The 57,207-nt window shown below is 38.6% G+C and overlaps 1 protein-coding gene across 1 annotated transcript; it reads left to right on the top strand.

Moving 5' to 3' along the window:
- The first annotated feature begins 21,214 nt into the window (after positions 1-21,214).
- Positions 21,215-56,953, top strand: LOC135257298 (interphotoreceptor matrix proteoglycan 1-like). The gene is made up of 17 exons (XM_064339894.1): positions 21,215-21,643; positions 25,301-25,522; positions 29,948-30,114; positions 31,642-31,682; positions 34,772-34,827; positions 34,936-35,042; positions 35,243-35,392; positions 36,108-36,166; positions 37,747-37,767; positions 39,018-39,241; positions 39,897-39,961; positions 40,456-42,556; positions 43,544-44,313; positions 51,902-52,121; positions 52,676-52,886; positions 54,667-54,750; positions 55,928-56,953. The coding sequence occupies exons 1-16, from the start codon at positions 21,577-21,579 to the stop codon at positions 54,704-54,706; spliced, it is 4,521 nt and encodes a 1,506-aa protein (XP_064195964.1). The 5' UTR covers positions 21,215-21,576; the 3' UTR covers positions 54,707-54,750; positions 55,928-56,953.
- Positions 56,954-57,207: the final 254 nt, after the last annotated feature.

Here is a 57,207-nt window from a genome sequence, read left to right as displayed (position 1 = left end):
TATAACAGTCACAGATGACTTATTAAGCCTGTTTTAAAACCCAAAAGGTGCGGTCTTCTTCTAGCTTAATGGACACAACTGTATCTCCGCGGCGTCCTTACGATGGTGACCTAGAGAAATTAATGACTCCTCGTCCTTTCCCAGAGCTTCCCCATTACCGAAGGTCAATATGCACGCGGCGTCCTCAGAACTGCAAATGCTTTCACCTTTCCGCACGCAAGCGGGAAAGCCCGGCTTTATTCTCACATCAATTAACTTCATGCGCATTGATTCTTTTCTTTTTTCATTTTGGTAAAATATATATTTTTTTTCCACAGACACCGAATGAAGTTTGATTGCAAAACATGAGGCTGGTTATATGATTATATAGGTTATTTTTCCCTGACATTGACAAATTTATAATCATGATGATTTTATGCTCGATGCGTTCTTCTCCTTAATACTGGGATTTGAAAACTGTGAGTCTGAAAAGCGCCCCAGGTGTTCATTAGAAAAATGAAAGAAAAAAAAAACCTGTTTCAAGAAAATTATTGATCAATATATACAGTATATATTTAATAAATCACGGTATATATTTTCATATAATTATATACTTTAACTTTTTGGGTAATATTGTGAACATTGTCAGTATGAAATATTTATGTTGTGCTAAATAGCTACAATCAATCTTAAATAGACCCATTACATTACGAGGAATGACATCAGTATATGTGTCTCTTGTGTGTTAAATAGCCACTGCATTGCAGGTTGTCATTGGTTGATAAATGGTGCGACATGTAGATTACTTTTTCAGTTACTTAAATTTAAATGCCTAATCCAGATGTGAATACTGCATATTGTTGAAGCTGTACAACTTGAGCGATGCAACACCTCTTTCATTTCACATGGGCAATATGAATTCTTTTTCAAGTTTCTCAAATTAGCCAAATCATGTTTTGAATGTTGTAAGCTCCCTTTACCTTCTGGGTCTTCTTCCATTCACTAAAGTACATTTTACCCATATTTAACTGGTATTGAAAGTATAGCACTTTGGTGAATACATTATTGAAAAACTTGATGCTGTATTAATATTAACTGGCACATTATGTTCTTTACTTCATTTTAATCATTTAAGTTTTTTGTGGGAGGTGAAAACTGTTTTTTTTTCTTTTTTTTACTGATTATGTGCCGATCTGTGCTTGTGAAGAAAAAAAAGTGTTTGAGAAAATGCTAATGAAAAATGTTGCTTGAGTCCAGCCCAAAGTGCACCAAAATAATTTATTCCCATATTACAATCTCATCTGAAAGAAGATTCAATATTTTGGTGGTGACTTCCTTTATTAAAAATTGAGGAAATTGGGTTGGGGAGGAGAGAGGAAATGAGAACATGTAGGTATAATATGAATATACTTGTTTAATGTTTCCCAGATTTGCTTTTCTTGAAGTCCGAGCATGCACTTCAATATCTCCATGCTTTCATTTTGCAAAAGGTGAAGCCTAGAATAAAATAGGCCATGCAACATGTTTGAGCAGAATTTATCTAAGCCAAGCTGGCTGCTCAGTAATATATTATAGTTTTTTTGTCAGGGCAATGTAAAGTTTCTGAGGTTACTTAAGGGACAAAGTCACCAGTGTGTGCATCTGCATACGAGCGAAACATCTTTATTCTCTCAGACATTTTCTCCCCCCAACAATAAATCCAATCAACCTCTCAGAATTCCTTAATTCCCGTCTGAATTTACGCTCTAAAAATTAGCATGCTGTTCAGTCAGCAAGCAAAATATGACCATTGTTGTTTTTCATGTCAAACAGAAAGATTGATTTCTGGAAAGATTGTGTCAGAAAAGGCCAGCAGAACTCAGTGATGTCTTCCCTTAGTAATTATCAGGAAGTGATTCCTGCTCTGAACACCAACCATTTAATTATGAAAATTAGTTTTGAAAAATTGTTGTCGTATATTTTTTACAGTGAAAATACTTCATTAAATATACTTATCACAGTTATTTTTTATTTAATTGGATTAAATTAAATTAAAATTCCACTTTGCAATTAACTTCCACAATGTTTAAATTATGATGCTGTGTGACATGCTATTAGTTACAGAAAAAAAAACCTCTAATTACTAATTCATAGAACTGAATCATTCCTGCTATGAAATACTAATGACCTAACATAATTATCCTTTTGTATATGTTAGCAATGTACTTTTTCCGTTGCACATGGTAGGCATTAAAAAAGTATATGACCCAGTGTGGAAAAACATGTACCGCACGTTAGAACATCCAATATGTGTATATTGTCTGAACCTGAATATCATATCATACCACATGACTGCTTACATAAGGATTTAGATTTGATCACATCAGGGTCACCAATCTGCAAGAATTTAGATTTGATCACGCTCAGGTCACCGAACCATAAGGATTGAGATTTGATCATTTCGTGGACAACAAACAGTACAGATTAAGATTTGGTGGCAGGGAGGAAAACACACGTTTATCTCTCCATTAAATTTCTAAATCTGTAAGTGGAAAGCTTAGGACGTTTTGTTAGTAAGAGTGGGGTGCTATGAAGGTGCTATAAAAACATGATATGCCCAGAGATACCGGGATGTGCATGCTTTGGTGCTAGGCAGCATACCGGCATCTTGGAGTCCATACCTAGCACCACCACCCCTTCTAGCTTAGTCAGAGTGTCAGGGAACTGGCAAAGGCCTGAGCATGACACCTTACCCAGAGATTAAATGACTGGGATTCTATTGCCAGAAACTCAGAGGTATGAAACATGTTACTGAGTACTCTGAGGTCTCTTATGAATGACTGGGATTCTACTGCTAGAAACCCAGAGGTCTGAAACGTCTTACTCAGTGCTCAGAGGTCTCTTATGAATGACTTGGATTTTACTGCTAGAAACGCAGAGGTCTGAGACTCCTTACTCAATACTCAGAGGTCCCTTCTAACTTGGAATCTAGTGTTGAAACTCAGAGGTATCTTGCAACTTGTAGCTCTGAGTGAGGTGCGGGGGCTGACTCCGAAGTTCAAGCGTGCATATCACAGTGCCTGGAGCACTGTCGCACCTAAGGACATACACACCAACTCTCGTGGGGCTTATAACTATGTTCTGTGTATCTGTGAAGTTGCAGAGGAGCTGGAAAGGAAGATAGATACGGTGGTAGATATGGTGAAAGTACGATGATTCATTAATACACATAATCACCGTCAAGTCAGTGAGAGAAATTTTCAACACATTCAGTACCTATAGCTGTACACAAGATAACATCCTGGCTGAAGCAAATAAACATGTGCATGTTTACCAAGAAAGTATATAGCCAAATGATTCTGCACGGACATGACTATGGTACCAGAAGGACTTCTAAGCAGATTCTCCCCAAAATGATGACTATGGTACCAGGAGCAGACTCTCCTCTAATGTTTCTTTTGACTTCCCTTAAATGCAATCCTGAGAAAGGCTACCACTCTCTTCCCTTTGTATGTGCAAATAAGGTCTGGACAGGAAGACAGGAATACCCACCACCAAAAGAACCCCCCCCCCCCACTCTCCTCCAGGAAGTATACTCCCCTTTTCCCATAGACACAGGGGAACCATTAAAATATAGTGACAGTAATAAGATACTTTGCATGATGGAACGTGACCTTATGCTTTTATCTGTCATTCTCATGGATAGTGTTCTATGGACGTCCTTTGTGGTGGTCCTCCTATGACCCACACACTTATGTAGGCCTACATATTCATTTATAAATACAGTATATTTTACTTTCCCCTCCATACATACTTGGGATCACAAAATCCCTATGCCACTCATAACAGCTTACTGCGTCTGTCTATATAACACATCTCCTGCATTTCATTTGAGATTATTCACAGTCCATCACATTTGTCATATCATCCCCAGTTATTTACATGCACATACATATAATGCTTTCTGTCAGTCCATATGGGGGTACTGGGTAACCAGGTTCACCGCTCTGTCCTATGGGATTTTGGGCCATCTGTTCCCCCAGGCTATGAGTGTTTGTTGTGGGTCGCGAGACTGTCCCATGGTTAACGTTGTCTTATTTTCTTTCCAGGTGGCTTTTATTACCCTTCTCGTCTCGAAATTTGCCTGCTGACCAGCGGTTTACGACCTTCATTGAATTTGCACCTACAATTGTGCACAGCAATGGAATTTGACTATAACAGTTGAAATTGAAACTTACACTTAATAATTCCCCCTATAAAGCTATACACATGGTCAAGGCACCATTATCAACTAGGCAGCCAGAAGTTAATTAATTTGATAATATGATAACAAATGTAAGTTTTTGATAGCACATATTACTTTATGACTCTCCGAATACCATTTTATGGCACTGGTTCTCCAGACAGCTATATAAAACCACTCTGTATGCATTGCACACTGTATATACCGTCTGCATGTCTGTGGAAAGCCAGACTTTATGGAGATAAAAGCTCTGAATTTACTGTAAGGACACTGTATGAATTGATTTAGGGTTGTTGAGGGATTGAGTAGAAATATAAATTTCTTAAAAAATAAGCCCACAAGTGTATGAAATCCCTCAGGTATTAGTTTCAGATTAATCCAGGCACAGTCTGAAGAGGTGATTTGTCCAGAGGGGACAGAGGTGGTGAGTCTGCTTTTATAATTAGGGCAGGTATTTCACTTCACCACTAGAGGGCTCTGTCTCAGGATGAGCAGGAGCTTATCACAGAACCTTGGAGTAATACCTAGCAACAGTCCATATTTATATAAATGTATTTTACAGCCACATTCTTTTGGACTTGTCATAATTTTCTTCCAATTATATATTTTGAAGTGTACAATGTACTTTTACTTACACCATTGGTATTTATAGATTTTCTCCTGTTTATTCTATAATTGTTAATATAATAGTTTGTTTATATTGTGTATGATGTTAATGATGTTTTATACTGTAAATGTGGTCAGTACAATTATCTGTCAACAGAGTTGATGGGGGTATGTTTTGTCACATTCCATCTGTCTGTCTGTTTGTCTGTTAGGATATAATAATTATGAATGGATTTGCATGAAACTTTGTGGAAAGCTTGGTAGAGCTAACTAAATTTTCACATCAACTGGTCAAAGGGGCTTTTGGCAGTGGGCGTTGCTTCTCAGACAAAGGAATATAACTCCCAAACAGGTTCACATAACACCATGGCACGTTGTGTCAAGCCCAGTCAAGCAAACAAAACTAATATTGTGCTGATTGGCCATGTGGTGTTGCAATAACTGGCTAAAATGCTTGAGAGTGGCTCAGTTTTAAACTGACATATCTCATGCCCAATTTGAGATACAGTCATGAACATGCGTGTAGCTCCTGATGTGAAGGGCATTGAAGAAATGATTAACTTTCGTTGAATATCTGACATGTGGAACTGGCATATCTTGATAATTGAATAGTTCTGGCAGACATATGCACTCTAAGTGCCATCTTCTAGATTATTTATGGAAGTATTCACAACATTCATGCACATTTAAATAAAGATGCAGAATTGACATACATTTTCATTACAAAAAATAGAATGAATTACAACAGGGCAATATTTTTTAAATTGTAAACACTCAATGACATTTATTGAATGGGATATGTATGTTTACTGTAGCAATATCCTGATCCTGATGGTTGACAGTTAGGTTACAAAAAAATATTTTGTGCATTTATAAAAAGACACACTCTCTTATAAAGAAGAAATTGCATCATCTTGATAAAGAAATTTTCAGATAATCCTCAGGTTATTTTCATGGTCCTGTCAAAAAGAAAAAAAACATATTTGTTAAAGGGGAACTTCAGTAAAACTGCCAAAATGAATATGATATTTTACATCTCAAGAATATCTTATTTTGAGGTGGGACTTCCAATGCTATTTAAAATATGCTGTTTATGCAGCTCAGTGTAACAAAAATCTCGCTAAATTGTGCTCATTTACTTTATAAACAGTATACTGTAAATAATCACACAAGTATTTTCATTTAAAAAAATAAAAAATAAAAATAAAATAAATGTTAATGCTTCTGAAATTGTCCTGCACACAAGCAGTGTCTAAGGGACGAAAACATATTCAGTTTTTTTTGGACTAAAGAGAAAATACTGCATCGCTCAGCAGCATCCTCCCACCCCCCACCCCCCCACCCCCCCGGACAACGTTTGCGTCAACCAAACGCGTGTGTGCCTCACATTATCAGAGTCGTGCCTAAGAATAGCAGGAGATAAATGGTTCAACACTAACAGCAGGACGTTTCAGGAGAAGTCAGGGGCTCTCAGGGGCTTTGAGGTCTTCGTGTAGTAGCATCCGAACTGTGGGCTGGGCCCATCTGTGCAGCGTGACAGGGGTTGATGGGAATCGTAGGATGCATGTGAAAAATAAAAATAAAGGAGATAACTCACAGATCTCACATAGAAGATTGACCTTGAGGCACACAGTTTATGCGTGCGTTTGAGCTCCTCTGCGTGAAGGAACTAGAGAGAGCAGTACATTAGTTGCACTGCCTCAAAGCCTCAAAGTTTCAACAAGGGTTGGATCATGTGGCGTATAATGGTAAGAACACACAAAGGAACTGTAGACCGCAGGATTTTGTTTGCATTGTCGCAGAGAAGAACAGGGGTTGTGTGAAAGTGATTGTTAATCTGTTTTAGTTCTCTGCCACTTCAGATACCTTCAGAGATTTGTCTCAGTTGTTCAGTTGTAGCAGTTCCAGAAGCAAACAGTAAATTAGTTAAAAAGGATTAGTCAATCATAGGTTTGCAGTTCTACATCTGTATCATTCATTCAAATTCAACTGGATATAGAACTTAAACAGGCAGTATGTTAGGATACCCTTGGGCTAATGTGTAAATATTTTTGATATCGCTGCTTATAATAATGTTTTTGTAAGGTGCAGCAGTCTTTTTTGTTACTCTCAGTATTAAATGGTAAATGGACTGCATTTATATAGCGCTTTTGTCCAAAGCGCTTTACAATTGATGCCTCTCATTCGCCAGAGCAGTTAGGGGTTAGGTGTCTTGCTCAAGGACACTTCGACACGCCCAGGCCGGGGTTTGAACCGGCAACCCTCCGACTGCCAGACAATCGCTCTTACCTCCTGAGCCATGTCACCCCATGTCACCCCACTATTAGATGAAAAGCATGTGACTAAGAATAACTCACATGTAATACGTATGCAGAAACTGTTTTATACGTGCTAAAATCTGCTCTTCCACCATCTACACACTTTTTTATTCCATTGGGAGAGTTAGTACTAGCTCTTAAATACCTGACAGTCTGGAACCTTCTGTAGGTTTTCTTTCCAACTACTTTTTACTAATTGTATAAACATTAGAAATTCTGTACACAAAATATGGGGTTCATAAATACTGTCCAATTATCATTGTGGCATCATCTCACTGCATTGTTGATCAAAGTAGGAGTGAGGCATATATCCTCCTCAAATGCAGCAGAAATGTTTGAGTATTTTAATCTGTTTTGATATATATACATATAATACAATATAATCTTGGATCACAAAATACTTTGCAGTAAAAATATTTTATAAATATTATTTGCTTGTATTGAATGCCCCTTGTAGCAAAAGTTTCAGCATAGTAGATCATATCATTCTTGTGATTAAGGTCAGGACTTATGTCCCCAACAGGAGAAAAAAAAATGAATAGCTGGATCGTAGGAGGATATACATGAATAGGTGCTCAATCATTTATAATTTACTGCAGACTGAGAAACGTCATCCACTACATACTGAGGAGTGATATATTAATAGCACATGTTAACATGACTAAATCCAAAAAAATATTTTTGCTTGACATTGTTATGTTTAATTATATTCCTTGATCTGAACTTCAGTGCAAAAAGGTCAAACAAAATGGCTACCTTTAGGAGTAGCTGTCATGTGATCCATTATGCAACAACAACCACTGCTAAGCGGATTTTCTTCTTGCTTTGTACAATAGATTATGATATGAATATGCCATTAACACAGTCAGCATTCTTCTGTCATGTGATATATGGCTCTTTGTGTCAGCAGACAAGGTTATACTGTAAGGGTGCAGCAATTGTGACCAATGCCTGTCCTTTACAGTCAAGCAACACGGTCATGTTGTACTGATGATGTCTTGAATGTCCCAATGCTTTTTTATGGAAGTAGTATGGAAGTTTCACCAGACATATTTCACTTAATATGTTCACATACACAGACAAGAGGAGAGTAGAATAGAGTAGTGATGAAAATCTAGGCAGTAGAAAATATTTTTGGCAACCAACAGACATACAACCTCAAGCCAAGATGACTGCACAGAGATAACACTGTTTAAGTGTAGACGTGTAGGGTCTTTAAATTTGTGTTGAATAATATTTGAAATCTGTCTGCGCATCCAATTAGTTCATTTTTAATTTTACCTCTTTAAAGTAAATGGTAAATGGACTGCATTTAAATAGCGCTTTTATCCAAAGTGCTTTACAATTGATGCCTCTCATTCACCTATTCACACACATACTCACACACCAATGGTGAAAGGCTGCCATGCAAGGTACCAATCAGCTCATTTCGAGCAATTAGGGGTTAGGTGTCTTGCTCAGGGACACTTCGACACGCCCAGGGTGGGGGATCGAACCAGCAACCCTCCGACTGCCAGACAACCGCTATTACCTCCTGCTTTTTACCTCCAAAAGTATAATAGCAGCATTTTAAAAGCATTATTTTGCAAATTCAATATGGTGCCATTTAAGCTCTGATTGATACAGATCAATTGATTGATACAGCGCCGACTCTAAAATGTCATAGAATGTCACAATTTGTTGTTGACATCTTTAGAAAACTGCAAGATGCACACAAAATCCAGGCAAGAAAAAAAAAAAAAACGTACTGTGCAGGGAGCAATGCAGGATCCAGTAAATTTGTAGTGTTGCAGTAAAAATATTTGCACAAAGATACTGTATGCTGTCACCTCGAAGTCACCTCATCCCTTGGATTTAGGTGTGTAGAAATGTCCCCAACTACTTGTTGCAAACATCTGCAGTGAACATATATTCTGAAATATTACCATTACTTTTTTATTTGGTATCCCTTGTAGCGCATGCCGCACCATAAAATAAATTATGGCTCTTGTGATGAAGGCCGGAGGCTCATGTCCCAAATCCGGGAAGCAATAATATACAACACATATGAAACCAGCATAGACCGGTATATCACCACCACCCAAGTTTCATACTAGTCTGCCTGCACGAGACGTTGCATATAGGCTACACAGTTGGTGAACGTACTGTAGATAGTTCAATGAAACTCATTTTCAGTAAACTCGAGGTTATGTTTGGAAAGAGATGTGGAAAAAGACGCTTCAGATGTAAATTTGTGGTCTTAGAAGCCACACTAAGATGGACCTGCGAGGTCCATTTTGTCAGGGTGAGCTGGAGCAAATATCTGGAAAACTCGTCATATTTCAGCAAAACTATCCGGATAGACAGATAATATGCAGGGTAAGTGGAAACATACTGGAAATTAATTACACCTTTAATTTGATTACATTTGCTATTGATGTTCCAAAAGTGAAAATAAAACACTTAGCACTTTATTTTAAGGCTCAGACGCTGGCTGCGATATCATAATGTGAAATTATGACAGTGATGTCACTCAGCATGTGAAAATATGATGTTGAAGAACGTTTCCAGTCTCAATGGAATGAATTCATTCAAAATATAAATATGGGTAATATGTGTCACGCCTATGCATTAAAGGGATAATGAGGAGCCTATGCATCTAAAGGTTAAGAATATACACAAAACAAACTCTTCTTGCTACAATAACAAAGCTCACTCCATATCGCATATTTCAATAATAATTTGAAAACAAAATGTATTTCTGTTTCATCTTTTAAACAATTATTTTTAAAATGATGAAGCAGTCAGTATAACCTAGGGAGTACATCTTTTGGTATGCAGCAAGACATATACTGACGTGATATTGTCTCATGATAGATGTCTCCAACCTCATGTTTGAAGTTGGACGCTCACCTACATGCTATTTGACACTGCCGAATATTATCTGGGAAAAGCTCAATTCAGCCGACTCCAACCTTTCACAATGCTCCAGGTCTTGCCGCAGCTCTCAAAGACGTCAACCAGCAGTGAAGCGGTACACTGCTGGCTTCCACTTCTCAACTACCAGCCAGCCTCCTGGGTCATTCAGTAGCATATCTTTAAAGCAGTCAAGCTGGGGCTTCGCTGATTGTGAATGTCAGTGATAACTGAGGCAGAGCACTGTGAAATTTATCATCCATTCCGTTTGCCTGGTCTACTGCAGACCTTTCAGGAGAGAGTCAAAGGAAAACCCTTCCCTCTCGCGTTTTATAGAAAGTGTTTGATTAACCGACATTCCGTAGCCTTTCCTCTCAACTGTGATTACTGTGCGAGAGGAAAAAAAAGTTCTGCTCGGGAAATAAGTTCCAGTCGCTGTTTTCGGTGGGGCAGGCCTGTCAGATGGAAACCAGAACAATCACCATGAATCACGCTTTTTGGATAGAACACTCAAATATCTAGTACGGGTCAAAAGTGTGCGCTGGGACCTACAAATCAAATCAAACTTACAGTAAGTGTTTGCTACTATTTGTACTTAACAATGTTTTCTCGTATTTCTCATAAAATTTCAACAAAGCAATATTAGGAACTGTTAAGCATTAGTCAATCTGTCTTATCCCTGCATCATTGTAATAAATGATATTAGAGCGTCTGCCGCATTCATTTTCACCCTGTTTGTTCTGAAAGGGTTCCTACACAACGTGGGTGTTTTGCTGCATTGTCAAAGCCATTAGTGCGCTTTTATTTCCCATTGAAATGTAATTTTATGTAATAAAATGATCCATTGAATACATAAAAGGACAGAGCAATTAAATACTTTCTTTTCCATGGACTTTATTCTTGTTGCATAAACTTTCATAACTGTCCAGCTATGAATACTGAACAGAGATCCTCCATGTGAGCATTGAATGTGATGAGTAGGCTGATGCTAATTTCCTTCATGATAGAAAAAAAGAATAAATGACATTGTAATTCAGATGTAGTATTCCCCTATGTGTCTAAGTCTTTCTAAATGTCCACAGTAGGAAGTGTCCTTGAATATTTCTGAATCCTATGAAGAACTTGTGCTTGATCATATTTATAAGTTAGCAAAAGGGCAAGCATTTTAACTGCGTAGTGTTTCAATATTTACTTGGTATTTCTCGCAAATTGATTGTGTTTTTGATTATCTTTCACATGGGTTGCCAAGATTGATTGGGCATGATTTCAATTGAGACATAAACTAAAAAAGAGCATCAGTGACTGAGTGTTTCAAATAACAATTGAATAACAATTGAACTTTCAATAGTATGCCTGATAAATATTTAATTTATTTGGACTGTCCTTCTTAACCCACACTAAATGGCCAAGATAAAACGTGTCATTTTGTATGTAACAATGTTGCATTATTTGGATTAAATTATTTACATTGGCCTAAATAGATATTTCCAAGGTTGCATGATTACAACGTCTTTCATTTTAAGTTTCACAAATGATAGTCATATTCGTATGTCACATCCTTCCAAAAATGTCAAATATTAGCATGAGGTTAGCCAGAGTGCTAGACCTCAGAAAACAATTCAAATAAATTAAAATAATTAAACCAAATTATTAATGGAAACAATTAGAGCTCTCAGATTCAAGAGCGGTATGCACTGAGGACATAGAAGCATTGGATGCGTAAAGTATGCAAATGCAAAATTATTCAGCACACGCCATGTAATCTACCATTCATTTGTATCTGAATTGTTTAGTATAATTATATATTTTTATTAACTGACCAGATGAATGAATGGCCTTCTTTTCATTTCATGTGTTGCCCACTAATAAAATATTAAACTGTTTACAAAGAGTTTATTGATGAAATGAGAATAATCTAGCCCTTTATAAAACATATTAATTAATTATTTCCTTCGTGTTTTTAGTATACAGTGGCACTTTGTATTCTGATGGTGTTCAGTCCTGCTTGACAGACGGTTGCATTATTAAATGCTTTCTTTTCTGAATGTAAAACATTTGGAGCGTCACCTTGCCCATACTAAAACAGCTTTCGGCAGTTTTGTGCGATAAATGATGGTCTCAAAATTCTTCCGAACTCACCAGTTTTATAAAACGGGTTTAGCTCCAGCAGACACACTATAGTCCTAGTTTGGGATAATAAAAAAGATGTCAAATTTATCTCATGTCTAGTAAGCGACTGAATCATATTACATGGAACTTTCACAGGGCGGGCAAATTATATTTGACAAGACTGTTGTGCCTTTTTCTGCCTATTATCAAATAGAAGGCATGATTTCTGTCTGAAAATAGTCTGCCTTTTTACACCTGATTTAATCCAATACATTCTAAATGGAAAGCCCAAGAACTCTAAGACAGCTTGAAATATCCCTATAAAAAGAACAATCGGATCGGTTTATGAAGAATAACATGTTACCTGAAGGGTTGTTCTGTACTGCTGATGCTGCTGCTATTATCTGTGACCTGATTTTGTTTTTACCACTTGTTTATGTTTACATCGATTACTATTTTGCAAGTTCCATTTTGCATATTATTCATGTGTTAACAAGGCCTCTTCAGAACCTGCTTTGGGAACAATGGATATTTTTATATCATCATACTTATTTCATTCCCATTTATTTTTTAACATAAGATTCAACAATAATGTTAATTTCAGTGTTTTTGCAGTCTTAAGGTTAAAAGTCTTAAACTCAAGTGCCTCAGGGCTCAATTCGTATGAGTCAGTATGAGATCATAACTGAATTCAAAAATTAACATTATGACACAGGTTTTCTGCCCTTCAAGTAATTGTTACCTCATATCTTGGTTGAATCCTTAGATTCAAATGTAATTAAAATTGTTCATTAAACTTCGCGAACTGAGTAATACACTGCAGTAATACAGTTCAGGAACATAACCAACAACCATGTTTAAATTGGGCTTCTGGGATGTCTGTAGTAACTGGCACTTATTATTCTTTTTCCATTTTACTTCATTTTAATTTGTCATGCACTTCATTTTTTATTTCAGTTGCGCTGAATGAATGCATAATTGTGTGAGCTTTCAGCATCTTGATTCTAGACTTTTTATTCCCTTTGGAGTCTGTTATTGGCATTGGTCAAAATGATGTCCAGAGTTGTGCCAATGAAAGTCAAGGAAGTCATTATGAGGCTGAGTAAAAAAATAAATAAATAAACATTACAAACCTTAGGCTTACCTAAATCATCTGTTTGAAACATCATTAAGAGGAAAAACTGCTGGTGAGCACAATAATCGCAAAAGGGCTTGGTAGGCCAAGGAAGACCTTTACAGTTGATGACTGAAGAATTCTAATCATGATGAAGAAAAAATCCCAACCACCTGTCCGACAGACCAGACACTCCCTCCAGGAGGCAGACGTACATTTGTCAGTGACTACCGTCTGCTGAAAACTTCACAAACATAATTACAAAGTTCTTGCTACACTGTGAGATGCAAACCACTAGTTTTCAGCAAAAACAGAATGGCCAGGTTGCAGTTTGCCAAGAAGTACCTGAAAAAGCCTGTAGAGTTTTGGAAGAAGGTTCTGTGGACAGATGAGACAGGTTTCAATTGTATCGCAGTGATGGCAAGAGCAAAGCATGGACGACAAAAAGAACTGCCCAAAAAAAACCCCCTAATCTGTGAAACGTGGTGGTCGAGGTGTTATAGTTTGGGCATGTATGGCTGTCACAGGTACTGGCTCACTTGTCTTCAATGATGATGTAACTGCTGATAGCAGCAGCAGAATGAATTCTGAAGTGTACAGAAGCATCTTACCTGCTCAAGTTCAAGCAAATGCATCCAAACTCATAGGATGGCACTTCATCCTATAGCAAGAAATGGTCACAAATATACTGCTAAAGCAACAAGAGGTTTTTCAAAGCCAAAAAATGAAAAATTATTGACTGGCCAAGTCATTCACCTGATCTGAATCCAACTGAACATGCTTTTCATATACTAAAAAGAAAAGCTAAGACAGCTAGATCCCTAAACAAGCAGGAGCTGAAGATGGCTGCAGTACAGGCCTGGCAGAGCATCACCAGTGAAGATACTGAGCACCTGGTGGTGTCTATGATTCACCGACTTCAAGCAGTCATTGCATGCAAATTATATGCGACAAAGTACTAAATATGACTACTTTCATTTATATAACATCAATATGTCCCAAACGTAATGGTACTCTGAAATTGGGGGCTATGTTTAAAAAGTGCTGTAATTTATACATGGTGAAACCAGTGTATAAAAATACTCTTAAAAAAAGTGCTCTCCAGACACGTGAATTGTTTGATTACAAATCTAAAATTGTGGAGCACAGAGCCAAATCAGGAGAAAAAATATTCAGTTCACGGTACATCTTTGTATTTGCATTACTCATTCTGCAATGACTAGTTTCGTAGAAAGGTTTTCTTTAACATTATGGAACTCATTGTTTGTTAATTATGTTACTCTTCATGTCCTTTTGTATGCTTTTTTCAAATAGCTGGCTTGTGCTTCACTGAGACAATCGTAACGTCTTAAAAAAGGTTTCCCTAAAAGAAATCAAACATGTATTTATATCTTCCACAGTTGGAAACCTTTAAGTATGCTTATTGTCAGTAGTTAATAAATCTATATTTTTTGCATATTCACTTTGTAATTTGCACTCATAAGGCTTCTACCTAGTAATGAGATATGATGGATAATTAAAAATATTTTATTTGAGATAGTGATATTTATTAGGAATCCTACCATTTAACATATCACTGGTGTGCTGATAAGCAACTAATGTATGCATTTAGTCTGTTGTAGGACACAGGTAGGGTGAATATTCATGCAGAACCTTGAGGAAGCGCATTTTATTTCCACAGTGGTGTTGCACAATAAGAGAGAATATATGAGGTAGATTTTCATCTCTTTCCTAAGCTGACTGCAGCCAGACCCAAAAAGAGACACTACAGGCTTGATCAGGTTTAAGCGGAGACAGCAGGGAAAACAAAGACTTCCAAAATTGTAGCTCATTCCAATTCACCGGTAAGGTTTGCGATGAAGCCGAGTGTGAGTTGTCACACTCAAAACTTCATCAGATTGCAGAAAACGGGAGCAAAGCTTTACAGTAGCAGCACGTATTCCAGGTTCGGTGGGCTTTCCGTTTGTCAAAGCGGGCGTTTTGTCCTCTAAGAGATTTTATCTCGGCCCTGGGTCAGCTTCTACGGAGGAAGCCTGAGGTGCGGCGTCAGCTTTTTATAAAACAAACTGCAGGGGTGCCCTTCGGTCTGGGCCTCAAAAGTGCATACACTATAACCTCAGGAGAAGCCTGGTCTAGCTTAGGCAAGGCCCTTTTCTTTCTGCTCCACATACGGTTTGAATTCTGCAGTGCATGAGGTAGGGACGCCCTGCTGATTGAGCAGAACGCCAATTTATTGTCTATTGTGGTCCGTGAAATCATTAGGCCGGACCCAACCATTTAAATCACACCCAAATACAAACTTGAAATCTCTAAATGGAACCCCAAATCCGACCTAAAAAACACAAGTACGGTGTGATTGAATTAAAATGTATTAAACGTAGTTTGTACATCCAACATAGAATAATATCATAAACATTATGAAACTGCACAGCTGAAAAGGGTATTGTTGAAAAGTGTGCTCTGAAACAAATGTATTTGTAAAGTTTGTATGTGACATTAATTGCCAATCCATTTATATGAATCATTTTCATCATTCCAGTTAAAATGCTTGTATTTCCATGAAATTTTACCTTACAGCTGATTTCACTGCATATTCCTCCTGGAAAACAAATGACATTTTATCCCACAGGACCTCTGCCCTCTGCTGGCTGCCATCCACAGTGCAGTTCAGAAAACCTTGGTCCTTAGAATAGTGTACATCTACTGACGGTATTCAAAAAAACCAAAAGACTTTAATTTGTCAATGGAAATGGCTTTGTCATGGATACCTACATACACAGCAAATGTTCAGAGTTAAATCAACATTTACAACTCTGAGCACATATTCCACTGACAGAGATAATTTTATCCAGTGTGGGCTCATATGAATTTGGCTGGGGTTGTGTTAATTGAGGATTTTCCTTCAAGAATATGTCGGATCGCATTCAAGGTTAAAAGTTGTATCTCACTCTTACTGGGCATGAGGAACATTAGAAAACAAGGGCACTGGTATGTCGGGTATTACATAGGTCTCTCAGTCTGCATATACCATTAATCATTCCATGTTCTGACAAAAATCTGCATGTGCAGCAATATAATATTAATCACCTCTCTATTCTGTTAAAATTAATTCATTGACTGTGCCAAGCCCTCTGAAATACAGAACTGAACTGTAGCCTCAAACATGATTGTGGTATGATCAGTAAATATAACAATGTATCCAATCATGAATTATACTGAAGTATGTTTTTTTTTTTTTTTTTTTTTCAAATAATATTGGCTTGTGTTTTCCAAATCCATGTTTTAGTAAGGGGCTAACGGTTGCACTGAAATTTCAGCGCTGATAATACATTCCAGGGAATGTGTGGCCAAATGATCCATAGTACCTTCAGGAGTGCCTGTTCAGTAAGTCAGATGGCAGCTCTTTACTACTTCATATTGTAAAGTGCTGGTATCAGCCCACTTAGCTCACATAACGTAACAGAGTAGAAGCAAACATAATACAGAACAAGAATGCAAACTGCCTTGTTGTGGTTAGCCAGCAAATAAAGTTAGAAAAGTTATAAACCGGAATATACATACCCAACTGTTGCTCTTAAATCAACAAAAACAGATATCTTCACACATCCTCCATCTATAAGGACATACAGCATTTCCACTCATTCACCAGGTTGAGGCTAATTAAATTAATTGCTTGGTGGAGGGGGATTTTTCCAGGTCAAAGGTTAAGAAAGCAGGAAGGAGAATAAAAGCATAAGAGCCTGTGCGCGTATTTCTCACAGTGTTCCCAAGGGCACCAGTGTGAAAGTGTGAAGAGTACGGTCCGTGGATGGATCTGTGGTCCTGACATGTGGTGAAAGGAAAGAGCTCCCTGGTGATTCAGTGGCAAGTGACAGCAAACCCACAAGCTCTGTGCATTTATGAGCGCTTAAGAGATTTCTCTCCTGCCAACTAAACAGAGGCAGGGGAAGTCTCTCTCTTCCACTGTTCTAATATTAGGTTGTCTGAGCTGATATCTTTTATTTTTTTTACTTAAGAGTATAACCCATGGCCACGGGGTGCAATTCCAAAGAAATCCTCTGAGAGCACTGTATATAATTTATGCAGCAGGCTTGACGGGGTAGTGGCACGGGTTGACCAATTTTGTTCCTGGATCTCCAGATTTGACATTCTGCAGTTGCTGCAGTGTACTAATATGATGTACAGTACGAGCTGAGTCTATGCTTGTCAAGGAACTCATCAAGCATACAACCTCTTTCCTTACCCTCTCCTAGTCTTCTTTGAAGTAACCCTGATTCATCTTATCCCGGAACACTGTGTTCTCAAGCCGGTAACAGTCAATTATTCCTTCCTCTGTGTGTTACTGACCATATGCTCCATCCAGCAACTGAATTCTATGGCTGGTGCCCTCCATTCTGGCACACCACGATCATGCCTGTATACCTACAATAACTGACTCCCTTATTTTTTTGCAATTCATTTTTGTAACTTAGTGTTGATTCCTTATTTTAGTGGCGTGCAATGGGTTTTTAGGTAGGTCATGCTGCACAGCTGTGGGGGTGGAGAGATTTTTTTTTTTTTTTTGAGAATCCCCATAGGATATTCATCTCTCTGACTTCTGAGAGGAGGATTTCACTATCTGTTCAACGTGGGGAAAGTGGCTTTCTTACGATTGTCCAAGTTCTGGCTCCCCTGCATTGAAGTGTCATATGTAGTCCCTCCCGTTGCAAAACAAATGCTACTTTTGTGTGCATTACCGTTAAATATTTTTGTTTAATGTGTATAATGACAAGTGAAATACTGAAAACTGCTGTTCAGTCATTTAACAGAAACATTCTATTTAACCAATTAATGCCCAGATTTTCCCCAGAGATTTCTTACATATAATCATTTGCACACCCTTTCGTATGAACATGTTTTGCAGTTTTTAATTGTATTTTTGGCTAGACCGCAACAGCGGTGCCGGCCCTAAAAATGCGAATGTCTGTGACTGAGTGACTGATTGATGAAGTTACAGCATTGGTCGGCCGAGTTATGAAGTTACACCATTGGTTGGCCGGTCCAGCCATATACTAGGTTTTGACCTGGTCTTGTTCAAGTAATGATGGTTTGAATGTACGGCCGCTATAGTCATCCAAAAGAAATATTCACAAATGGAAAAAGAGTGGTAGAGACTTCAGCAACTTTAGTTGCCCGCGGGCTTAAATGGGTTAATAAAACAGGGAAACCCTGCAATCCCTTGGAGTACGTTAAATCAGCTGATTGTTTGTCACTGATCCTCAAAACAGGTGGCTGCTGAAAGGCCTACTTATCTGTGCACCCCCAGGCAGTATCATCGCCTTGGGCAATGTAGATATTAATAGGGTTAGCATGCAGCGGCTCAAACATTCCATTACACAGTTGGCAGAAGATTAACCAAACGCTCTGAGCCTTGGGGTTTGTTTTGTCTGATTAACGCTGCCTCTTGTCCAATGCTGTAATTTCTTTGGAAAGGGTTTTGTATAACCCTGCCATGGGGAGTGGTTAATTTTTTTTCTCACTATTTCAAAGTGATTAATATAAAGATCTCAGGTAAATAATGTTGCGAGTATTGAGGCAATAAATACAGTGTGAAAAGCAGAAAAGAAATGGGTATAATCAAAAGAATTATCTTAAAAATAATACATATTGATTCTTTAAAAGTTATTTAATCTTATCATCATCATCATCATCATCATCATCATTGTTATTATTATTATAATAATGATAATTACAAGAACACCACATACAAAGAATGTTTTGAGTCTATATATTGCTTGGGATATCACCAGATGCTATCTAGAAATGAAAGCTTTGTGCTTCTATGAGAGATCTCTACATTGGGCAGATGGACTTGGTCTGAGTACTACCACTGAGTAGTAAAGCACTACTAGCAAAGACTCACTGAGCTGATTGACTCAACTTGATCTTATCAGGGATTTGATTCATGCAGCCTGCACAAAGGGGCTCTCAATAAAGAGTCGTACACATCCCTGAAACCCCTGCTGGTTCCTGATCTCGGTCACCTGCTGCTATGGGACGTCCAGTTGCACTGGTGTCAGCCTGGCCACTTGGGATCTCATCAAACTGAAGACCGGGACATGAAAGCCACCAGCAACTCGTCTAATCTCAGTAACACGTTGCATTGCCTCAGCCAATCAAAGTCATACAACGGCAGTCCTATTTATACCACGCCTTATGTTTCTCTTTGCCAAAGTCACTGCTCTCTGCGGTCAAAACCAGCTATTCGTCAGGTGTTTACGCGCTGCACTTTGAAAAACAGAAAGGATTTTTAAATTTTAGCTGGCACAGACTATAAAGGGAGGTTACAGGAAGCGCCATGGCTAGATTAGCTGCTGATTAAAAGCTGGTCAGTGATGGTTTAATACTCTGTTTGCAGACAGAGGATTGAGTGCTAAGTGATCAAACCTGAATTATTCATTATAAGTTGTGAATGTTATTTGAAGGTTTGCATTTTACAGGAGTTCAATGAACAGGATCTGAAGTATCTGATCACATATGAGAGTGTAACAGAATATTAAATTTGGCAAAGACATGGCCAGGTCACATATTAGGAACTGAACTGCTTATAATACAATACCACAGCCCGTATACATAATTCAAAATTGTTTCTAAATTGATCCAAGGTCAAAATATAAAATAAAAAGGCTGTGAATCTATTCTTACGATATTCAGCTGGACAGAAACAATATCTTTTTGGTCTCCAGTGAATGAATCAGGTATGTACAGGATACGGTACGAAAAAATTACTTTTAAAATGAACTGATGTCGGGCATGTGTTAGTGACATGTCTTCATCTTTCTTCAGTAACACAATGTAAGTATATTACCTTTTTTCGACACTAAATATCACTCCTTGAAGTTGCGAATTTGGGCTTTTCAAGAAATTTCCCGAAGACTTGCACTTATCGAACCTCTTTGTCTGCTCTTAATTTCCATCTGACTTAGCGCCTTTGTGAAAAAGATGAGAGATCCAGAGTGTCTGGGCCCTCGTCTGAATCATAATGTCAGACAGCTTTGGAATTATTTCAGAAAGTGGCACTGTAATGGTCTGTCCTGTAGAAGCATATTGTGCCTGCCATATTGAATAGAGACTTCAGATGTTGAAATTGAAAGGTTATCACATTGTCAATTAAGTCTGTTTGCAATCATTGACTTGAAAAAGGAAGACATTGATTGGTATAGTCACAAAAACATACCATTTTTTTATTTCGCCTATTTAATTGTCAAAATAAATTCCCTCTTTTGGCAGTTTTCACTGTACATTGGTTTAGCCATTAGTTTATACCAGTTGTGCATGGGACTGAACAACAGTATCTAATATGAATGACAAAAAAGCAGGAAAATCTTCATGTGAGAACGGTTCCTCCCAACTATAAGAAAGATGTAACTCTGTGATATGCATGTTTTGCAGAGATTAAAACTAGTTTATATGCTTTGAATCTTGCTGGAGCACGAACAATTTTATAAATCATGGATGCACAATCATGTATTATTTTCTCTTAATAACCTACCCAACCATGAAAGCCCTTGAATGCAAAACAGTGAATGAGAGAGAGGGGGATAAAAAGAGTAAGGTAGCAGAACTTGAACAACAGCAACTATCTGGCAATCCTCTCCAGATATGAGTAGACATGACCACGTAACACTACTTGCACTTTAAACCTCGGAGGAGACACAACAGATGCCCGACACTCTCCAGAACAGGGGATAAAGAGCATTTTGTAACAGGGGGATGTAAAAGCCACTCCGGGTGAATTCCAGACCTTGGCACTGGCCAAAAGCGCCTTGCATAGCTCCGTCTGGACAATGGACCCATGCACAAGCGCTGTTGGAAGTCTCAGAGTCTGAGAAGGGGTGTGGACAGAACGAACGATCAGGTTGACAGATGCTCCTCCAGAAAGCCTCTAACAGGATGACATTGGCCCAGCCATGGGGCAAACAGGGATTATGTCTGAGCAGAAGATAAATAGATTATTCCCGAAAGAGAGCTTGCTCGTTTAACTTCGTCACTCCTGTCACTCTTCCGTAGCGTCTTCCATAAGACCTGGCTGCCTCTCCTCCTTCCAGTGTCCTTAGTGCTCACCACACCGCAGTGGCCTGACACCACCCTGGAATTTCCACCGTCTACTGGAGAACATAGCCCCAGCTTGTGTGTGGATAACCATCTCTCTAAATGTTCGACTGACAGGCACCCAGAGACCCAACTGCTGCAAAGACCATGTCTGTTCTCACCATCTTCAGATAGAGTGGAGGGCTCTTCACTCATTCATCTGATTACTTCTTTTTATAACTTGAAAGCAAAACAAGTCCATCATGCCTTTAAAAATGGGAGTTTTCCTTGTAATGTTGCTGTTTGTCTTCCAAGCCACCTGGATTAAAGGTAAGCTTTTAGACTGCTGCCACAGAAGGTGCCAATAACTTTTACACAGAATATTTCTTCTGTGGTTCTTCTTGAGTGATTCCGTCTTGGTCTCATTATGATTTAATTCCGCAAATTTAGTATTTAAGAGGATTGAAGCTAAAAATCCTATTTGGGTTCATTTTCAATTCAGAAAAAAATAAATCCCATTCCAAATTAGAGATTTGCAGTATATTTTTGTGCAGTTGATGGACTTTCCTTTGAACGAAACGCAACTCTGATTATGTAATTGGGATTCTGAGAAATTTAGAAGTAAGTCATTTTGATCCTGGATGTGTCATCGACATTTTAATTCACTTATTTTAAGTGCAATATTTTTCTGATTGCTACTGGGGAGTATGACTTTTATGTTAGGGTTCTAGTACACAACGTCTAAGATAAAGACTAATATCTACATATAAGCTTTATATGAGACTACATCGAGCTATTCAAATCCTTCAAAAATATTCAAGTTATCCTGGCAGCTTGCTACTGACATGAGCTGTCACAGGACATAACATGTTTCAGTGCATTTTTTTCAGCTATTTTCCTGGGCCATGGCAGAATTTTTTGCTCTGTACAGAATAATCAGCTTTCCTCGTTTCCCGGTCTTCTGCTCACACAGTAAGGCTTGTTTCATGAGCCTTGATTCCATTAGAAGGATAAGACGGCTTTCCCATAGTAGCGTAAGAGCCTTTCTTATGTAAGGTTTCACTTAACATAAGGAAGTCCGGCAAGGGTAGAGTTCATGGCACAGGTCTGATCAAAAATCGGAATGTGATAGTCTCACATAGCGAGACATCGCTCTGTTAAATTATAAAAGGTACTTTAAGGCACGGTGCACCTATCAATTTTAATTGATTTATAAACGTTTGTTACCAGATACAAGTGGGTGATAATGATACAAATACTGGACAGTGTAGCATCCAGAACATGCAGGTATGCACTGTGATTGTATTCAGTATTTGCAAGGATGCCATTTATCACCTTGACTTTACTATTGTCGCTGATGAGAGTAGGAATTTACAGAAATCTGCTTAGTTGTTTGATGGTTAAACTAAGTCATGCTACCAGACTTTGCGTGACAGAATTAACTATAGCCAAAAAGCATCCAGTTGCAGTCTAACCATTACCTTGATTGAAGATGTACAGTAAGTTCTCTTTCCCTTTACCATTACCTTGGCCTGAAAATGCATTGCATTTAAAATTAATGTGAGTATAAGCTTGTTCTGTGTCCTGAGTGTTTCTATGAGTGATGTGCAGCCTGTGGCCTGGTAGCTATCAAAAGCTCTGTCCATGGACCATTAAATAACAGCCTTTCCTATTTCATAATAATGGTCAAGAATACTTCATGATGCCAGCTCAGGCTGAGACCAAGGGTTGCTTTGTACCATGACTAAATCACAGTGTCCCAGGATAGTCTAGAAACATGTAAAACACAATGTCACCGTCACATTGTTGTATTACTCATACTATATAACATATTCAGAGCTGCAAATCATTTTTTGTACAGTCACATATTTTATGTTGTCCTGTAGGCAACATAACATGCATTTATATCAGCAATTAGAATTAGAACTCTTCCCAACGTGGGATTCCTAAAAATCAATTATTCGATCATGAAAAGCAGCACTATGCATGTTACAAATATAGCCGAAGTACACAATGATTCCACCATGCAATATAGTGCTGTACACTATAAACTGTGAATAAACTTCAGATTTAGCTTTGCATTAACTTTCTGATGTTTCTGATTATATGCAGATTAAAGATTGAAAGAGCCATTTTTTGTGAAGTGGAGATGGTAATAACATAACATAGAGGTGTAATGGAGGTGGTCAAGGAAATGCACCACTGTTCCTTGATATTTTTCAGGAACTGTTTGTTCCCTGAAAAGTGGTGGAATTACAAAACAGCTGCAGTGTTAGGAGAGAGCTGTGTCCTCTTAGGCAGACGGGATAATGCTGCAGTACTGCAGCCTCTCCCAGTTGTGCTCTCCATCATCTGTAAGGACAGATCAGAACATTTCTCTCTATCCACACTGTCTCTGACAAAATAAATAAATAACCTGAGAAGTACATAAAACTTTAAGCCTTTTGGTTGATATTTCAAATCTAGGTTAGTCTGTAATGGCAATAAAATATTTATTACATTTCTATTATTCGGCAATTGTTATGCATTATGTGAGAACACAAGCATTCTAATACTCAGGTCCCTGAAACGCACACAAAAACATGCATTAACAGCCATTTATACAGAATGTACACAAATATATGTGTCGCATGCGTGTGTATTCATGCCAAAACTTGGATTAGAAATTATTCTTACCCTTTTTTCTTATCATCTGAGGAAGCTATATCAAAGCTAGAAGTAAACATTGCCCTTCTCACCGATTACAGATCCAATGAATAAAACATAAAATTTCATGGATTTTGGGGCATCATTTCAGCAGTATCCTCCTCATGACTATAAAACAGGATTGTTTTCCAGTTTCCTCTCCAGACTCCGCCAGATGATGTTTCAGTGTTTTGGCGGCTTCGAGAGACATGGAAATGACACACTGTTGATGCCGTTTAAATCAGAGGTTTCGATTTCGGGTCTCCTCCGTGGCTCGACTAAATCAGAAAAGACCAGGTTCCATCACGGTCGAGAGCGCTCATTTTCCCTGGAAGCGAACAAACGCTCCGTGGCAACAGTCCTCTGCTCAGCAGGCCCCCTACAGGGGCCTACGTGTGGTCGGATTTGTGATAGGGTTGCCGATGGGAACAGTCTAAATCTGTGAGTAAACAGACTGTGAAAATTTAGATGCTTATTCTTGTGTCACATTCAAGTGGCACATGAGGACTGGCTGCTGAGAATCTTTTCGCACAAATCTAAACATAACTCGAACAACACGATAAGATGGAATAAAATGACAGAGTGAAAGACTCTCCGGAGCCTAAAGTGCATATAAACAACAGCCAGCTTTCAAATGGCAGATTCCTACACTGGCAGACATTACTGTAACTGTCAAAAGAGCATGTGTTTGCATATAGAATTTACATTGCTGCTTAGTGGTCCAAACGATGATGGGTTACTTATTCCCTTTAATGAGACTCAGAGCAGTAACTAAAATTATGCCCGTAGAAAGTTAATGGGCCTCATTCACGAAACGTGTACGATCTTATTTGATCGTAAACTGTGTGTAATGCTGTTTCCAAGAACATTTCGGCATTCATATATATTTTTTAATCTTTATTTGTTCATGGCTGTTTCTTTATGCTAGTCATATGAACAGGGTTGCACTTAAAATTTACAGACAACATTCATCATGTCATGCACCTGGGATATGCACAAAAACAGAGATCTGCACGTGTGTCATGAGTCTCATTCGTTTTTTGGAGGAACATTTTTAAGAACAAAGGTAAGAATAATTGAAAAGAAGTTTTGTGAATGAGGCCCAATGCCTTTTATTATATTAATGATTTTGCAAGTAACCAGACATTCATATTGCACTCTAAGAGTCTATTATGCTTGCGGGCACATAAGGATTTTTAAAAAGGTGAGCTACTTGCTCACTTATTCATACAGTATCAGAAAAAAATATGTATATAACAGTGCAAACATTATTCTAATTATTATTGTTTATTCTTTTTGCAGAGCTGAATTGTGAAGATACTTTTTCTGTCCAATCCATCAATTCAAGACACTTGATAGAACTCTTAAGAACGGCCAAACAAACATCGCATGTAAGGACGATATTTGACCTGGAAAGACATCGGACGAAAAGGTCAACGTTTTTCCACACGGGGGTGAAGGTCTGTCCTCAAGAGACAATACGCGAGGTGATTGCTAGCCATCAGGCTTACTACAAACTGAGAGGTAAGAGCCCTAGCAACAGTCTACTTATTAAGAGATCTCTCCTCAGGTCCTGTAATGCACACACTCATTACACAAACACACTATAACCGACAAAGGTTTTGCTCTCATTTTATAGTGTATATCATCGCCTGGATTACTTGGATCTTCGATTTCTTAGATTTCAAAAACTATGAAAAAATATTCGGTAAAAGTGCTTCAAAAAGTAATTTGCAGCTCGACATTCTCATTGGTAATTCTAGTTTCATCATTTCTTGTGAGCCACTTACCCTTAGCATTTTCAACTATCCAAAAAAAGATAGCAAAGGTTAGCCCAAAAGGAGCTGAGCTCCAATATGACAGTCTGTGAATATAATGGCTGGAAAAACAAACAGAAATGAGACCCTTTTAAGGAGTCAGATGCACAGCCCATGTCACCACCTAATCCTTTGTCTGCTTATCCTGATAGTTTCCTCTCGTTCCATCTCAGTGCCAACACTTGTGTAGATGACGGAGGTGGGGTGGATTATCTTTTCTGCGAAAACTCCTATTTTACTCATATATTTGCTGAAGCTTGTATTTGCAGCCTACTTTACAAGCAAGACACCAATGACACTTTCAGCCATTTGACCTTGGAAGCTATTATGCCGGTGAACTAGTACGCAACACCATTTACTTACAGTTAGCACATTTGGAATTTAGTTTGATAGCTAAATGAAAACCGAAATGAGAGCAATTATACAAATGGAACAAAACCGATAAGAATGAGTTGATGGACTACTGCCAGAAAGTTCAATCCACTGCTTAATGCAGTAATAGAAGTGACTCAGAAGTTGCTTTGGAAAAGTCAGGACCCTGAGTGGATTGTACTGGCTGAATTGGCCGGGTGAATTGCAATAAAAGTGCTGATCAAGAGCAACTTTGCATTTTAGCTCACGACGCGTAAGGTTGGGATATTGACAGGGAAACCTGATACTGGATCAGCACTACTCTGAGATGCTTTTTACTAATTTGAACCCAGGTTAGTGAGTGCAGCCTCAGTACGTCTGGTTGGTAAGGTGAGCCAACTCTGTTTCTGTTGGTTTGTCGGCTACAATATCCACTACAATTTTACTGTCCTCACAGTTCAGTTAATACTGTGTGTGTGTGTACACTATGACATAGTGCACAAAAATATAGGCCATAAACCCTGGTCCAAAACAAAAGAGCACTGAGACTTAAAAAACGGCAGTCATTTTAAAACAAACGGCAATAAGGAAAAATACGGAAATAATGGGAAAAAATCTGACCCAATCAGCCTGCGAACAAAACAGCTTGTGCTGACAGCTGCCTTCATCTTCAAACACTTTCAAAACTGACTGGCAGTGCTACCAGTCAGTTTCCCAACCCAAAGTACGGTTGCCCCCTTCTGAACATCCGTCACACATAAAGCCAAACTAAAGGTAAAGTTGTGTGACTACTTCACACACTGTTAAAACTGAATGCCAGTCTTACTAAACGAATCAGGCACTCCAATTTTAAAAGTGGGCAATTCATTATAACTCAACTGAAAAGAGCAAAAAAAAGAGTTTGAGAACAGTGAATACAGATTAGGTTGTCTTATTCAAGCGGTTGAAAGAAATTCAAACTAGCAAAATGAACTCTTGGGTTTGACAGTGTATCCTCAGAAAATGTCATTTTATTAAGCATAAATTTATCATCGCCAAACCTGAAGCATGCGTTCAGCGAAAATACAGTTTTTTAGAGATCAGGTTTTTAAACTGTAATTTGTTTTGAGGAATTTATTTAATAAATCTCTCAAAATTTCTTTCCCTGGTAGTCGTTTGGAGTTCCCAGCCGATGGTTCAATATGTACCATAGAAGCAGGAACACCCTTGGGCTGTATATACCTCTATTATTGCTGATCCACTATGAAAGTAATAATAAACAAATCACCGGCTCACTGTAACCCAATACATGCTAACAGCTCACCAGCACTGAAAGGGGAAAGAAAGGTTCTGCTTTTGGAGTTGCAATAACTTTAGCTTTCCCACCTAACTTTAATAAAATCACAAAATTCACTAAATAAAACTGTCAGAGTCTGGCCTGCCTGGGTCTTTACTTATGCCTCACGTCTAAGGAGACATTGCAATGGATTTTTATTTTTTTTTACATCGGCAGCGTGATACAGGACTGTCACCTCCAGCCTGGCCCATTGAGATTGAGTGCTATTATTTTTTGGGGCAAATGGAGCTCAGCTCTTTCCCGGAGTGAAAACGGAGGCAAGCCAATTCTGGGCTCTTTGCTTCGGGTCGTACATACATTCCAGTCACTATCGAAAATATTTCCTGCCACTGAGGAAAAAGTACATTTTACCTTCAAACCTCAGAGAGAGAGAGAGAGGGAGGGAGGGAGGGAGGGAGAGAGAGAGAGAGAGAGAGATGGGGGAGAGAGAGAGAGAGAGAGAGGGGGAGAGAGGGAGAGAGAGAGAGAGAGAGAGAGAGAGAGAGCATCCAATAACACTCAGCTCTGAAGTCGCGCAGTCGCTTTGATGTCAATCCCATAGGCTGTTGCTTCCGTTCTTTATTCTTTCTGTGTCATCCTGAGACTACCATTCAGACCTTAATCAAAGACACGGAATTCCCTCTGACTTTACATGGGTGAAGTAAATTCTTTTTTTAAATCTCAGTTTAATACCACTTTTACATGGAGAGAGGTGGATTCAGAGGTGCTCTGGAACTTAAAAACACAGAAATGCCTGAACACATCTGAAAGAGTGAGGTCCCTGGAGAATTAAAAACTGTAGCCCCTTGGCTTGTACTGTTTATAAACATATGTGCATATATCATGTTTGCATTCACACATACATGTGTGTTTCTTTCCATTGTTGTCAGTACAGTCAAAGCTCAATATGTATTTGTCTGATCCCTACAGTATATAAGCCAATAGTTATTTATTGTTTTTCTGTTTCCACTGATGTGACTTGTTCTGATTCATGACACAAACACCTTAAATTATTTCTAGATTCAATTATTAACATTGACTTTCAGCGCAATTGTTCTTTGCAGCGCTTGACATTTTAATTTTGATGAATGCTGAACTTGCCAAACTGTGTTTGTAGAAAAAAGAAAAAGCACTTCCATATAATTGTGACTTAACATTTGGAACAAGTGATGACTGAATCCAACAAGTTAAAAGTATGGTAGTTCAAGTATTGCATCCTTCAAACGAAGGTAATTACAACATAAAAATTCCTCAATTGCTTAAATTGGAAGAGTGAGCAGTCATACATGCCAGAGATGGTGGCAGAGGTCAGAGGAATTCAATAAAGCTAATCATATTGACCATCAGTATCTTTTCTTGAAGAAATGAAGACCATTGCACTTTCATGTAGCTACCATTTATCCCTTGTCATGCAGCAATATCCTATTACCGTTTCTGGTGAAAGGGCCTCTCATTCTGTCAGGTTTCTTTTGATGAACTGAGGGAGATCAAAAGGAAATGGTGGTGAAGTGATGGGTGAAGCCTCGCAGTCAGATCTCACAGAAACATTATCAGGCTCATAATGAGTTGCTTATACACGGTGCCTTTCATACATTTATATGCCGCGCTTATCTGCCTCACACGGGCTAATTTACTTAATACCGCTCCACTCTGAAGCGCCAGCGGAGGTGTTGCACGGCAACCATTTGCTAGCCAGAACACTCACCCACACATCAACCGTGGTTGAGAGGTCAGGATTTTATTTGCGAGCTATACTGGAGATGACAAGAAAGTGAGACAGCAAGAGTCTGATTTGGAGCTTTGAAAACCCTGCTCTTCTTGATATGTGCCACAGTGAGTCAGGGCCTCTCAATGTAAAATAAATACATTTTTAAAAACACCGCAAACAAGAAGCGGCATCCCCTGAAGCATTTTGAATTGAGTTTCATCATCTTTGCCTAGAGGGAAGAGTATCCTCTCTGAATGCAGCCTTGCCATTTGGCACACATTAGCTATCAACAGTGGAAAGACTGTTGACAGTCTTAATTGCTATTCTGCATAAAAAAAGATCTGTGCCAAATTATGAATTAAATAATAAAGCTGTTTTCATATTTGTACAATGTGTTTAATGCCACGAATAATGAAATAATGTTAGAACATATAAATTAAAATAAATAAGTCGAAACAAAAGAGCCGCTGTTCATTTTAGGTACCATTCAGAATTTTCAACACTGAAGTCATTTTGTTTTGGCATGTTCCAGGCTTTTCTGTTTCTTAAATAGTCTTCAAGCTGAGAGAAACTATATGCTTCTGTCAATAGGGAACCTGGGCCTATTTTCAGGTTAACCGCAATGTGATTTGGCCTTAACTTTGAATCAACAATGTAAGATATTCAAAAAAATAATTTACTTTTTTTCTTGAATATCTTAAAGATTTTGGCTGATTGGTCATTTTAACAGATTTTTTTTTCTTGCTTTCCTTGCTCAGTTTGTCAGGAGGCAGTGTGGGAAGCTTTCCGGATCTTCTTCGACAGGATCCCTGGGACATCCGAGTATCAACAGTGGGTCGGCTTGTGTCAGCGTGAGTCCTTATGCATCGCTGACCTGGCCCAGAACTTCAGCAACGCCCAGGAGCACCTCAACATGGTGTACAGGGTAAGTGTCCAAATTGACATACTAGGCCAAGCCACATGACTCTCCTGTGCCATTGTAATAAAACACAGAGTTAGGTTTTCCTGTCATGTCAATATTGAAATTATGACATTTGGCTACAGTCCGATCTTATTTAACAAATTTAACTTCTTTTTTATTTATGAAAATTCTACTATAATTGAACCATTTACAATCACTGGTAAAGAGGACAGAAGAGGTGGGGCCTAGAGCACTGCAAGAAACCAAATTGTTGTGGGGATTTATTATGTAAGTAACAGACAAAGTAACTCTTTGTTGTGAACAGAATAAGTTATAAGCTAATCTATAGATCACAGGGCTACATGTTGCATGTTACCCCTTGAACATGAAAGCACAGCTATACTTTGTACTGACTTCCACTGCATGAGAAAAAGTGATAAATCTGTGTTACATTTTTGCTTCTGCTACATTCTTCAGGGAGCAAATTGAGTTATGCATCTTTTCATCTCATCTGTCCTACACACCTCTTTACATAGATTAATAATATTATGTACAGGTCTAAGATGAAATATTATTTTGGTACTAAGGCCTCATTCTTTCTCTCTCTACCACACTACAGTATCTCACCATGTCACAGTCACTCATGCGCTCTCTCTTACACTCTTACTCATTTACACATTCTCTCTCGCATGCACTCACCAACACCTTCCTAGCCCCAGGCTAATTACATCTCTAAACTGTGCCACGCAACACAGCCCAGAGAAAAGCAATAATTAGCAGTCTTGTTTTCCAGCAGGCATTCTCTCTATTGACTGATTACATTTCCAGAATTCATATGTGACCGGCCAATATGAATAGAGCAAAGCTAGCCTTAAACCTAGCGGCACTGGTGGTACTTTGTTTGCAGTGTCTGAGCAGGCTTTCGGGGCATCGCTTTCTCACCTTGCTCCCTGATGTATCCCCGTAGCACGGCTGGAGCTGTGATTAAGCACATTTCCCTGTCGTGTTCAAGCCTGGCAGCCAGGAGACACGAACGTGTGTTGCATCAGTGGGCAATGGCAGCGTACTGAGTTTCCTGTCTGTCTTACTGTACTTCATTCCCCCTTTGTGTTCCACTAAACTGTGCGAGGCACTTTACCCATCAAATGCTGACCTAATGTTGGGTTACACAGAGCCTGTTCTCTCCAGGCCCTGATGTGTAGCATGATAGAGTGAGGTAAAGGGTGCACACAGTTCTAAAACAGGGCATTTGTGTAGATAGCCAGCTGCCTCGCTTTGATGCTAGCTAATTAACTAAGGTAAGGAAGGTGTATTAAATGCCCATGTCTATGTAATTCAGAATTTTTTGCGGGAATTTGCTGATATAAATAGGTAGTAATTATAAGCAAAAAGAATAAACATTAGGAGTAATAAGGCACAGTTTACTATAAAGCAGGGTATAGGAATGGTTGTACATTATTTAGAACAGTAACATGTTCTAAATAAATAAAAATGGCCGCAACTATTTCAATATATTTTTCTAATGTTTGTGTATTTCTTGTGTTTTCATAGAGAGTGAGTTTGCGGGATGAGAGACAGAGACATCGGGGACGGTACGCATCGATTGTGTTGTGTTTTTTGTGATGTGATGCCCAAGGGACATCATGATTGGATAGGCACTCAGATTTCCCTTCCTGGCCTCTGTCTGTGACCCACAAAATTAAAAGCTCATTCGAGTCTGCATTGGGAAATCATTGGTTTTGGGTGACCCCATTCAATTCTGGAGCCACTTGCTTGTAAATTGGAAAAATCCTGTACGACAGGCCAATTTACAACAGGATTAGACCAATTCACTGCCCTAAATTCTGAAGGGTATGTAGTGATCCCATTGGCCTTTTGCTATGGAAAGGCATCATGCCAGTGTTTACTTAAAATTAACTTTATATAAAAGGAATGATATTCGTGCAAAGAAGAAAATAAAACAATTATTTGGCTTGTATACTTCATTCCATACTACTGAGGGTCACCGTAGAATGTCATTACCTCTAGTGGTCAAGAAGATATATAGGGGAGAACCAGCAGAGTACGTAGTGCATTCCTTGTTTCTGGTCTCGAAAATCCCAATGCCCACCAGCCACGCAGAGTGCGCCCATGCACTGCGCCATTGACTGTGCCCACGCACAGTGAGACATTTATTACTGAAAATAGAGCCCTCTGTCATTAATCCTGAACTTTTTAATGTGAATAGTATTATAGCTAAAGGCATATGGTGATGTACAATATACGGAGCGGGTCTATTTACAGTAACATTTATAAAGATTATTATTTCCAGAAAGCGCATAAACCAATTTCAGGTTTTAATATCCTGTGATATATCCAGCCCCCATAACAGACAGCCTTATAAAACTGCAGATACAGTCCTTCCACAATGGTAATTATAAAGTGCTAACCTCATTCACCTCATAAAACTTTATATTGGTCTTCAGACTAATTAAGAACCACAATGAATCGCACTGACCATTTTAACATGGACAATGTATGATTCTAATAAAAGAGTTAAGCTTGTAAAGCAGTGAGTCACATGGCATGTAAGTGGGCTTGTGGGCATGCTGGATCATACTTCTGATGTGGAGGTGGGTCTTGCTCACTGTCAGATAATGGCCTGACCCACTTTAGTATCTGGATCAGGGTTAGGTAATAAGAACCTGAGTAAAGATCATAGTAAACACAGAATATCCAGATTTCAGGCCTCTATTCAAGAGAAAACAGCCTTACAAAGCAGCATATTCTATGTTAAAACATACACTATTTAAAGTAAAGATACAATTTCAAAAAAGTCCTGTTTATTGTATTATTACATTCTTAATTGGATTGTAAAAAGACGATGCCTCTAAAATGGTAAGAGAACAGTTGTTGCTAAAATTTGCAAGTGAATTATTTAGTGCTGCATAACACCATGGCCGATATGTTAGAAAACAGCCTTGTACTGTAAAATGGGATATAAATAACTGAAACAAAACTGCAGGAAGGGAAAGAACTGCAGTTAGAAAGAATATTCAAAACATTGCATTCGGAAAAATGAATTACTGGTATGGTCAGAATTCTGAACTCTTAAACAGGGCAATTAGTACTTACATTTTTTGATTAAAAAAGTTTGCAAATACGGGGACATTTCGGAAGCCTACAACCATAAGTCATATTGCGGCTAAATTTACAGAGCTTTATGTCACTCACCTGCAAGTTCAGTTTCTGGTCATTCATATGCTCCATTTGCCACCACAATACAAAAGGGGGATTTGAAAATACTGGTGCAGCTCCAGGCACTAACTGCTGTTTGCAGTTCAAATTAATGTTTTTTTGTTTGCTTTTTCCAAGAGCCCAGATGTGTGTTACAGAAAACTGAAATTGAATCGTAAAAACTGAATTGGAAAGCATATTAAACTAGAATTTTTACCTTGAAATGTCCGAAACTTTGCCAGAATGCTAACCCACACAAGATCCTGGCAACACATTACACATACTTAAAAAAAACAACAACACTGGCTTCCCATCAAGGCACGTGTCAATTTCAAAATTCTTTTGCTCACCTGCAAAGCTCTCAATGACCTGTCCCCTCCCTCTCACTCATCTGCTGGCTGTGTGTTCCCCCTCACATACTCCGCTCATCTAATACTGGCACTCTACTCACCATCCCCAAGGGCTGCTCCCTCTCTGTGGAATGCTCTTACAATACAAACGTCAGGGAAGCAGAAAATTTCAAATCCTTACTCAAGACCTAACAGTTCAGTATGTTACCCTTAGCTGCACTATTGCCTTGATTTGTTTGTTTGTGTTTATCCTTACCCTATTTGCCCTGTACTCCCTCCTGTATTACTGTTCTATATATCTGTTTCGCCTTCTATGTCTGCTATTTTCTTTCTCTGAGTGACCTTGAGCTGTGGAAAGGTGCTATGTAAATAAAATGTATTACCATGATTTATTATTTTTTTATTAAAAGTGAAATTTATGAATGCAATTCACGTTCTTCTGGCACTAATTTTTGCCAGTTTACAAGCTTTGAAGAATCTCACTAAAACACAGTTAAAAATAAAATAATGGCAGTAAAACAACAGTTACAGTTCAACAATATGACAGTAAATCTATGGGCAAAAAGTAGTCACTTATGGGTAGGGATAAAATAACCTGATGAAGCAAGTCCCTTGATCTGACACTAGCTGGGAAAGCCTCCAAGAAGATTCTTGCAGTACAAAACTGCTAGGCCATTGCCCCAAGGTCAAAATCCCTCTTATTACAGTAACTGAGACAGGCTAGACAAACAAATTATACTGGACAAAGAGTACTAATAGATCCTTGAGATTGTTGACCTGACACTCCTGACACTGGCCCATACTTGGTACTCCATAAATCATAATTTAAACAAATTATATTACAGCACATTTCATTAGTTTAGCATGCAATCTCATCCAGGGTGACGTGCAATTAATGTAGGAGAACATTGAGTGCATTCTCATCATTTATGTGAGGAATAGCACCAGACCTGGCAAACAACATTCCCAGGCCAGCAAGTATAATGGGACACAAATAAAGCTAAATTCAAATTAACTATGCCGTGCAAGAAGCAAAATAAAAGTCCTGAATGCATACAGATAATATTCAAAATTAGGCATATTTTAGCGTAATATCTTTTCCCTTTCATCTCCAGGGAGGTGCCTACAGTCAAACCTGTGGTGACCACAACAAAGGTTCCTGAAACAACAGGTGCAGTAAGAAGCCAAACTAACACAGTAACTTCATTGGAGCGATGCAAAGAGATTTTTCCTAACTTGCCAAAATCCCAAAATACATTTATTTTCTCTTGCCTCTTAGTGTTGAGTTCAGGTCCAACAGAATCTCATGCACCAATGGATTCACCAACTGCGATTTCCAGTGTTCCTACCAGTGGCATTCCAGCAGCCACCAAGGCGGCGGAGGAGGTAAGGACAAATTTGTATTCTTTCCATCATTCAAATATTTTACAGTAAGGAAAGGCAAAAATAATACCCAGGGATTTACGGAGGACCAGTTGCTGTCTTTCACCCTTTTCAGACATTGCGGACAAGCCGATTGCACCCAGCCATATGGGAATTGGAAACTCCCATGCTTTAATACACTACTGACTGATCTCTTTTTCCAGGATACAGAGCTTCCCAACGCCTTACCTGAACAACCATTGGAACAGGTGGTGGAGTTCAGCATTACCATAGTGGATCCAGGCTACAGTGAGCTTCTGAATGATCCGAACACTGCCCAGTACCATGACCTCACGCGTCACCTGCGTGACCAGGTGAGTGGTCATACCCTCAGAAGCCCGTACCACCCTGGCCACCCTTCCACGACGATCGACGGTCTAATTCCGATCTATGCTCTATGCTGATGACATGCTCCTGTCAAGATTATGAGCATTGCTTGTCTTTGGAGGCTGACAAGTCTTAAGGGGGATGGAGTAGGTCAGGCACCTGCCTCATATTAATTCCTTTAAGTGCTGTGATCAGGGACTGTCGACATTTGAAACTGTGCCCGGGAGGCGCTTTCTAGAAGTGCACATGCAAAGAAGCCTACACACTAGTGGCTGGCCTGAGAATACCACTGCAATCTGTAAGTAAATAGCTGTTACATTTGTTACGTATATTGCTAGGAGAGTATGTCATTCTTCGGCTAGCAGCCATATAGTTTATACATTTTTCAAGGATATATACCAATGGCATGATATAAAGTTGTGTCAGCAATCTGTCTGCAATAATTGAACACCCATATTCTTTCAGGTCAATTGTTTCAATCAACACATCTGTCTGGATCATGGCCCTATGTGACCTTTAAGACGATAACATGTCATCTTTTGTCATGGATGATGAATGATTATGCTGTAGCTTTTTCAGGGCCACATTGACGCCTGTGCAGAAGTACTACAAGCATCAAGGACAAATTTGAGAGTCTGTAATTTAAAAAAAAGATTTTATAATTATATCTTAACTGGTCCTTTCTTTTCGTTCCTTTTGCAGATGCATGATGTTTTTGACAAGCTTCCAGGATTTAAAGACATCCAAGTGTTGGGAATTAGGTTAGTTGGCAGGTTATTCTGATCATTATTTTATCTGAAAAGAGTTAATATCTTTTATTCTGTTTATTTAAAAAGTCATGCTGTGAACATCTGTATGTTTACTGTGGAACAGATTAAAAGAAAATTGACGTTGAATTTTTAGACGATGCGGTACAAAAAGCAATTTCCTTATTACAATGTGTAGAATAGTCAAGTCTGTACTGGATGAACTGGTGAGTCACTGCCCTCACGCTGAGTCTGATTTTAAAGTCTCGGTTGATTGCCTTTTCCCCTGTTTTTGACAGATAATGTACTTCTGTCTTGAGAACAGGGTTGATATTACCTTCTTTAGTGGAGCAGCAGCCTGTCCTCCAGCAATTTTGATAACCCTCTCTAAGGCTTAGCTTATATTTCATGGGTCTATGACCAGAATCAGCGCCTGCAATCTCTTGAATGATTCTATGACCAGGTGCAATGTCTGCATGAGTGGAGACACTTTTCCAAATGGGCATAGGATCTGTAATTTGTATTCACATGGTTTACCAAGGTGGTTGCTAATTACTTTTCACAAGTTTTGCAATTAACTTGCTCATCAGCCATCCATAGCCTGTAAAAATGAAAGGTGATTAAGTTAAAGGTGAAATTATTCCAGACAGTAGCATCGAGATGCACCCATCCCTTGCGTATGAAATAGAACCAGCAGCCCCTTTAAGAGTTTCATGACTGACAACAGTGTCCTCAGTGAGGTGGCTATGTAGATGGGAAAAGCATTTCCCTTATCAGGTATCCTCTTGCTTCTTTGAAGAACACAAAGGGGATCTTGTAAGGATCCTTAGGTCTCCTGCATCTTCTTCTTGAACCTCCTCTAACAAAATGGAATCTACAAAATGATTAACTGCCGTGAAGTGTGGACCAGAATTTATCCTAGTGCACACCCTTGCACAGGGAAAAGGCCACTGGCTCAAACCTTTGACTACTTTCTTTGTTTCTATTATCTAAGTTAATGCAATATGGGCCTGTACATTGAATACATTTCTACTGGAGAATCACCTTCCCCGTCAAATATTTCTTGCCATTTTCAAACCGGTTTTAATGCACTTCCTCCGATTACTAACATTGCATAATACATTGGCATTGCCTTATACCAGTATAATAATATTGCAATTATAGACATTAACATAATACAGAGTTACCTTCTAACCTTTTACAGTTTTTCTCAAATGAATCCCCACTACCTTTCCACTTGCTTGCCAATTTAATGCTTTTGCATAAGGGGATGAGTTGGATAATTGAAGAGACTTGTTAACCTTAATATCTTTCCAATGAACTTTCCATCACCATTTGAAATTAACACCTTAAATGTACCTTAAACCATGTCAGGTAATGGACGAGCCTATTAACATTGTATATCAATATACAAATTAGGGGGGGGGGGGGGGGGGGGAGAGAGCGAAAGAGAGGGAGAGATCCAACACCTATTGAAAAGATTTTCGCTGTCCAATAGCATCCAGTACAGTTGGTTACATATTTTTACTGTTTTACAGATGGTATAATGTCATGCTGACTAATAACCTTTTCTCTTCCCTTTTGCTAAAATGAAGTGGGCTGCAAGAAAGTGGCAGGTAATTAAAATTAAGTGATGACAAATGTCTTGTGCAGTAGCGTACCCCCCGTTTCTGTCCTTGCCACCCCCCTCCCCACATTTGATATGTTTGTCAAAATAAAAGCTATTATTTTGACAAACATATTCCTGCTTTTCTCACATTTAAGGAAAAAATGTTTCCCTTTATACTAAATTTATGATCTCTGAAATGAGAGGTATATTTATGAAATGTGCTATTCCAAAAGTATACATACTGTGTAAGCTAAATGTTCAATTAGTGATTTTTTATATTTACCTAAATGCATATTCTTTTTTTTCCGGGGGCATTTCAGATCTGTTTACTGTTAGAACACAACCTATTGAATGTATTGCTAATGGTGTTTAATTTCAGTTAAATGTGGGAAAAAATGCGTGGTAAAATAACAGCGCTTTATGTCACATTTGGTACTTCATAAAATAATGAGCTAGCAGAGCTATTGTATACCTACAGCAACTTTGCAATTAATTGACAAATAAAAATGACAAGCCATGAAATCATTTATTCAACCATTAGGTAAATACTGATAAATTTAACAGATACACCATTTTTTAAAAACAAATATTATTTCAAAATTTACATACTGCCCTAATATAGGATATATTTAGTCAGTGGGTCCATATTCAGATTTAATCTGTCTCTTAAAATTCTGTTGAGGGAAAATATCCCCCTGGTGGTGCTTAATACAAAAAAATATGCATTGCAAAATCATTCATTTGATATTTGAATAATTGGCAAGTTATTAATGTTTCATTTGATGGCTTGGACTATCAAAGCAAATAAGAATGATGCCAGTCAGTACTAATGGCTTTTATTCTAATCTGATAATGTATTCACAGCTGATATGACCTCTTAGCCTGCATACAAAGGATACTTATTTACCTTAATCATAAAACCAAAGAAATTAATCAGTGCTGGTCATTACCATAACAATCAAAATGCCAGATGATGAATTAATTTAGTCTCTGGTTTAGCCATGGGTGGACACTGAATATGCATACAGTTCTAATTATGCATTAAATATCTGAAAAAAGAGATGCAGATACATTTCCGGTCAGATTTTTAGGAACAGTTGATGTATGAAATGTACAAGTCATATTGGCAATATAAGTATAGTTGGATGTCATTTACTAACATGGCTAATGGTAAGGTTATGAATACTTAGACAATTGTAAATGAAGCTACTATGCTTTGCCACAACCGCCTACTGAAATACCTTGTTTTTGGCTCAGGTCCGACGGCATTTCTGTACGCTATGTGCTAACCTTTGAGATGGATGCACAGGAATCTAGTGAAGCTGGAAGTGACAGTGCAGAGACGGTTGATCCAAGCTTGGCCCGGGATGATGGGAAAACAGAGTCCTTGCCTGATGTCAGTCTGAAGGCAGCGGTGGCCAAAACCCTGAGCGAAGACACTTCCCTGCCAGTAGCACTTGATTCCCTCAGCTTTGAGCCAGGTAGGCCCAATATCCTGATTGACAAGTTTCTTGAGTGAAGCATCAATTTGCAGATATAGTTGGAATGCAAGTTAAGAACAAATGTTAGATTTCATAGCACGTTAGCTTGTAATGTCTGCTGGATTTTTAGAATAGCCTTTTAGGCGAACGTTATCTTTCCATACTAGCTAGCAAGGACACATCAGATGGCACATTTTCACATGAAATCCAGATACGTAGATGCTAGTTACACTCCAGTCTTTGTTCTTGGTCAATGATACTGAAGTCCTGTGTCCTGTTTCTTTGTTAATAACACTGATTTTTCTTTACTGTTAATTAGATACAGATACATAGATACATTATTTAAAACAATAATCTGATGTAGTGTACCATAACATTTATAGCTCATCCTAAGGCTAACCATCTGAAGAAAAAAAAAACATATTGCACAAAATACTATGTAAGTATTTGAAGAAAATATTGGTTGCGTATTGGAATTTTTAATGAATGACATGGATGAATCAACCAAAATAATTTGAATACAACCATGTGTTAATGAATGATTAACCCAAATTTGCATAGCTTTCTTCTGCCCACATAAGCATAAACCTTACACTTGCATAAATGTACATTTTTTCATGATCATTATAATTAAATATATATATTTATTTCACAGACATTGATGTTAAACAGAGAACTCAGGCACCACATGCAGAAGGTTCAGAAGATGGCAGTGAAACAGTAAGTTTGGTAACTCTGGTTTAGTTTTTAATCATTTCATTCAAGTGTTGTGTACTATATATTGAGCACCGTAATGTTTGGGACAAAAAACACATTTTTGAATTGATTTGTCACTCCACAATTATATATTTGTAATCAAACAATTTATATATGGTTAAAGTGCACGTTCACACCTTCAGCTTTTATTAAAGGATATTTTTATGTATTTTGGTATCACCATGTAGAACTGTTTGGGACAAATGTACTTTGTGTAAAGAGTGCTGTAATTTGTCCATGGTGAAACCAAAATGTACAAAAATACTCTTTAATAAAAGCTGATAATCTACACTGTAACTACTCGTTACACTGTTACGCTGTAATGTGAATTATTTGATTTCAAGTCTATTGTGGAATACAGAGCCAAATCAAGAACAATATACTTTTGTCCCAAATATATGGAGAAAATCATTTGACTTTAAATATTAACAGCTATTGCTTGATGGCTTCTTTCATAGACACCAGAACCAGACTCCCACAATGATTTGACAGCGATTACAGAGGAGCCAATCATCATCATAGAAAAACCCCGCTTAGATGTCCCACTTACTCCAGTGGAGAAGGAGAATGCCCTTGAGACTCTTCTGGACCCCACAACTGTATCAGAGAAAGAGGCAGAGCAGACTCAAATGGAAACCACAGCCAAGTCATTCACAGATGACAGCGAATCAGCACAGCCTTCCATCACGGTCCTGCCCACCATCTCTGAGGTTGCCTTTGACGACACGACAGAGGAGTCTGACCTCATCTATGTGAATAAATTTGAGCCAACAGACTCTTACCAGCTCACAACACAGGTGGTGGCTGGACCACACGAAGAAGAACTTATTATCACTCATGAGCTTGAATCCATACAGGGGGGTACTGGTGAACTTACAAAAGATGTTGTTCCAGCTATTGAGCTTGAAGAAGACTCAGAGCCGCCCAAGGGTATAATATCGACTGAATTATATCCTAATATAATTTTCAAAGATGATAATGTGTCGCCAACTAGTACAGAAGCTGGTAGTCTTGATCTAGAAGAGACCACATCTGGTAGTACAACACAGATTTTACTCACCACTGTAACAGTAATTCCTCCTGTTGCAGAGGAAGTCACATTAGGGAGTGCAGAGGAATCATCTGATTTCATATTGCCTGTGACAACACTGTCAGCAATTACTCTGCAGCCACCAACAGCAATGATTGTGGATCATCATCCTGAGGAGGAAATTGGTAACTCTAATGTTCTTCAGCCTATGAAAGAAACCGAGGATCTCCATCCTGTACTGGAAACTGACCAGCTAACAGAAGGGACAGAAGACCTACAACCTGTTGTAAAAAGTGATGAATTTCTGTCAGAGGAAACTAACATCCTAAAACCTGATGAGGATACTGATGATCCTGAGTCTGAGGAGAATCTTCCCCATGTAGAGACCCTACAACCTGAAGTGGACCTGAGTGAACTTAAACCAGTGGAAGACATTGAGACCCTTCAACCCATGGAAGATACTGACACCCGTCAACTTGAGGAGCATACAGCTGGGTTTCTGCCCAAAGGAGAAACAGGTGATCTTCAACTTGAAGAAGATACAGGTAATCTTCCCCCTCAGGATGCTGACACCCCTCAACTGGAAGAGGACAGCAATGACCTACAACCTGAGGAAAACCCAGGTCACATTCAGCTTGAAGAGAATACAGGTAACCTTCAACCAATTGATGCTGATAGCCTTCTGTCTGAAGAGGATGCAAGTGCCATTCATCCCGAAGAGTACACAGATGATCTTCATACTGTGGAGGACATAGAAGACCATCTTCCTAAAATGGACGCAGATGTTGTTCAGTCTGTCAAGGACAATCAGCCTTCTGAAGATGCAAATGAACTCCAGCCTTCTACCATTTATCTTGAGGACATTGATTTTGAAGACCTTCAGACTGAAGAAGGTACTGTTGAGTCAACAATAGTGCTTACTGAAGGCCTTGAACCAGAGTTAGATACTGGTGATAGTAAACCTGAGGAGGATGATAGAGTTGAAGACCTAAAACCTGAGGAAGGTACTGTTGATACACTAACCGTGTTTATTGAAGACCTTGAAGCAGAGTTAAGCACTGGTGATATTCAATCTGCGAAAGATGATGGTGTTGAAGACCTTAACCCTGAGGAAGGTTCTGTTGATTCACTAACTGTGTTTTTTGAAGACCTTGAACCAGAGTTTGACACTCATAATATTCATCCTGTGGAGGATGACGGTCTTGAGGACCTTAAGACTGAATTAGGTACTATTGATCCACTAACTGGGCTTATTGAAGACTTTGAACCAGAATTAGACATTAGTGACATTCAACCTAAGGAGGACCTACAGCCTGTCGAAGACAGTGACAACATTCAGACAGAGGACAATGAAGACTTCAAACCATTGCAGGAAACTAATGAAGTGGTTGCAAATGAAGGTAGTCATGAAATTCCTGCAGACTTAATGGAACCAGAAAGTGAAATCTCCATGCAGCCTGAGCCTACTGTAACTATTATAAAAGAAAATATTGCAAAGGTAGCCTCACAACCAGACATCAGCACTGCAGGTGAGAAGCAGGATTAACTTTCAGAATGGAATGCGTGCTGTGAAATTAAAACATGCGGTTAAAAACAATTACCCTGATAAAAATGTGCAGCTGTATTAAGGATAATTACATCTCACTTATTTTAGGAGAAATTAATAGTCTGGGAATTAGAGTATCCTGCTGTTAAGAGTTATATCTGTTTATAATTTCACATATAGTAAACAGAAGACTTTCAAAAATTAATTCATAAATTATGTACTTAAGTAAGACAGACACTTTATCAGAGGATATAGCTTTGAAAAGGATAACTAAGAGACAAATTATACTGGTTATTACAACAGCCATAGATATCTTCTGACACATCAACCCTGTCAAAAATGGTTTGCAGTCGGTAATGTTGAGTACCAAAGCTGACTTGACTGAAAGTTTTAATAACCCAGTCTGAGAATCCTTTAATATTAATGTATTAATGATAATGATGATGATGATTTTTATTAGGGTCCAAAGAACAGTGCTGGAACCCTATTGTTTTTGCTGCAATTCTTTCTTTTTAAAAGTATCTATCTCAGAAACCCTGAGTCCTAGAGTAACCATTTTCAGCAGATGGGCTGCAACATTTCTTTGACTGTCATGAGAATTTGTTCAGATCCCAAGGCTGCTTTCCCCTAGACATGTTCATAATTAATAATTTATTACACTAACTATGACCCGTAGCAAAGTTGATTCATAAACATGTTGAAAGGTCATGACCTATCACACATTTAGCCATAAATTACCAACTGTCTGCCCAAGCTCATAAAACCTTTGCTTATTTGTCTGTCTGTCTATCTTGTCTGTGTTCAATCATATGTCTCTGTCTATTTTTCAATGTGTGCTTGGAACTGTATAATTGTTGCTTGAAACTATTATTATTATTATTTATTATTATTAATAATAAATAATGGTACTAGTAGAAGCAATTCCAATCATTTCTTTTTCTCTCTAATGTATTTACCTTTACCTTTGAAGAGGTGGCAATGACTGAAACTGAAGATGTTTCGGAAGACAGCACAAGCCAAACTGATGACTCTCCCTTTGATGAAGATGACAACGTTGCACCCTCATACCAAGCCCCAGCACTACCTGCACTGGTGGCCACATCACAAGTAGCAAGCATCGACTCTACTACAACTTCACCCTTGGATTCTGTGTTTATACCAGAGGTTGTTTCCACAACCACATCCATTGATTTAGGTCTCTTTGAAGTGGTTTTCACTGAAGCCCCTCTGACCACTTCCATGCCCATATTAGAACCTTCCACTAGAAGCGAGACCACTGCAAAGCCCTCCACAACAGAAGCAACAGTGACAGAGTTAACCGCTCCTGCCACACAAGAAGTGACTGATATTCCTGTGCCCAAAGAGGTTTCATCAGCACCCCCTGACAGTCTTGTGGTTCCTGAAGTGATTGTTTCTGAAGAGGGTGAGGAGGACAACATTGAAGTAAGAGTGCAAGACATTGCAAGTGAACTAGACCGTATGGATGTGGTGAGCACTGAGACTTTTGACCTGTTAGGGTACGGCAGTGGTGACCCCTTCATCAGTGAAGAGCACCGGTTTGAGACAACCGCTCCCCCTCCCCTGAAATACCTGACCACTCCCTCCATGACCACGGCCAACAAGGGCAAAGAGTTAGTGGTCTTCTTTAGTTTGCGAGTCACCAACATGATGTTCTCCGAGGACCTCTTCAACAAGAGCTCGTCAGAGTACCGATCACTGGAGAACACCTTCCTTGAACTGGTAAGTAAAAAGAATTTGTGTTTTGGTTTTCTATATTTAATGCACTAATATCCTCATCGTTCAGCCTCAATGTCCTTGTATTGACTATTGAGTATTGGGCATCTGAAGCAGCTGTGAATGAATAGAGACAAACAGGCATAATATATTTTGGAGAATTTCTGCAGTCACAAGGAATCTGTGCCCCCTGTGGCATACAATCATCTCCCTTCTTACATACAAAAATGGATGCAAGCTGTGTACCCACAGCATGAGGTAGGAGCTCTTGCTGTGAAAGCTTACAGGCCTAAATGCTGCTGCAGGCCTACGCATATTAACACTCATGCTGTCTGTACAGCAGACTAAAGATTTTCGCCTGAGATATCTCAGCTTCAAGTATAGACAGATATAAACACTGTATTTCCCCAAGTCTTAGAAATACCTGTTATGTCTTTCTCAAAATCTAACAATAATAAAAGTAATGAAGAGACGTCATTTTATGCACAAGTTCCTGCTGTTGGTGATAAACAAACACCCTGATCAAAATCAGACATGAAAATTTTGGCAAGAAAAACAACTAACCTTTTCAAATCTCTGCATAGTTCCGCTCCCCATTAGATACTGTTATTTAGTCAGTCAATCTTTTGCCAAGAAAATTGGTTCAACTGCGTTTTCTGTACACAAATGTGACTGCAAATGTATGATTCATTTAATTTATGTTAGGTTCAAGTCTGTACAAGGTACACTTTATATCAATGTCCTTACTCTTTTAGGTTTTCATTAGTGAATTATAATTCTCAGTGTGATTTTGCAGTATTATTTCAACAAAATGTGAATTTGGCAAACTTGAAGGAAAGCTATGTGCTGGGGTGGGTTTGAGGTCAGGGCTGTTACACTTGAAAGCACAGATAACCAATTCAACTGCTGTCATTTAATAAGCCAAAATGTGGATGTAGAGGCTGCATAGCAAGTAGGCACATTTTTGTTTACATCTAGGCATGGTTATATGAGTCCAAAGACTGGATATATCCTGGGGTCGGAGATATATTGGACACTAGAATAGTATTTCATTTGTAGTCCTTCTGTGTTGAGTCTTAATATCCAATGTTTGCTGGAGATAAAGCCTGGTGCACAATTTTGCACGCTCAGCCAATGAAAGCACTGTATACACTTACAGACAGAAAATACTTTCAGTTGTAATATACTTTCGTGGGCCTTAGATATAGATTGTCTATTTGTAGCAATACAAAACACCGGTTACCCAAAAGCCAACACCCTGACTATAAGAGTAGAGTAATGCTACTTGTAACCTGGTTCCTTTATTTTCTCCTTTGCAACTCTGAAGCACCCTGTCTAGTCACCGAAACAACCATTCTATATAAACTCTTCTGTTGTTCTTGGAACTGAACAGTGTTTTCTGAACCCTGTCATTGTCAGAAATTCTACACATAGCTGCAGAACTATTATGTTGTTGACTTGCTTGTGGTCTACTTTGATGCAGAAAAAAACCCAGGGTAGTTCACAACAGGTTTAGACTAATTTACTTGGACAAAGGTTCCATGCAATGTTTATGCATGAGTTTCATTTTTTAAGCAAGATTTCCTCTTTCAAAATGGCATGCCCCACAGCCTGCACATGTACTTCTCAAAGTGGATAAGTTTGCAATTTTGCTTTCCACTTCTTCACTCTGAAGAGCTTTGGTGACATTAGAACAAGTCAAAGATACATTACAGGCTCTACTTTTGCTTTTATGTTTTATTTTTCTTACACAAACCCAGCTGACTAAAATTCCCAACACGTGCAGCAACAGAATTACTGCTTAGACTTTGCCTAGACTTCACAGTTAGTCCGTAACTGTTCATTTTACACAGGTCTACTCACTCCAATAATATAATATACCTGTACTTGCAATTGTCCTAAACTAGCACTATATTGTTAATAAAATGTTCAGCATGGCAAGAGCCCCCCCCCCCCCCCCCCAAAAAAAAACACAAAAAATCCAAAAAACGATTGTTTCATTGATGTCCCCTGAATCCATCCATCCGTTATCTATCCCATGGAAGGGTCGCAGGGGGTGCTGGAGCCTGTCCCAGCGTGCATTGGGGCGAGAGGCAGGAATACACTCTGGTCAGGCTGCCAATCTATCGCAGGGCACATACCCCATTTACTCACACACGCATACCTACAGGCAATTTAGTGTCTTCAATTAGCCTACCTGCATGCCTTTGGACTGTGGGAGGAAACCAGAGTACCCAGAGGAAACCCACATGGAAATGGGGAGGACTCCACACAGAAAGGCCCCGAATTCGTGCCCAGGACCTTCTTGCTGTGAGGCGTGCACTACTGTGCCGCCCTCCCTAAGTTGATATGATTTAAAATAACATGGAATATGATGTAGTGATGTCAAATCTATGCCCTGCAAGAGATTGGCGGCCTGTCCAGGGTGTATTCCTGCCTCTCGCCTAATGCACGCTGGGATAGGCTCCAGCACCCCCCGTGACCCTGCTCAGGATAAGCGGTTATAGATAATGGATGGATGGATGATGTAGTGAATGAGCTAGCACTGATGGCTGATGTGCAAATGAAAAGCAAAGATATTTTGTGAATAATACGCTTCGGTATCGAACAGTAAAGGCTCTTTCATGCGCTTTACTAATTTGCATTTAATTGTTTGTTGGGAATTACCGTGGGAACCGTTGGCAACAGCACATGGACAGCAGAGTGGTGGCTAATCACGTGGCTCTGTGTTGTGATGTCAAAGCTACACATGCATTCCAGTACTTGGTATGCTGGTGATTGCTTTGAATTATGTAAGAGGCTTTAGGTAATGCTATTTAGTGCTATACAACAACTGCTAGTGTTTTATTTTTAGCTGAACCCGTGGAAGTAAAAACAAATCCAATTTGTGCACATACAGGTGTAAAGGGAATGTGACAGTAAAATGTATACATTTACTGAAAAAGGATTGGATTGTGATTGTGTTTGCTTTTGTCTCAAAGCACAAGACAAGCAAACATAATGCTTTTTTGTGTTTAGTGATATAGAGATACATTACCAGTATAACACTACATGTCAAGAACATTTTCAAACATGTTCAAATTCCACAGCACATGAAAGAACAGGAGACACTGAAACTCTTAAATGGTATTTTTAATAATTCATTTATATGCTAAAAAGCAGGTTTCATAAAATCTTCCTGTAACAGCTGCTGTGGGGAAAATTGTGTTGAAAAAAGAGAGACTGCTGAACTGCATAACTGAAATAAGCTGTATGTGCATTATTGAAACAGTTACGTGGAATACATTTTCTTTAGACGGTGCCTTTTCTTATTGTTCCTACTTTATGAGATTGGGATTTGTTACATTACATTCTGCCTTTATTTTTTACAACAAATCACAAAGACGCAATTGGATAACATTCCGAAGGTAAAAAATATGGCTTGCATTTACTCAGCACTTGTTTTTAACTTATTCACTTACAAATGAAGGCAATATATATATATTTTTTCACAAATACATCTGGCAGGTTAATTTTAGTGATTTGCTTTGGGAAGAAAACAATCTAACACATGCATAGTTAAGTATTTTGAAGAAAGCCAGTCCTATGTATTTCTGAAATGTAAGGAACAGATGAGACAGAGAAATCTTTAGGAGAAACTGCAGCAGTACATGCAGTGTGATATAACACAGTACAGCACAGTAATAGGCATTGATGCCTATGTCCACGTAATTTCATCCAGTAATTTTACCTGTAGTTCAATGATTCAGCACTGTTGGTAAATTTAATGGAATTTAATAATCTATGTAAATATGTGTGACAGTGTGTCTATACTGTATGTGTCAGAAGAGTTACATGTCGCACATGTAACGATTTGCATATATTGTCAAAGGATATATAGTAGGACAAGACAGTCCAATGAACCGATATGAAAAACTCTTGAATAGTACTGGCTCTGTTTGTTTTGGCAAAGGAAATTATGTAAACTTTATTCATTCCACAACATACTCCCAGACAGGAAGCATGAAAAAATAATGTTACCTGGGAAATGAAACAGAGACTGATTAATTCCACCATGAATTGATGATTGTGATGCCCAAAATAAAACCACTGCCATGTTGTAAGTTGCAGAAATTTCCATATTGTGGGAAAAGTTAAGTATTTGATTTGATTTTCAGCCTTTACACTATGTATCTCACCTTTAGGCTGTCATAAAAGATTACTCAAAAGACTGTAGGTAGTATTTCTGTATTTCGCTAAATGAACCTATCGGTAGCATTTCATAAAGAGTAACGTGATTGATTACAGCTACCGCAGAGGTTAGTTGTTGTTCGGTTCCTTAGGGTGCATTAGCATTCAGGCAACATGAACAAGTGAGCCCGTGGATGCACGTGTGATTGGTGCTTTACAGCTGAGTGGGAGTGCTGTTGTAGTAAGAGGGGTGGACAGTTCAGAAGGCGATTTTGAAGAGTAGGATCCACATGGCAGCCTGATTGCCTCTGTCTTTGCTGGATTGCAGCAACAAATCTCAAAGGAGGGCCAAAGAAACTGCCGCAGAACTTCACACAGTAAGAGAGGATTGTAAACTCGATCAAAGTATTTATTTATTTGCAGCAGTGCTTCCATTTGAAAGCACATGCTCCACAGCAGCTAAATTGCAAATAGTATTGCGTGTGCAATATAAAAACACAGTTTAATTGTAATCTACCAGCTACATTTAAACCAAATAGCAGAAAAGTATGCATTCTCACATTGATAAATGGGATAGTGTGTTTTATTCCAACTTGTCTTAGACCATAGAGAAGCAGGTGATATATTTTCAGCTGGTTTTCCCTTTTGTAAATTGCCTTATTGTAATGCAAATGTGAAAGTGAGTCAGCTCTGAAGGTAATACTGGTGGTCATGGTAACATTAAAAAAAGCCTAGGGTGTCAACCCTTATTACAGCAGAAGATATCAAACCGCGTAGCATTATCTTTTGACTTTGTCAATCATATAAATCGGTCTCCATTGACCTCTAACAAAATCCCTAGATTTCAAAGAATATTAAGCTACATCACATGTTAGATCATGACAGGGCTGTTCAAATGATACCGACGCTGTATTTGTAAAGGTCAAGCTTTGCCATTGTTAATGAAACAAGCATTCATAATTAAATCAGAACAACTCTTAGCACAATCATTGTTCTCATCATAATTTTTTAAATGTCGAGTTCGACAAAGATTCTGTTCACAGTACTACCTACTGTACGGTACAATGGTTAGTAATATAATTTCTTTCACTTTATCTATTGTAAAAATGTATGTGTTGTAAAAAGCATTTTGCTCTGTTTAAATGTAAAAACAAGGTTTTTGAGCCCAACTGATACAAACACATAGGACATGTTAGAACCAAGTCAGAAGACTAGTTCTCCATAACCTTATTCAACCTTATACACACTTAGCACTTGCCAGAATACAAATTAATTCAATAAATTCAATAAAATATTGTAAAAGAGTCACTAGCTCTCCCCTAAACTGAAATCTAACATTTTTACTGTTACCTTCTTTGATTAAAATTTATTTTAGTGAACAAAATTTTACACATACATTAATTTTACCACTTAGCTGAGGATACAGCTCATTTTACATAAACTGAATTTGTGCCTTGTGTGCCTTGCGTTTTTTTTTTAAAGCACGATTTTAACCCAATTAAGATGCTTTTTCTGTTTTTTTTTCTCCCAAGGAAATAAATGTGAGTTGTTGCTTTCTTAATCACAGATAAGCATTAGTTGTTCTGTAAACAGCAACTGAACCCAAAATGTCGTCCAGATACATAGTTTTCTCCATCTGGCAGAGAAATCCTTTGACTGAGGTTATTCTCTCCACATACAAAGCAGGCTGACAGCCTGGGGGAAGTGTGAGAATTAGTGGCATATCCAGGCACAGCTCTTAATGCTGCTTATCACTCCCTGTTATGCTGGCACTGGGCACAGCTGAACTGTACACCACTATAATTGTCCCTGTCCAGCCCCTCATTTCTGAAAAGACGTTTTCACGTTTGCAAAAGAAACGATAATTAGAAAATGCAAAAGAGCAACACTTAACTATAACATGAAGTGGATAAAAATAAAAGCAGCAAAGTCGAGAGGAAGGCAATCATTGATTTGACTTTTGTCAAAATGTTTTTTTTTTAATTGACAATGCTTTTCACGTGAACCATTTACCTTCTATTATTAATTTCATCAACTGAAAATAATAGCAAAGGGCAATATTTTACTCAGATGACTAGCTAGGTCTCCACAACTAATGGCTTTGAAATCAGTTCAGTGTGATGTCTGCCCATTTTTAAAATGGGCCCTTTTCAAGAATGCTATTGTTATTATCATTTCAATCTAAAAAATATGCTTGTATTATGATTCTATTATACTTGTTTCAGGCTCATGAGCAAAATAGTTGCACAAGCCAAATCCAAAGACGAAGCCTTTGATAGAATTTTTCAGATTGCTAGAAGGAAGAAGCAAGTCTCAGCTATTAACTTGTAATGACTGTATTCATTTATTCAATTGTTACGTGTACACACACACACACGCATACAAACACACACACACACTGTACAACAGTAACAGTTAAATATAAATATATTTATTATGAAGTGCATTGCCGAGACCAATGGCAACAACTCAATATCTGCATAGATGTGTTCTTATAAAACCCCAAGGCGATGTTATTCTGTAAAGAACAAAATCCTCAACTTTGATCGACAAGGCTGCCAATATCGTGATATCTGATCTTTTCAGAGTGCCACAGAATCTATTTCCAGGAAAAGGCACAAATATGTGTTTTCACTACCTCTGCTCATGGTGAAATGTAAACAATTCACCCTCCGTTCTTCAACAGAGAAGTATCAAAGTGTATATTTTTAAAACTCAGAACATTTGCACAACATGAAGGAGATCTTTACAATCCTTGACCTGAAGACTGAAAATACACCTTATTTTTCAGATGCCTTTATCTCACTCTTTATATAACTGGGATGAATAGCAAATCATGTTGCATCAAAGCTAAAATGTGCCAGAATAAATCGAAACAATTTAATAAATTGTGTCCTTCAAAAGCCAGGACATTCTGATAGGACACTTTAGTGATAATTGAGCCTGCCTTTTTGAATAAATATAGATGAAAATTCATTGTGAACCTGAAGTGGGCACATTTTTGTGGAACCTGTTTTCAGATCTGAAGCATGCCTACGATTTTCTCAGTCATTAGAAAGTAAAAAATCCTAGGCAACAAAAATATTCAACCCTCACCATGAAATGCTGTCTTAAGGATGACAGACTTTTCAAGACAGAGAAGAAAATACAACCCGGAAAATACAATACCATGGCTGACAAATCACTACAGAAAATGAGTTCCTTACAGGCATTCACCTTAACATACATCTGGTCCTGCTTTCTTAATATAATCTCAGAGATCAAAGACCACAATTCCTTCAGTTTACAAGATATCAAAAGACAGAGAGGGGGCAATAATAAGTACCATATAAGAACAAAGAATAGCAATGTAAAGCGATCTATTCTATTTTTTTAATGCAATTTTTTTTTTTTTCATTTTGTACTTTCCTGTTTTATTTTCCAGCTACTCCCTTATCTGCAGTCGAATCTAACAGGATTCAAGCAGCTGGAGATTCTCAACTTCCGGAACGGGAGCGTCGTGGTGAACAGCAAGATGAAGTTCGCCAAGTCCGTCCCCTACAACGTCACGCAAGCTGTGCACTGCATCCTGGAGGAGTTCTGCAATGCGGCCTACAGGCGCCTGGACATTGAGATTGATAGCAGCTCTCTGGACGTGGAGCCTGGTGAGAGCAGAGCCCTCTTTAATCTTTTCCGCCTCCTGAGAGTACAAGGATAGGGGAACTGGCTGTCTAATACCGGGTCACGTTAGCTCTACTCACTTGATACTCCATTAACGCGCATGGTGCTTTTCACTTCACAAAGATCTTGCTGTCAGAATGGACAAGACATAAAGCACTGTAGACCACATAATGGAGGTAGAGTGCAGATACTGCACTCTCTGTTAAGCCTTTTTTTTAAAAAAGCTTCTAAAAACATTAGAATATGTAATTCAGTGCAAATGTAGGGTGTCATTGGATTGCATGCAGACTGTATCACATGGCAAAGAGGATTGTTTTTTTGCATTAGAAATGCAGCCTGTTTAATAATGTACGGTGACTTTGGAATACTGCACAAGGTAAAATGCCTTAAAACAGCCCTCACATAAAGAGGAGGACCTCATGAAAATCAATCGGGCGCCCTTGAATACCTTGCCCGCATAGGAGGATTGTCAGGACAAGGAAGCAAGGAACGGCAGCGTTTCATTAATACTAATGCAAGCCTCCCTTCCATCTTTCAGCTGATCAAGCAGATCCTTGCAAGTTTTTGGCCTGCAACGAGTTTTCCAGCTGCGTGGCAAACAGACGGACCAAGGAGGCCCAGTGCCTGTGTGACCCCGGCTACGTCGCCGTGGACGACCTGCCCTGTCAGAGTATCTGTATCCTCCAGCCAGACTACTGCCTCAACGGGGGGCGGTGCGAGATAGTACCCGGTCATGGAGCGGCTTGCAGGTACCTCAGAATGAAAAGACCGATTTAAAGGCACCCTGCTTATCACATCCTCTGACATCACGTTCACACGTGTTGCTCTGCTTCATCTCATGTATAATGCGTGCATTCATTTGTGTTTCTGAGTTAATTTAAATGTATTTTATTATTATTATTATTATTTTTTTTACAAATGCAGACTGTTCTCAAACAATAGATTCCTCCGCCTTCGCTCCCCGGGCAGACGAGCATTGACTCTTCTGTTTGTTGTTCCGTTGAATTTAAAATTGATCTCGCATTCCACGTTCCGCTGTGGTGGGTGCGAATGGAGGCCAACGCGAAGACTAAAATGTGTCTACATCGCTTACCTTTTTCTAACCCACCTCTTTCAACCTCTTTAGATGTCCCGTAGGTAGATACTGGCACTTTCGTGGAGAACGCTGCTCTCAGCTGGTGACGCAGGCAGTAGACCCCTTCCTTTTTGTAGCCTGGCTTGCCGGGGCTCTCATCTTTGTTTTCGCTGCGATAGGTGTCTTGATTAAAAGGGAGTGTATACGGACCACACAGACAGTAATGCTGGTGTAAGCGCGTCCTTCTTTCTGTGAACTGTACTGTGTTCCTGCCGTGGTAGCTCGTTTTCAAAAAGCCACGCGGCGCTTTTTCCTGTGTGATAGACACATCCACAGTCCTTCTGCACTGGTGGGCACTGTGGGACTAGGCTCAGGTTCTTTTTTTTTTTTTGCTGATAAAAATGTCCCGAATCCCAGAACTCACTGTTGTGTCAGTTCTTTCAAGCTTACTGAGAAGATATGTTACTCAGCTGAACCATACACCTTAGCGTGGACTTCAAAAGAACTGAAGTGTCTTAGTAAACTAAACTATGTATATCATCTCAAACGATTATCACCTAAGCAAATTCCGTCATTTGCAGTTTGGCCTCCCTGCCTCTTTGAATAATCTTACAAATTTAAGATGAACTTCTTTCTCTACGCAAACGTACTGTGTGCCAAGCATTAATATGTAAAGCCCATGCACCAGTATTTCCTCTTTTGAAAGTTTAGCCTTCACAAAGAATGTGAAGGATATATCTTGAAGCATACATAATTTACATTATTCATTTTTGGTATTAATATCTTAATATAGAGCAATAAAAGTAAGCCAGATTCAATCTAACCACAATGTGCACTGTCCTTAATTTTGGGTGAGAGATTCTAGGAAGGTTACATAAATTTTTATACAGTTGGAGAAAGTTGAAAGTAAAGCTCACTAATGGTCTGTCACAAACTGAGTGATGGCAGCAGCTCAACCTGTCTTGGGATTCTCAGCTTGAACCTGACGGAAGCAAACCTTCAGGTCTGAATTTGCCGTTTTTGATTAAAAGATTTCATAATCTCGTCTGGAGTCTTGCTAACATTATTGAATAACCTCCAGTGCTACTGAAAAAAAACCTGCTAAAATAATATTTCTGACTTGCCTAGACAGACCAGACCAGTTTTGATAATGCCCAAAAAAACAGATCAAATTCCTTTATCAGAAGAGGATACTGCAGTGTAATATTAAGCAAGAGCTTTTAATTTTTTAACAAGAGCCTTATTGTTCAGTGCGCTTGTAGATCTCCTGACTAATATATCTTCTTTACAGCAAACCTCTTGTCGTGCTTCACCCGCTGTGATTCGTTTCCCTTGGACTAATGCATAGTGACAATCATTTTCTTGTCTATTCCTTTGTTTGTTTGTTCTAAAATACACATTTGCACAAAATACGCCAAGCCCTGACCATTTTTTCTCAAATGCTTATCTTTCAGGTATTCAGGTGGTTACACACTACCAGAGCTGACGGGTTAGTTACAGACATGATGGATTTTCAGCACTTCAGGCCACACAATGAGGTAAGTACTGACTGCCTATAAAATTCTCCCCGGTACACAAGGAGGACAGCTTTCAGTGTAAAGTAAATATGACACATCTTATGGCTCAAGTTTAGAGGCAGATTTAGCACATAGTCCACAATTTACAAAACGCATCAAACTAACAGAGCTGTTTGTTCTCAGCTCTGTTCATGTTAAAGAAAAACTTAAATTAGCCTTTCTCAATTACCCCGGTGAAACTTAATCCTCCTTAGATGCAGGAAACAAAGCTGACTGAGAGCAGTCTTCACAACAGAGGATAAACCCCTTACTGTGTAACTTAAAGTTTTTGAAGGCATAGTCTATATTAAGACTACACTTGGGGACATAATCCTATTATTCATCATACGGTTGTTGTTTATCAATCCACGTTTTTGTCGAGCATCATTTCTATGCCAAGATGTGATTAGGCTGGATTTGCTTTAGTTATTTATTAGGTCTGACTTTGTGCTGTTAGAAAACATATCCATCTGACTTAAATTTTTATTTTTTTTGCCTTTCAAACCTTTATAAATTGTACTCTAAATCGTTTTCACACATCTGCATGTATAAATATATGTCATATATAATTCAAAGCACATTAAAAAGTAATTTACATTGCGCAATATGCTGCGATAAAAATTTTACATTTGGGAATGATTACTGATGCTGTAAGTGCATTATGCATGGATGCAAAGCTATCTTGGCTGAGCATGAGAAACAGGGTAATGCGTTATTAAACAGATTTTTCCCGGTTACCTTACTAATTAATCAGATCAATAAAATAAAATACACTGCCCATCACTGTTTATGCAATCGTTTTAAAAATGTGAAGAAACCTAATGTTGCTGTTGAAATGCTTGAAATAATTCTGCTTCAGTAGAAAAAAAAATGAATAAATGAAATACCCTTGTGCCTTCCTTTAACAGCCAAATTATTCAAATGAACAAAAGCATAAATTGCAAGAGAAAATCATTACGCAATCACTGTACAGTGTACTTTACTCATAATTAAACAACCTGCAAATAAGTAGTGCATGGCTGATAACAAAGTAATCATAATCAGAGATGTCTTGCATTCATTCATGAGGTAATAACACTGTCACTGTCTTAGCTTGGAACAAACATACAGGCATGCTAATACGAGCCATCCCATGTGTCTGTGTCTTCGACTCCTGTAGACATGGCAAGTACCACATGGATACAGGACTTCCTGCTTTGACCTAAGGACAGTTTACCCAGTGGGGTCAAGTTACCTAATGCTTTGAAAGGACCATTTTGTAATGGGAAGAAGAATGGTGGCTGAGATGCAGACACTGGCAGAAGGAGAAGAGGAACTCAAAATGGTGTACACTTCCCCTTAAGATCTCTTCATTTGAACCTTGGTCATCCCGAATCAGAAGGAATGCCTTTTTGTTGGCAGACTCGATGAAAAGTTGCCAATAACTACGATTTATGAGCATTACCGGCAAGACAGATGGGAAAACACATTTGACAAGGGTGGGAATGCGAACGCTGTGCTGCAATTGACAAACACATATTTTCCTGTAATGATTGCCGATTGCATTTTAATCTTTTTACTGTGGAGCTTTGGACAGAATTACATATTGACGATAAGTAGTGGTTTTCTCCACAGGCATACCCTTGACAAAGGTTAAATGTGTTTTTTTTCCCTCACAATGAGGTACTTATCCAAGAACTTACATGCACCACAGTGTCATGAGCAGGAATGGTGTATACAATCGTATAGAGATGACAGTTTAATGTTACCTCAGTGTCCTCAAAATTACATGACATGATTATCAAAATGTTTACTGCAGACATTGAATTTTGCAGTTCTTCAACAGGTGGCGCTTTTCTGTCAATAGCTCATGACAAAGTCAAGGTTCAGTACATGCATCATTGGCCAGAATTTGTATATCCCAGAATACTGAATAAGGTATATTGATGTGATGAAAAGCATAAATTGGATGCTTTTCGTCAAATGGACGATCTCCTATTTCTATGTTTAGCATTGTGGGTTAAAAGTGAATGTTTTTTAAGTCGCGTTTTTTAGCTTAAAATAGGTCAACTTTCCTCTGTTACGATGGTGCCGCTAGTTCACGCAACAGAGAGCAGTTCCAGTGTAGGCAAACTGAAGTTATGCAGAGCACGATTGAAGAATAACACCCTTGTTTAAAATACAGAGGGCAAAAGTGCATGAAAAAGTAGGACGTGATGTTTTTTTATATATTTTACATGCCGTTGTTAAAACAGAACAAAACAAAAAAAAAAAAACAGAAAATAAAGTCAATTTTCTTACAAAAATATCCTTCCTTTTTCATGAGACATTGAAGAATTCTGAAAACACGAAGCTTCTAACATCTAGAACATACTGCTACCCACATTGGTGAGAGACCCGCCTGTTTGCATCTCAGCAGGAGGAGGAGAAGGTGACTGTTGGGATTTCCCAACAATGGTG

Source organism: Anguilla rostrata, chromosome 6, assembly GCF_018555375.3.
Source record: "Anguilla rostrata isolate EN2019 chromosome 6, ASM1855537v3, whole genome shotgun sequence".
NCBI lineage: Eukaryota > Metazoa > Chordata > Actinopteri > Anguilliformes > Anguillidae > Anguilla > Anguilla rostrata.
Note: the sequence above shows the minus strand (reverse complement) of the source record. Positions and strands in the feature narration are given on the sequence as shown.

Coding starts and splice junctions, on each gene's coding strand:
- LOC135257298 (XM_064339894.1), top strand. CDS start 21,577: ATGCCTTTAAAAATGGGAGTTTTCCTTGTAATGTTGCTGTTTGTCTTC. Junction 25,523..29,947: donor GGCTTACTACAAACTGAGAG/GTAAGAGCCCTA, acceptor TTCCTTGCTCAG/TTTGTCAGGAGGCAGTGTGG. Junction 34,828..34,935: donor AAAGGTTCCTGAAACAACAG/GTGCAGTAAGAA, acceptor CTTGCCTCTTAG/TGTTGAGTTCAGGTCCAACA.